Source organism: Salvelinus sp. IW2-2015, linkage group LG4q.1:29 (assembly GCF_002910315.2).
Source record: "Salvelinus sp. IW2-2015 linkage group LG4q.1:29, ASM291031v2, whole genome shotgun sequence".
Taxonomy (NCBI): Eukaryota; Metazoa; Chordata; class Actinopteri; order Salmoniformes; family Salmonidae; genus Salvelinus; species Salvelinus sp. IW2-2015.
The window spans coordinates 14004767-14075677 of NC_036842.1; the positions used below are offsets into that span (position 1 = coordinate 14004767).

Consider the following 70911-nt stretch of genomic DNA (forward strand, 5'->3'; position numbering starts at 1 on the left):
AACTAAAGTAACAAAGATAGACCACAATACTGTCTTAGGCATTCTCGGAACCTTTATGTACTTTTGGTCAAAATCTGTGTTTTATTCCTCAATGAAAATAACTGTAGGCTACGGACTTTGTACCAGTGGCAATGTGTGATAAATCAGGCCACGTATGTCAAATCAACTGTATGTGTAAATGTAGGGCACTTATCTATTACATCCCATTAGGTATAAGATGACAAGATGCTATACATACATAAAGACTGTCACAAAGACCGGGTTCTATTGTAGGTGAACCACAGGAGGTTGGTGGCACCTTCATTGGGGAGACCGGGGTCATGGTAATGGCTGGAGCCATCCGCCCCTCAGCAGCCTCCTGTAACTGGTGAACGTGTTGTGGTGAAAGTTGCATGATAGTGGCAATGAATTGGGTCAAGAAGACATTGTTTTCATATGAGGTAACCTTGTCGCCAGGCTTGAATTGCTAGCGCGAGCCGACTGGTGCGTGAGATTACTTATGAGGCAACTTCAGAGAGGCTTTTTCATGCCAATTTTTCATGTCATTACTCGAGAGATATTGGAATGACAGGACCAATTTTGGTGGCAAACTGTGGATTGGGTATAGAACCAGAAGGCCCGCACACTGTTAAAGCTCCCAATTCACCGCTTTATTGACATTTCGAAACGTTGTCATAAAGCGGTGAATTGGGAGCTTTAACAGTCTGTGGTCCTTCTTGTTCTATACTAGTATTCTTTATTAGCCCAGCACCTATGTTTTTTAAAGATGTGCGTATGACCACAAACTTTTCTAAACTGTGGATTGGACCATATGCCCTCTCTATATTTAAGTTTTGCCACATCCCATTGTCTTATTGGAGGTTATAACTTTCTAGTAGAGAGACAAATAGGTTAAGCCCGTCTCGTCCTCTTCATTTCTAGCTCTATACCGCTTTACCTCTTTTGAACTAAAAAAAAACACTGACAGATTACTGATTCTGAAATTGGAAGGATTATGAAGAAGATGAAATTCCTCACTTTCAGTCTTCCTTACAGGGTGATAGTGAGAGGCAGACAGAAAGAGAGAGAGAGACTAGAGAGAAACTGTCTGATAAGATCGAGTAGCTAGTATTAGCTCATTAATGATCCATAACTCAGCAGCCAACAGGGAGGGAGAGGCTGTGGTGGGACAATGGCAAGCTTCCGGTCCCCGTCACAGCATCTGCCTGTCAGGCTGGATTATCAGAAGCTGTGTATTATCATGCCGAAATATGAGGTGATGGCGGCAAATTAATGGCACGACAATGGGCCTGTCATGCCAAATAGTGTCCCCCTCTACGTCACAATGGGATTCCACAGGCCTCAAGATCTCGTCATGGTATCTCGTTACGGAAACCAGGACTCATCCGTGAAGAGTATACTTCTCCAGGGTGGCAGTGGCCTTCGAAGGTGTAGGTGAGTGTTTGCCCACTGAAGTTGGTGACGATGCCGAACTGCAGTCAGGTCAAGACCCTAGTAATGACGACGAGCACGCAGATGAGCTTCCCTGAGACGGTTTCCGATAGTTTGCTCAGAAATTCTTCAGTTGTGCAAACCCACAGTTTCATCAGCTGTCCGGGTTGCTGGTCTCAGACGATCTCGCAGGTGAAGAAGCCAGATGTGGAGGTCCTGGTCTGGCGTGGTTACATGTGGTCTGCGCTTGTGAGGCCGGTTGGACGTACGGCCAAATTCTCTAAAATGACGTTGGAGGTGGCGTATGGTAGAGAAATTAACATTCAATTCTCTGGCCTCTAGTGGACATTCCTGCAGTCAGCATGTCAATTGCACGCTCCCTCAAAACTTGAGACATCTGTGGTATTGTGTTGTGTGACAAAACTGCACATTTTAGTGTGGCTTTTGTTGTCCCCAGCACAAGGTGCACCTGTGTATTGATCATGCTGTTTAATCACCTTCTTGAAATGCTCCTTAACCAAACACATTTGTGCACAACATGGAACATTTCTGGCATCTTTTATTTCAACTCATGCAACCAACACTTTAGGTGTCGCGTTTTATTTTTGTTCATTGTAATAGAATTTATTGACAGCATGGTATAGGTGTTCTAATTACAGTTCTCATTTCCTCACTACACCCCCAGCAATCTGGTACTGGGTTTATTTCCCCTAGCCAGGGGGTATGTGTGTGGCAGGAGGAGGCTCCTTACACACAACCCATATCCTTAATGATGGATGTGCAGTTAGCTTCATGCAGCGGCTTAAGCACTATAACCTGTATGTGTGTGTGTGTGTGTGTGTGTGTGTGTGTGCCTGTGCCTGTGCGTGTGCGTGTGTGTGTGTGTGTGCCTGTGTGTGCCTGTGTGTGTGTTACCTTATTATGGGTATAAGCAGCACACAAAAGGCCCGTTTTTACCAAAGATAGATGAGAGCTGAGGAGAACAGCAAGCCCTACCCCTTCACATCGCATAGTAGGTATGATTTTTTATTTGTCAGCATATCTATTTGTTCTTGGTTAGAGCCAATAGCAGTAAAGGAAGTGGTCCCTCTGTCACAGAAACAGTTGGCACGGAAACAGCACATTACACCATTATCCAATCCCCCTCCCAGCCCCATATCGTCATCACTCCTCTCCCTCCCTTCCTCTCCTCTCTTCTCCCCTTCCCACTCTCTTGCTCTCTCTCTCGTGCATGCTATTTCAGCCATCAATGAAATCACAACCAATCTTGCTGTTGACTTGTCATAGACCAGAGAAAGAGAATAAGCAGGGCTGTTATACATTGAAACACACACATAAGCTGTCCTTTCCATTGCTTCTCATAGGGGTCTCTGTCTGTTTCCCCTTCTCATTGCAGCAGACAGTTTCTATTGCATCCTGTTTTTGTCACAGCCCTGTGTTCTGTTTAGCTTGGTGCCCTTTTACCTCTTTCTCTGTTTCTCTCATGATTTAATCCTGTCCATTTTCCCCTTCTCTCTATCCCTGCTGACTCCTCCCTTCATTTCTCTCTCTCTCCGCTCTCTGACACACTCAAACACGCACACATACACACATGCACACACACCCTCCTCCCCCACCGCTGCAGTGTCTCAACTGCCTTGGAGCAAACAAGAGAGGAAATAGAACACAGACAATAATAAGAAAGGCGAGAAAGAGGGGAATAGAAAGAGAGAGAGTGTGAAAGACAGGAGGATGTTGGACTAAGGGTGGAGTGCACACAGCCTTTCTCTTCCAGCAAGTGTTTGTCTGCAGTATCCCTGGTGAATGGACGCTGGACGGTGAAACGGTAAGCCTGCCTGCTTTATTTTCTCACACACCCTTTTTTTGTCATCACTGCTAAGTTGGCCTCCTTTGGGCCCCCTTTGTTTTTCTGGGGTGGGGTGAGGAATTGCTATGTGACTGTATTCATAATACGGAGGAACAGAACATTTTTCCTCTCAGCTGAGCTCAGGATGGTGATGTTCTGAGATGGAACCAAGGCAAGGCTGCTTCTCCAGTCCCCTCCTCCACCCTCCCTGCTCTCTATGTAGATATAGGCATGGACAAGGAGAGCTGGTGTCTGCCTATCTGTGGTGTACATCTCCTCCTTGATACATCCTTGATACATCCTTGATACATATGGTTGTCTGTAATGTTGGGTTTATGTGAAATCGGAAGGATACCTCAAAGGTGTATGTGTGCATGCTCTGTCCATCCCAGCGACCATGGAAGAGAGAGAAGAGAGCCAGTAAAAGCACTGTCACGTAGGATCTGCTGTATGGCTCTCATGACTGCCTTAGTTAGACAGTGAATGTGACACTGCGGTGGGAGGAGCACACACCCCGTGGAGCGTTGCTCTGCAGGCAGGCACTGGACTGGACATTGGCTTCACATCGGCATTTAGCAGCACTCCGCCTGCCAGCCCACATCAACAATAACATCAGCACTTCGATCGATAACTGTTTTGACCCGGGATGGGTGTGTGTGGAGGTGTATTTGTGATGTGTGTGCATGAGTGTGATTGTGACAAAGTGAGAGAGTGTGTGTGTTCGCTGCTCTCCATCGGCCACAGCACTGAGGGTCATTTGTTTTATTTAAAAAATCCCTCATATCTCTAATGAGGCATTACCGTGGCTTGTGGAGAGGGGTCAGAGTCAGCAGTGCAGTGCCAGGAGTCTTTCTGTGTGTGTTTGTGTGTATGTGTGAGTGAGAGAGAGAGCGATAACCTGCGCAGGGAGGGGTCGAGGGGCTAGGGGGTTTAACAGTGGGGAGGCAGATGAGGTTGATGCAGTGGAGAGAGAGAGAAATGGGGAAAGAGAGAGAGAACGAGATTGGGAAACAGGAGGAAAACAGGACAAGAGAGGAGAGATGGAGAGAATGTAATGAGAAACATTGAGGGGACAGGGCTGTTTAGCCGAGTGTCACCGGAGATGATGGATGATGCAGACTAAAGAACTGGCTGCATGCGATAGTCTGAAAGAATGAAGTGAAACAGCCAACATCCAGGCCCTCAGACATCTAAAAATGGAGGAAGAAAATCCCACAATGCTTTGGGATCTCTAGAGGAAGACAGATCAAATCAAATCAAATTTTATTAGTCACATGCACCGAATACAACAATACAACAATACAATACAAATACAATTTCACCTTACAGTGAAATGCTTACTTACGAGCCCCTAACCAACAATGCAGTTAAAACATTTTTTAAATAAATATGAATAAGAAATAAAAGTAACAAGTAATTAAAGAGCAGCAGTAAAATAACAATAGCGAGACTATATACAGGAGGAACTGGTACAGAATCAATGTGATGAGGTACCGGTTAGTCGAGGTAATTGAGGTAACATGTACATGTAGGTAGAGTTATTAAAGTGACTATGCAAAGATGATAACAGAGAGCAGCAGGGGTGTAAAGGGGGGGGGGGGGGGTAGCCATTTGATTAGATGTTCAGGAGTCTTATGGCTTGGGGGTAGAATCTTTTTAGAGCCTCTTGGATCTAGACTTGGCGCTCCGGTACCGCTTGCCGTGCGGTAGCAGAGAGAACAGTCTATGACTAGGGTGGCTGGAGTCCTTGACAATTTTTAGGGCCTTCCTCTGACACCGCCTGGTATAGACATCCTGGATGGCAGGAAGCTTGGCACCAGTCATGTACTGGGCCGTTCGCACTACCCTCGGAAGTGCCTTGCGGTCGGAGGCCGAGCAAATGCCATACAGGCAGTGATGCAACCAGTCAGGATGCTCTCGATGTTGCTCTTTGAGGATCTGAGGACCCATCCCAAATCTTTTCAGTCTCCTGAGGGGGAATAGGTTTTGTTGTGCTCTCTTCGCGACTGCCTTAGTGTGAACCATGTTGGTGATGTGGACACCAAGGAACTTGAAGCTTTCAACCGGCTCCACTCCAACCCTGTCGATGAGAATGGGGGCGTGCTTGGTCCTCTTTTTCTTGTAGTCCACAATCATCTCCTTTGTCTTGATCACATTGAGGGAGAGGTTGTTGTCCTGGCACCACATGGCCAGGTCTCTGAACACCCCCCAATAGGCTGTCTCGTCGTTGTTGGTGATCAGGTCTACCACTGTTGTATCATCGGCAAACTTAATGATGGAGTTGGAGTCGTGCCTGGCCGTTCAGTCATGAATGAACAGGGAGTACAGGAGGGGACTGAACACGCACCCCTGAGGGGCCCCTGTGTTGAGGATCAGCGTGGTGGATGTGTTGTTACCTGCCCTTACCACCTGGGGGTGGCCCGTCAGGAAGTCCAGGATCCAGTTGCAGAGGGAGGTGTTTAGTCCCAGGGTCCTTAGCTTATTGTTGAGCTTTGTGGGCACTATGGTGTTGAATGCTGAGCTGTAGTCAATGAATAGCATTCTCACATACTGAAGGTGTTCCTTTTGTCCAGGTGGGAAAGGGCAGTGTGGAGTGCAGTAGAGATTGCATCATCTGTGGATCTGTTAGGGCGGTATGCAAATTGGAGTGGGTCTAGGGTTTCTGGGATAATGGTGTTGATGTGAGCCATGACCAGCCTTTCAAAGCACTTCATGGCTAGGGAGGTTACCTTAGTGTTCTTGGGCACAGGGACTATGGTGGTCTGCTTAAAACATGTTGGTATTACAGACTCAGACAGGGAGAGGTTGAAAATGTCAGTGAAGACACTTGCCAGTTTGTCACAGTACACGTCCTGATAATCCATCTGTCCCTGCGGCCTTGTGAATGTTGACCTGTTTAAAGGTCTTACTCCCATCGGCTGCGGAGAGCGTGATCACACAGTCTTCCGGAACAGCTGGTGCTATCATGCATGTTTCATTGTTATTTGCTTCGAAGCGAGCATCAAAGTAGTTTAGCTCGTCTGGTATGCTCGTGTCGCTGGGTATCTTTTGGCTGTGCTTCCCTTTGTAGTCTGTAATGGTTTGCAAGCCCTGCCACATCCGACGAGCGTCAGAGACGGTGTAGTGCATTTTGATCTTAGTCCTGTATTGGTGCTTTGCCTGTTTGATGGTTCGTCGGAGGGCATAGCGGGATTTCTTATAAGCTTCCGGGTTAGAGTCCCGCTCCGTGAAAGTGGCAGCTCTTGCCTTTATCCCAGTGTGGATGTTGCCTGTAATCCATGGCTTCTGGTTGGGGTATGCACGTACAGTCACTGTGGGGGTGACGTCATCGATGCACTTGTTGATGAAGCCAATGACTAATGTGGTGTACTCTTCAATGCCATCAGAGGAATCCCGGAACATATTCCAGTATGTGCTAGCAAAACAGTCCCGTAGCTTAGCATCTGCTTCATCTGACCACTTTTTTATTGATCGAGTCACTGGTGCTTCCTGCTTTAATTTTAAGCAGGAATCTTGAGGATAGAATTATGGTCAGATTTGCCAAATGGAAGGTGAGGGAGAGCTTTGTATGTGTCTCTGTGTGGGGAGTGAAGGTGGTCCACAGATTTCTTCTCTTTGGTTGCACATTTAACATGCTGATAGAAATTTGGTAAGACCGATTTAAGTTCCCCTGCATTAAAGTCCCCGGCCACTAGGAGCGCCGCCTCTGGGTCAGCATTTTCCTGTTTGCTTATGGTGGAATACAGCTCATTGAGTGTGGTCTTAGTGCCAGCATCAGTCTGTGGTGGTATGTAGAGAGCTACGAAAAATACAGATGAAAACTCTCTAGATAGATAGTGTGTTCTTCAGCTTATCATGAGATACTCTACCTCAGGTGAGCAAAACCTCGAGACTTCCTTTGAAATTTACAAAAATACATAGTCCGCCGCCCCTTGTCTTAAAAGACGCCGCTGTTCTATCCTGCCGATACAGCATATAACCAGACAGCTGTATGTTGATAATGTTGTCGTTCAGCCACGACTCTGTGAAGCATAAGATATTACAGTTTTGAATGTCCCGTTGGTAGTTTAATCAAGTCAAGCCAAGTCAATATGGAATATTTCAAGAACTTTGAACGTTTCTTCTTTGAACGTTGCAGTCGCAACAACCATCAAGAGCTATGATGAGACTGGCTCTCATGAGGACTGACACAGGAAAGGAAGACCCAGAGTTACCTCTGCTGCAGAGGATAAGTTCATTAGAGTTACCAGCCTCAGAAATTGCAGGCCAAATAAATGCTTCACAGAATTCAAGTAACTCAACATCAAGTATCTCAACATCAACTGTTCAGAGGAGACTGCGTGAATCAGGCCTTCATGGTCAAATTGCTGCAAAGAAACCACTACTAAAGAACACCAATAAGAAGAGACTTGCTTGGGCCAAGAAACACGAGCAATGGACATTAGACTGGTGGAAATCTGTCCTTTGGTCTAATGAGTTAAAATGTGAGATATTTGGTTCCAACAGCTGTGTCTTTGTAAGACGCAGAGTAGGTGAACGGATGATCTCCGCATGTGTGGTTCCCACCGTGAAGCATGGAAGAGGAGGTGTGATGGTGCTTAGCTGGTGACTCTGTCTGTGATTTATTTCGAATTCAAGGCAGACTTAACCAGCATGGCTACCACAGCATTTTGCAGCGATCCCATCTGTTTTTCGCTTAGTGGGACTATCATTTGTTTTTCAACAGGACAATGACACAACACACCTCCAGGCTGTGTAAGGGCTATTTGACCATGAAGGAGAGTGATGGAGTGCTGTATCAGATGACCTGGCCTCCACAATCACCTGACCTCAACCCAATTGAGATTATTCGGGATGAGTTGGACCGCAAAGTGAAGGAAAAGCAGCCAAAAAGTGCTCAGCATATGTGGGAACTCCTTTAAGACTGTTGGAAAAGCCTTCCAGGTGAAGCTGGTTGAGAGAATGCCAAGAGTGTGCAAAGCTGTCATCAAGGCAAAGCGTGCCTACTTTGAAGAATGTAAATATTTGTTTAACAGTTTTTTAGTTTCTACATGATTCCATATGTGTTATTTCATAGTTTCGAGGTCTTCTATTATTCTACAATGTAGAAAATAGTAAGAATAAAGAAAAACCCTTGAATGAGTAGGTGTGTCCAAACTTTTGACTGGTACTGTATGTCTAGTGTAACTTGCAGTTATTCATGTTAAATCTAAATGGCTATCATATGGCTATCACATACTTTCTTACACATTGAAGATGAAACTATCATAAGGTTCAGTTTACACGTAGAAGGTACTAGTACACACAGAAGGACCGGGTAGGGTAAAAATTAGACGTGGACCAAGCAAACGTAACAACGTCAGGTCAGACATTTCACATACTTTAAAATCTTGGTGTGCTTTACGTTATGGAGGTATGTCAACAATTTAAACTGGTAACTCTACAGAGAAGAAATGTGACCCATAGTGATGTCACTGCTTGGAAGGTTGGTGCTGCCATGTCAGACACAGCTCCTTCGGCACTATGGGAGATGTCCACCAAAGACAGAACCACATGCCTAATCAGTCCTACAGTACATTATATCACCTCAAACAAAAACGTCATGTAGCCTAGGACCCAGCATTCTGTGTCTGTATTTTCTGTTACACAATAATAAGTATATCTCAGGAAATAACTACCGGACCACAGGTCAGAGATCTGAAAAATATTTCCTCACATATCCCATTTTCCGACTTCTATTTGCAGATTTGCTTTTCAAGCTAACAGCCTAGATGACACTCTAATATGATGTAGTTTGATAACCCATGCAATTAGAGTGGGATTGAAGCCTGAAGTTGGACTGAGAGGAGAGGGAATTGGAAAGAGCAGTAATAGGGCTTAACACAAAGTCAGAGGTCTCTGGTAACCTTGGCTGTAAGAATGGATGACAGGGATCATATCAAACTAAATCACACCCCTTCATTGAGCGCTCTTTAAGGTTTTGCTGACACACATTGGTTAAACTCACACACTCACATGATGCCATTGCCCATGTGGTGTCATACAAGACACAAACCTATATAATTGCCATATTGGTCTACAATACATCACATGCTTGGAATTTGGGCACAGCAGTACTAGCATAGCGCAACACATTTCTGCCATTTTGAATGGGGCTTTTAATAACCTGCCAGTAAAGTTCCCCAAAGAACATATCCAGCAGGAAAAACAAACCCTCTGTAAGGTTGCCTCTGCCCCTCCATTGTGAGACATAATGGCTTGAGACAGCTGTAGCTTTAAAGTGACAGTGGCCGGTTTGTCTCTATGTTTTTTGGTCTGAGAAGGACACTGGGGTTGTATCATATGCTTCCCTCATTTATGCCCTTGTAGGTTAGAAGACTTGGCTGACTTTACCACTTAAATTGATTATATTATAGTACGGGAAATGATACAATATGTCCATCTCCTCTTACACTTAAGAACAATGATTTATGTGGACACATTTAATGTTATACTGTATCATATTACTCTAGGCCTGCAGGCTGTGGGAATATTCACCAAACCTGCCTCTATGAAATTGTTTTGCTAATTCCTTTAGCAATTGAATAACTCTGATAACCTACTCTGGAATGCAATAAACACAGAAATAATGTCTACTGTGAACCCTTTTTTAGCAGGATATACCTTTTTTATTTGTTATTCTGCTAGGTCCAATACTGTGCCTAGCCTCTTGTGACCCATCATGCTGACTGGCTTCCTAGATTTCTGACTGTCAATTGGACTGAACCAAATTAGGGTGGGGCTTTATCTGTTTGTAGTAACGTTACAGTAAGTAAGCATTAGGTTATCGTTGAGTTTTATGTAAATCTACATAAATTAATTTATCTTTCTCTCCTTCCCTCCTCCCTTTCTCCCTCGCTAATCTGTGCTGGCGCTCAGAACTAGGACCCTGTGTGTGTGCCTGAGGACGATGGGCCCTCTTCCCAGCACTAATTACTGAGGGCAGAGCAAAGGAACTAACAGAGCATCTTTGTGTTCCATTCCTCACACATAACATCAGTCATATGACATAGTACAAGGAGGAGGTGGTGGAGGAGGAAGTGGTGGAGGAGGGGAGGAGGTAGTGGAGGAGGGGAGAAGGGAGTGGTGGTGAGGGGGGAAAGAGGTGGTGGAGGAGAGAGGAGAGGTAGTGGAGGGGTGGTGGAGGAGGGGAGGAGGTAGTGGAGGAGGTTGGAGGAGGGGAGGTTGGAGGACGTGGTGGTGGTGGAGGAGGAGGGGGTGATGGAGGAGGGGAGGAGTGGAGGAGTGGTGGCGGAGGAGTGGGGGAGGAGGTGGTGGCGGAGGAGGTGGTGAGGAGGGGGGGAAAAGGTGGTGGAGGAGAGGAGGAGGTAGTGGAGGAGGTGGTGGAGGAGGGGAGGTTGGAGGAGTGGTGGCGGAGGAGGAGGAGGTAATGGAGGAGGGGAGGAGTGGAGGAAGATGGGAGTAGGTGGGGAGGGGAGGATTGGTGGAGGGAGGTGTTGGAGGTGGTGGCGGGAGGAGGTGGTGGAGAGGTGGTGGCGGAGGAGAGAGGGAGGTGATGGAGGAGGGGGAGAGTGGAGGAGTGGTGCGGGGGAGGTGGTGGCGAGGAGGAGGAGTGATGGAGGAGGGAGGGAGTGGAGGAGGGGAGGAGGTGGGTGAGTGAGGAGAGGGAAGGGGTGTGGTGGAGGAGGAGGAAGGAGGTGGTGGTAGAGGAGGAGGTGGTGGAGGAAGAGGGAAGGAGGTGGTGGTGGAGGAGGAGGGGGAGGTGTGGAGGAAGAGGAGGAGGTGGGGAGGGAGAGAGGAAGGGAAGGTGGTGGTTGAGAGGAGGGGGAAGGAGGTGGTGGTGGAGGAGGGGGAGGGAAGGAGTGGTAAGGAGGTGGTGGAGGAGGGGGAGGAGGTGGTGGAGGAGAGACGGAGGAGATGGTGGAGGAGGAGAAGGAAGGGAGGGGTGGGGGATGCTCTGGACTGGAGGACCATTGAGGGTGTTGGAGAGGGTTTGAGAGGTGACAGTTTTTGAGTGTGTGTGTTTGAGTATGTGTATGTGTATGTGGGTGTGTACACTATGTTTGTGTGTGCTGTGACCATAGCTGCTACTGGCTTTAGGTCAGGAACCTCGACAGCACATCCAAAGTGTCCCAGAGCAGCAAATGAAGCCTGCATACTGATGGAAGGTGGCAAGTCTGCAAGGACACCACTGTCTGCAGGTCTAGTAATGGAATATTAAGTTGATGTGGAGGTCATGGGCCAACAGAAGTCTGTAACTGTGTGTATGTGTGTGTGTATGTGTGTGTGTTTGTGTGTGTGTATGTGTGTGTGTGTGTGTACAGATACCCTTGAACACTATGTTAAATTGGCATCATATCATTCTTTGTCTGAATCAGATTTTTTTTAAACGTCAAGGTTCGGAGGAAACAAAGTATGTCAGATTGCCTTGTCTTATGACTGATAGCCTTGTCTTATGACTGATAGCCTTGTCTTATGACTGATAGCCTTGTCTTATGACTGATAGCAACTGCTGTCAGCAAGATCTATGGAAGTACTTATGGATACATTTGACTGAGGGCTTATCCAGTGTGGAATAATACGTTTTTTGTGAGTTGGTGTATATGGTGCAAGGTTTCCCTGTATCTTAACATGCCATAAATTAGATTTATACATATCTGATACTGCTCATCAGTAACCTCTACTGCACATTGCAGTCTTTTCCATAGTCTTGCTTGCCAGACTCATGGCGCGGCAGCTGTGTGGAGAGACTGCCCTACACTGACCAGTATTCTTTCAATACGGCACCCATATTGATGACCCTGCTGCTGTACTGGTGTTTCCTATTGCAGTCTATTCCAGCTAAGTTTCCTCATCCTGACCCAATGATGAAAGCACCAACTGCAGGATGTTAACTAACAGTCAGTGGCTTACAGCAGACACAAAATGGCTGTTCCCCCACAGTTTCCCTTCTGTTAAAAAAAAACTGTGGCGACTGCTGAGGGGAGGACGGCTCATAGTAATAGCTGGAATGGAGTGTAATGGGCTGGTATCAAACACATGGAAACCAGGGGAGTCGTCCTCCCCTCAGCAGCCTCCACTGGTCATGAGAAAAATATAACTGTGTTTGTGCCTGTGTTAGTGGAAAGATAAGTAGCCTGAGCCTTGTCCTGAAATATGATTATGTTAAATAAGAATACTATCAACTGGTTTTAAGCAGGTTGAAGAGTGAATAAGCTACAAAGCAGCCTGACTGAGTGTTTGCTTTGTCACTCAAATAACTATCCCAGTTTTGTTTCATAGACATTGAGACACACACACACACACACAGGCACAAGTAAATGGACAGACAGACATAGATACAGGCACAACACACGCACACACACACACAGATTGCTGGACTCGCTCCACCTTCTACCATCCTTTCCCTTGAGTGGGCTGGCTTACGGCTCTGTCTGTGCACAAATGTGCCATTGTCAGCGCCGGCTGGCCTTGTGACTCAGTGTGACCTGCTCCATCGGCGGGACGGGAAGGCAGAGGGGCACAGGCAGGCGCTGAGGCAAGGCACACCAAACACAGTCCCTTATCACATAGGATCTGCTAGTAACTACACTGAGCCCCCACCACTACCCTGCTCCCAACCCTCTCTACAGCCCACTGTTTTGGAGGGATGAAAAATGAACACTGCCTTTCATTGTTTACCATGATGTAGGAACAGTGTACCCATGTGACCTACTTGTTGAGTGTATGTACTGACATGTATGTGTAACTGATAGATGCGCACACACACACACACACTACATGTTAATGTTTTTAAATGTATGGAAAACGTAAAGTATTTTGTCTGTAATGTATTTTTCATTATGTGTCAGACCCCAGTAAGATTAGCTGTCAACATTGGTGTCGGTTATTGGGGATCCTAATCAATCGAAAACCTAGTGTCTGCCTCCCACCCAGGGCCAGAAAGCGAGAGAGTGAGTGTACCAAATCATGAACAAACACAATGGTCAAGGCCAGATCTTCAGTCTAAATTGTAAGTGGTCCATGCACAAATGTTCACAAACAACTGAATGATTGTCGGGGTTAAAAACCAAAACATTTATCAAATAATTCAGTTAAATAACTATTATTACGGTTCCTGGGGATATGTGTGGCGCAAAAGCCCCCAGCATGCAGTGGGTGTTTTGAGAGAAGCCGAGCCAGCGTACTGTCTGAGGAAGCATTCCTTTATACTGTGTGCTTTCTGTGTGTGTGTCCATATTTGGGATGTGTGGGGTGAGGCAAGGACAACAAAAGTATTTTTTGTATTCTTAGTTTAAGACATGGGTTTGGTAACACTTTATTTGAATGTTTCATCCTAATCCCTACAGAAGATAATCATAAACATGGTTTAGTTATACTTGAATTGTAAGTCTAACAACAGTTCATGACAACAGTATATCACATTGTTAGTCTGTGCGGTAAACATGTTATGACAGAACAAGTGTTCTGTCATTTCAGCAATGGCCATATTCCCTCCATGATGTTATCCCTGGTAGTAAAGAGTAATTGTGAAGTTGGCCAGAAGTCCTACCCCAGCAGCCTCAATAGGGGAGTAAATGCTCTCACTATGACCCAATCCCACACATCCTACACCCAGCTCCCAGAACACGGGAGGACGCCTGGTATTTCCTCAGGCCAATTAAAAGTTCTGGCACGAGTCAGGAGACAACAGAAAGAAACTTATGGGTGACCTCTGATGTACCCCAGGTTTAGGAAATGAATGATTATAATACATTTATTGAACTTGCTGATTGAACACAAGGTCCCAGATATGGTTGCAGCACTGATTAATTTATCCATATAGAATCCAAGGAGGCTGCCAGAGGCCCCTCCCCTCACCTCATTTGACAGGAATCCTGGGTCATTCTGGGGGGACTTTGTCAGATGACACATCTTGGGGCAGTAAGTGTTATCAGCTAACACACACTCCCCCCTCTCTCCCCCTAATCACTGTCATACACACACTCCCCCCACTCTCCCCCTAATCACTGTCATACACACACCCCCTCTCTCCCCCGAATCACTGTCATGTACACTCTCTCCCCCTAATCACTGTCATGTACTCTCCCTTCTCTCTCCCCCTAACCACTGTCATACACACACTCCCCTCCCCCTCTCCCTAATCACTGTCATGTACACTCCCCTCTCTCTCCTTCTCATCACTGTCATGTATCAAATCAAATCAAATCAAATGTATTTATATAGCCCTTCTTACATCAGCTGATATCTCAAAGTGCTGTACAGAAAATGCTGTACAGAAAATGTACACTCCCCTCTCACTCCCCCTAATCACTGTCATGTGGGAGAGCGAACGCAGACCCAGTGATGATGATGGACTCATTTAGGGCTCTTTGAGAAGTCACTGGTGCTCTAAATGTACAGTCTAGTCAAATTAAGTGTTCTATCTGTACATATTCCACATCTACTGGGTGTCTGACAGTTGCACTAATGTCTGATAATGTGCTCTGATACTGTATATAGAGGCCTGTTTCTAACGGGTTGATCTATTTTAGCAGCATTCCATTCCTCAAGGACAAACGACATTGAGGACGTCAGGATTGTGAACTGGGATCAGATCTGGGTTATTATGGGAAACCCATAGCTAGTAGGGCACCAACTAACCAGCATATTGAAGCAACAACTCTATTCAGGCCAAACTCTCAATCTTGTATAATGCAACACAAAGTGCTGAGTCCTGAAGATCACTCAGTCTGCGACCTACATCTACTATGGCTCTGACGTAGGATGGTATGAGTGAGCTCACCGGCAGTGACTCACTACAGCGATACAGGACATTTTTTAGGTTGAAACATTTGCCTCAAGCATGCAAAGCATTCTCATGAAATGTCCATGTTTATTGAACATATGAAGCCAGTCATAATTTTCAGAGGCAGGAGGACATTGTGCTGTCTGTCTGTTTGTGATGGAAGGTTGTAGTGGAGTGACATTGATCTTTTTCTCTGCTGCCTGAGGGATATTAAATTGACTTTCTGGTTGTTGTCCGAGTTTTTTGAAGGCAGCCTGCTGGTATCTGCGTTTTGGTATGTGTGTTTTGCCTCATTTTAAAGCTATATTTTAACACATTTTTGAGTGAGCACTTCCACTTTATTGGATAAAATTCAATACACTTTGAATTATTATACAATCCAACACCAATGAAACCAAAGTTGAATTACGCCTCAGAACATCTAGGGTGGTCATGGGTCATTCCTCCACTAGCTCTTAACCAAATACTGTAAATCAATCATCTCCAGTTACTGAATTGCAGGCTATGCATTGATAATTAGTAATTTCTCAGTGTTCCAGTAACAGCGAGTTTATCATTGAAAGTTTCCACCACAATCTCAATCTCAGTACTTTTCACTCTGAATCAGTTTCAGTTATTATTTTGTGACTTGGTCTTGTTTTCTTGTAGCTACAGATAAAATCAATATTCGGGTTTTGCTCCCTCTAAATTCCCGAGATCCAGCACAGCTCCTAGTCTGTTATTAAACTGTAGTGAGGTTAACCCCCCAAATATTAAATATTAATCTTACCAGCATTATGTTCTTAATAATCCAGACCTTTTGTACCTTTAAAGGGATACTGCGAGATTCTGGCAATTAAGCCATTCTCTACTTACCCAGAGTCAGATGAACTCGTGGATACCATTTGAATGTCTCTGTCTGCAGTATGGAGGAAGCTGAAGGTAGTTTCGCGAGCCAATGCTAGCGCAATGAATGGAAGTCTACAGGTACGGTAGCATATGCTAGAGTAGGCCTGCCTATAGATTTCCAGTCACGCGCAAACGCTAGTTAGCATTAGCTCGTGAAACTACCACTTACAGTACTTCTCCACTAAACATGATAGGGGGTGATGCAACAATGGAACCCATTCATTTTTAATGGAGGAAAGCGAAGTGGGCGGGGGGACTGTTGGACGATGCAAGCATGGGCAGGGCAGCGTGAACTGGGTGGGACCAAAATTGGGGAAAGTTGAACTTTACGCAAATACTCAGCGATATCGCTGTGTGATTTACCAGTTTGCTAGAATTGGATAGTGGAAATCCCCTGTAACGCAGGGATTACCTAACACTTGTATTTCGCATCGCCACGCTAGCTTCACCCTCATGTATGTGCTAGCAAGCTAGCTAGCTAGTGCTTGGTATCAACAGCCAATCCAGTAAGGACTTGACGATAAAGTGAGCTTCGATTAGTCAATCGCTCCGCGATATTGAAGAATATTTGCATAAAGTTCAGCTTTCCCCAATTTAGGTCCCGCCTTAGTTGCGATTACTCGCCTATGCTCGCATCGCCCAACGGTCCCCCGCCCACTTTGCTTCTCTTCCATTGAAAATGAATGGTTTCTGTAGTTTCATCGCCCACCTTGTATTCTATTGACACATACTATAACTTGCTTCATTCTGCACACAGAGACATACAAATGGTATCCACAAGTTCATCTGACTCTGGGTAAGTAGAACAAATATTACAGACACAATAACAAAGCATTTTTCCCACCCCTGTTTCGGTAACAAGCTGAGGGATGGGGCTGGAGAAATGTAATCACTTTCAAATTCATAGACAGAGCTATGGATGCAAGGACTGACCATCCACGATTGAACCATGTTTTGAGGCTATATAGTGTTTGTTTATATTTACCTTGATTACAAACATTGGAGTTCATGGAAATGTAAAACTTGTAGTGTATTTGAGGTTTTAAAAAGCTTCTGAAGTTTGGAATTTTCACTTTGAAATTTCAGACTTGATTTTCCCTTACAACAAAATGTATCAACCCTTCTGTCTTTCTCTAAACTCTATATGTATCTTCCTTTGCCTCCCTGTCCCAGAGTGCTTTGCTCTGAGCTGGAGTTATCAGGAACAATTAACTGGCTGATTTAAGTCATGTGTACTGTCTCAATCAGTCAGACGTCACAGTGCGCCTCAGAATCCCTAGCTTGTTGCGAGAAAGATAGAAAACTTGTGTCTTCAAACCAAAAAAGAAATGCTCTATAGACCAGAAAATTCCAGAGCCCTGCTTTTTCAAAGTAATTGAACAACATATACTGTATGTGCCTCAGTAGTATTGCATGGCCTCATCCCATTGTTCACAACTGATTTATCGGAACAAAAGGCCTGTGTTGGCTAAAATGAAGGCCCAGATCCGTCTCATGGGAAATGTCTTGATTTACATTTTTTATTGTATTACTAGTTTGTTAACAATGGTTTCATTGGTCAGTTGGTTGGTCACAAGGCTGGCAAGCCATCATCTCTGTGTCCTTTAGAGGTGTTAAACATTTAAATTAAATTGGGATCGTTAACATCTAGAAAATTTTGTTTTTTGGTGGGGTTTTACACAAAATGTAAATCAGAGTGCAGGGAGGTACTGTGAGACCCAAACCGTTGCTGGCAGCAGCACAGGCCCCCAACAACAGACATTAGACAGGCTTTTCACACAAAAAATGTGTGAGTGAGAAAATCACAGTGCTGATTACAGAAATGATTGCAGTTCAAATGCAGCCATTGTCATTGGTAGAGGATGTCGGCTTCAATGTCCTGATGGCATATCTAGAACCAGACTGCAAGATGCTATGTCGAAAAAAACTGTGACGGCCCGGATGGAGAAGTCCTCTTCTGGCTGTGCCGGGTGGAGATTATAACAGTACATGGCCAAGATGTTCAAACGTTCATAGATGACCTGCAAGGTCAAATAATAATAATCACAGTGGTTGTAGAGGGTGCAACAGGTCAGCACATCATGAGTAAACGTCAGTTGGCTTTTCATAGCCGATCATTCAGAGTTAGAGACAGCAGGTGTGGTAGAGACAGAGAGTTGAAAACAGCAGGTCTGCGATAAGGTAGTGCACATCCGGTGAACAGGTCAGGGTTCCATAGCCACAGGCAGATGTTGTGTTGAAACTGGAGCAGCAGCACGACCAGGTGGACTGGGGACAGCAAGGAGTCATCAGGCCAGGTAGTCCTGAGGCATGGTCCTTAGGCTCAGGTCCACTGAGAGAAGAGAAAGAAAGAGAGAGCGAAAGAAAGAAAGAGAGAGAGAATTAGAGGAAGCATACTTAAATTCACACAGGACACTGGATAAGACAGGGGAAATACTCCAGATATAACAGACTGACCCTAGCCCCCCGACACATAAACTATTGCAGCATAATTACTGGAGGCTGAGACAGGAGGGGTACCATGTACTGACTGACCACTTAGAACATGGAGGAGAGGCACACAGAAGAGAACGTAAAAACGGCATTAACTACTATCGTTGCTGAGTGGGAGGGGGACAGCAGTAAGGTGAGCGCCATCTGGTAGGCAGCCAGGACTGCGGTAGATTTGAACTGCATCGCCCCCTAGTGGTCATATGCATGACTATATCTGAATTGTCAATTCACATGTAATTAACGATTAAACGATAAAATAATTCTGTTTAAACGTTGAGAAAATGTGTACATTTGTCACTCAGCTCTCTCCCATCTAACCAGCTAGAATTCACAGGAATATTAGATACAGATTTAGTTCACTCTAACACAGGTCCTTGAATTTCTTGGTCGCCTAAGAGAAAAAATATATGATTTTTGACTCTCAACATTTATTTATTTTACAGTGGTCTAATTCAATCACTTTATTCAATATGAAAACAATCTGATTGGCATCCTACTTTTAGTTTGACGATGATGACAAAGAATAGATTAAAGGACATGCTAAGCTGCTTGGATCTCATTTCTAAGTACAACTGCACATTTACATTTTACATTTTAGTCATTTAGCAGACGCTCTTATCCAGAGCGACTTACATTAGAGTGCATACATTGTATTACATTTTTACATACTGAGACAAGGATATCCCTACCGGCCAAGAGCAGACGCTCTTATCCAGAGCGACTTACAGTAGAGTGCATACATTTTTATTCCTTTTATTTATTTATTTTTTGCACCAGAGCAGTCATTGATTCACATGCCGCTGTATAAACGTCAAAGCCAGGTAAAGGCAGTTTGGACAGCCTCACACACACCAACATTTATCTGTCTAAATGATCACGAGTCCCATCAGGTCATCTCTTCTCACTCTCAACTTTCTGTTCCCCTAATGTCGTTCACCAAGCCAAGCCTACTCACAACCTATTTAGGTTGCGCTGCTTTTCTTATTACGGTATTTTGGTATTTTATTAGGATCCCCATTAGCTGTTGTAAAAGCAGCAGTTACTCTTCCTGGGATCCACACAAAATATGGAACATGGCATACTACAGAACATTAATAGACAACAACAGCTCAAGGATAGAACTACATAAAACATGTTTTTTTAAAGGCACATGTAGCCTACATATCAATACATACACACAAACTATCTAGGTCAAATAGGGGAGAGACGTTGTGCCGTGAGGTGTTGCTTTATCTGTTTTTTGGGGACTGTGAAAAGACCCCTTCTGGCATGTCTGGTGGGGTAAGTGTGTGTGTCAGAGCTGTGTGTAAGTTGACTATGCAAACAATTTGGGATTTTCAACACATTAATGTTTCTTATAAAAAGAAGAAGTGATGCAGTCAGTCTCTCCTCAACTCTTAGCCAAGAGAGACTGGCATGCATAGTATTTATATCAACCCTCTGATTACAATGAAGAGCAAGCCGTGCCGCTCTGTTTTGGGCGAGCTGCAGCTTAACTAGGTCTTTCCTTGCGGCACTTGACCACATGACTGGACAATAATCAAGATAAGACAAAACTAGAGCCTGCAGGACTTGCTTTGTGGAGTGTGGTGTCAAAAAAGCAGAGCATCTCTTTATTACGGATAGACCTCTCCCCATCTTTACAACCATTGCATCTATATGTTTTGACCATGACAGTTTATAATCTAAGGTAATGCCAAGTAATTTAGTCTACTCAACTTGTTCAACAGCCATACCATTCATTACCAGATTCAGCTGAGGTCTTGAACTTAAGGAATGATTTGTACCAAATACAATGCTCTAAGTTTTGGAGATGTTCAGGAACAGTTTACTACTGGCTATCCATTCCAAAACAGACTGCAACTCTTTGTTAAGGGTTTCAGTGATTTCATTAGTTGTGGTTGCTGATGTGTACATCAGCATACACGGACACACGTGCTTTGTTTAATGCCAGTAGCAGGTCAATGGTAAAAATAGAAAAGAATAGAGGGCCTAGAGAGCTGCCCTGCAGTACACCACACTTTACATGTTTGACATTAGAGAAGCTTCTATTTAAGAAAACCCTTTGAGTTCTATTTGATAGATAGCTCTGAATCCACGATATGGCAGAGGTCGAAAAGCCATAACACAAGTTTTTTCAACAACAGGTTATGGTAAATAATATCAAAGGCTGCACTGAAATCTAACAGTACAGCTCCCACAAATTTCTTATTATCAATTTCTTTCAACCAATCATCAGTCATTTGTGTCAGTACAATACATTTTGAGTGCCCTTCTCTATAAGCATGCTGAAAGTCTGTTAATTTGTTTACAGAGAAATAGTATTGTATTTGGCCAAACAATTCTTTCCTATAGTTTGCTAAGTGCTGGTAGCAAGCTTATAGGTCTGCTATTAGAAAGAGTAAAGGCCGCTTTACCACTCTTGGGTAGCGGAATTACTTTGGCTTTCCTCCAGGCCTGAGGACAAACACGTTCTTCTAGGCTCAGATAAAAGATATGACATATATAAGAGTGGCTATAGAGTCAGCTACAATCCTCAGTAGCTTTCCATTGAAGTTGTCAATGCCAGGAAGTTGGTCATTATTGTTCGTTAACAATCAGTTTGTTGGTTGAAAACAGTGGAGGCTGCTGAGGGGAGGACAGTTCATAATATTGGGTGGATTGGAGTCTATGGAATGGTATCAACCATATGGAAACCACATCGTTGATGTGTTTGATACCATTCCATAGACTCCAATCCACCCAATATTATGAACTGTCCTCCCCTCAGCAGCCTTCACTGGTTGAAAACACTATAGGCTAATGTGTCACACAGCTCAACCGTCTTCATGTCTACTGGGGGAGCCAGGTCAGGGAGGGCAACGGTTACTGACTGACTATTTAGTCTGGTGTCCTCAGTACCCTCAGTCTGCCAGGCTGCTCTGCTACCACAGGAACCCCAGCCTCCAGCAGGTAGTAAACCCTCTACCCTCCCTCTCTCCCAAAACCACTGTCCCTGTCCCTGCACTGCCATGGACCAATGGGTAAATGGAACATTAGAACCATAAGCGTTGTGCAAAACGATCCCTATTTCACAGTTTACTGTTTGTGAGGTTCACGGAGGACCGTTGGCAGAGAGAGAGAGATGGGAGAGAGAAAGGGGGTGAGAAAGAGAGAGTGTGAGAGAAAAAGAGACAGAGAGGAGGGAGAGGAAAGAGAGGGAGAGGGGGGGAAGTAACCTCAGCGTGATGTAAAGTAACCAGTGACTGTGATTGTTGGGAAGAGGCCTGGGGTGTTCATGTGTGTTCATGTGGTATGCGCGTGTGAGGAGGGGGGCATGCATGTGTGTAGACATGAGTGAAGAGGGACTGGGGCATATCGCACAATGCAACTGCTGGTGAGATGCTTTACGTAACAATAGTATTCATCAATAAGACAGAGATGCCATTGTGCTTTTTGTCAGGACTTACATAATCTATTTATTGCCAGAGCCAGGCCTGTTCAGTGGCAGGAGAGATGGAGCAGTGGCATACAAGGTAGGCATGGTAACCCTCGGCTTGGGGGAGCTGCTGCATACTCTCGGAACAACTAGTATGCAGAGTTTATCATATCTAAAACAACACACCTCTTCAGGTGTATTTTTGAATTTGAAAATCATACTCCTGTATACCTGTATTTCTACTTGATTACTTATGTTTATTTCAACACATGTCAAGCTGGCTGTTGTGTCAGAAACCTTTGGACAATGGACAGTACAGTATGTTTGCTCTACTTTGAACACCTAACATGATCCCTCTTCAAATACAAAACATGAACACACACCTGTTCACCTCATTTTTAAACCATTGGTAGTTAACAAAAACCATACTCATCACACACTCCGCTCTGAAAACATAATGACCTGAGAACAACATTACTTCTCTGTCTAGCAACTCTATCATCACTAAACATGACACTAGCACAAAACAGCACCTGCCTGTTCCTCAATTCTTAAATTGTCTGGCTTGGCTTTCATTGTCTCGCTCTACAATCTGTATGTGCCTCTCGATTAATTATATTTAATTCAGCCCAGCCCATTGGATAAATGTCACGCCCTGACCTCAGAGATCCTTTTTATGTCTCTATTTTGGTTTGGTCAGGGTGTGAGTTGGGGTGGGCATTCTATGTTTTGTGTTTCTATGATTTTCTATTTCTATGTTTTGGCCGGGTATGGTTCTCAATCAGGGACAGCTGTCTATCGTTATCTCTGATTGAGAACCATACTTAGGTAGCTCTTTTTTCCACCTGTGTTTGTGGGAAGTTGACTTTGTTTAGGGCACATAGCCTTTGAGCTTCACGGTTTGTTTGTAGTGTTTATGGTTTTGTTCGGCGTCTTGTTTAATAAAGGAACATGTACGCTCACCAGGCTGCACCTTGGTCCTCTTTTGTCGACAGCCGTGACAATAAAGGAAGGCTAGCAGACTGACACCATTGCAACCTCTTTCATAGTCCTATTTTATTTATTAATTGTAAGGAAAAGATAATGTCCATACTACATGTGAAAAAGAGTGGTGATGTGTGGATAGTCCTGGTAACATATAACGTTACTGAACAAAAATATAAACACAACATGCAACAATTTGTTACAGTTCATATCAGGAAATCAGCCAATTGAAATAAATAAATTAGGTCCTAATCTATGGATTTCACATGACTGGGAATACAGATATGCGTCTGCTGGTCACAGAACATGGGCCTCACAATTGGCCTCGGGATCTCGTCACGGTATCTCTGTGCATTCAAACTGCTATTGTTAAAATGCAATTGTGTTCGTTGTCCGTAGCTTATGCCTGCCCATACCATAGGCCCACCGCCACCATGGGGCACTCTGTTCACAACGTTGTTCAAACCGCTCGCCCACACAACGCCATACACGTGGTCTGGTCTGCGGTTGTGAGGCCAGCTGGACGTACTACCAAATTCTCTAAAACAACGTTGGAGGCAGCTTATGGTAGAGAAATTAACATAAAATTCTCTGGCAACAGCTCTGGTGGACATCCTTGCAGTTAGCATGCCAATTGCAAGCTCCCTCAAAACTTGACACATCTGTGGCATTGTGTTGTGTGACAAAACTGCACATTTTAGAGTGGCCTTTTATTTCCCCCTGCACAAGGTACACCTGTGTAATGATCATGCTGTTTAATCAGCTTCTTGAAATGCCACACCTGTCAGGTGGATTATCTTGGCAAAGGAGAAATGCTCACTGACAGGGATGTAAACACATTTGTGCACAACATTTGAGAGAAATAATATCTTTGTGCATATGGAACATTTTTGGGATCTTTTATTTCAGCTCATGAAACATGGGACCAACACTTCACACACTGTGTTTTTATTTTTGTTCAGTGTATATCCACAGTACATTAGGACATGGGACACAAATAACACAATTGCTTCAAGAACATCATACATAACATTTTCGATTTCCATTTGAACACCTACACATGCTGATGCAATGTCATGCATGTGTGGGTTTTACACAATTTGCACATAATGTACATTTTAACTAATTGTTCATGCAGGTAATAAAGACCTGTACATGCATTCTGTCCATTAACCAGGAATCTTCTATTACCCAACCCTCTGAGGATTACCATCACCTCCCAAACTAATATGATTGACCTTTTTCTGATGGCAAATTGGTGCTTTCCACTATCATGACAGAAATAGTCCATTACACTACCGTGACAGTAGTACATCTGCTCATTTCTAATAATGATTAGATATTGTAATTGTTCGCGGCACGGTCGAATTAGAAATAGGAGGTGCGCTCAGGGAGAGGAAGCCATTTGTGTCGTGTAGTGAACGAGAGGCGAGAGAGTGACGGAGCTGGTCTCACCCTGACTATCACATTACCTCAGTGCTCACCATTAAACATGAGTCTGGCCTGGCCTCGTTCCACGGCACCTTCCGCGCTCCCTCTCCCTCCTCTCGCGTACTCTTAAAAGGGACACGCCCTCACTACGTCACTCAACTCCATTATTCTCCACATCACAACTACTGTCCTTGATTCAGTGAACTGGTGAAGTGTGCTCCGGGTAACCAGGTTTAAAGTGCATCCAGTTATACGGTTTCAAAAGGTACGGTTTCATTTGGACACAAAAAGGGTGGGGTATTGTAGTTGACTGAAATAATATTTGTGAAGTGATACTAACCCCATATGCCCCCCTCTCACTTAGCACGTGCCTTACGAGAAAGAGTGCAAGCAGTTCTGTAGTTCCGTAAGCAGAGGAGGCACTCCACTGTGCCCATTATACCTGACTTTCTGCGTGTTCAGAGTGGAAGGCCTCGTGCCTTATCTTGCCCCTGGTGTTTGTGCTTCCACACTAACATAATGCATACATTGTCATGCCATCAAGTCAGTGGCCTACATGTAGAATTAACTGGTCAACTGAACAACTGAAACAAGCCAAAATGTAGCGACAGGGAGTAAAGTGATAGTTGAACTGATCAAAATAATTTGCCCATTGGTGTATTTCAGCTTTGATCATTTAGCTCAGTTGCATGTTTGCCTTTAAATGCTTGCAAAAGTGAATGTTAACACCAAAAGACAAATACCATGCTCGTTCGCCATTCAACTAATACCTAAACCGTCAATCTATCTAATCTAACTGAACAAATAAACCCACCATTAAGTGTACGACAGTCTGTACATTCAGAGAGGGAAATGGGTAATATCATACACAAGAGCCTGCGGTAAATGTGAGGATATTGTTGCGTAATCATGAAGAAATACACATCCCACCACCTCCTCAGCAATTATCTAAAGAAGCATTACCTCTGAGGCAGTATGGCAATGCTGAAGAACGCTGAAATTGCACATTGAAATGAGCTCATGCACCGTTCGTTGTAATAACTCCTTTTATGGCCTCTGAAAATCAGTGATGTGCAGCTTTCTAACTGGTTTGGCTGGCTCCGCCATTTTGAGAGCTTGGGCAATCAGGTGCCTGAAACAGAAGAACAATACTGTCTTTCCTGTTTGCGTTGTGTGGTGCTTCTGCTGTGTCAGACAGTCCTCCTAGTCTTTCCAAGAGTGGACCTCACTAACTTTGGGGAATGCTCTCTCTGTCTCCCTCTCAGTCTCTCCCTCGCCGTCTGTCTGTCTCTCTCTCTGTGTGTGACAGGTCTGAAGAGGGTAGTCTGGCCAACAAAACTAGGCCACAGCGTGATTTCACATTTGTTACACAACCAATAGCATACGGTCTGTCCTGTCACAATGTGCATCTATTTATCAGAGTCCCAGAGTCCGAGCTCATAATGCAGCCCATTCACTGTAATATACAGTCAGGTCCAAAATGATTGGCACCCCTTGGTTCTGATTAGCAAAAAAGACTGCATAAAATAAATAATACAAATACTGAGCTACACTGAGTGTACAAAACATTAGGAACACCTGCTCTTTCCATGACCTAGACTGACTAGGTGAATCTTTGAGAATGCCTTGATCCCTTATTGATGTCACTTTAATCAGTGTAGATGAAGGGGAGGAGACCGGTTAAAGAAGGATTTTAAAGCCTTGAGACAATTGAGACATGGATTTTATATGAGTGCCATTCAGAGGGTGAATGGGCAAGACAAAATATTTAAGCGGGGTATGTGTGTCAAGAACTGCAACGCTGCTGGGTTTTCACGCTCAACAGTTTCCTGTGTGTATCAAGAATGGTCTATCATCCAAAGGACATTCAGCCAACTTGACACAACTGTGGAAAACATTAGGAACTGTTTCCTAATATTAAGTTGCACCCCATTTTGTCCTCGGAACAGCCTCAATTCGTCGGGGCATGGACTCTACAAAGTGTTGAAAGCATTCCACAGGGATGCTGGCCCATGTTGACTCCAATGCTTCCCACAGTTGTGTCAAATTGGCTGGATAGCCTTTGGGTGGTGGACCATTCTTGATACTCACGGGAAACTGTTGAGTGTGAAAAACCTAGCAGCATTGCAGTCCTGGACTCACTCAAACCGGTGTGCCTGGCACCTACAACCATATCCCATTCAAAGGCACTTACATATTTTGTCTTTCCCATTCACCCTCTGAATGGCACACACACACAATCCATGTCTCAATTGTCTCAAGGCTTAAAAATCCTTACTTAACATGTCTCCTCCCCTTCATCTACACTGAGTGAAGTGGATTTAATAAGTGACATCAATAAGGGATCATAGCTTTCACCTGGTCAGGCTATGTCATGGAAAGAGCAAATGTTCCTAGTGTTTTGTTCACTCAGTGTCGTTATTATTTATTTGATACAGTACTTTTTTGCTCATCTTTATCAAGGGTGCCAATCATTTTGGGCCAGACTACCTGCAGTATTCCAGCACATAAAATGCAGTGTATTCACACGGTGATTATATGATGTAAGAACATTTTAATCATCCAAAAAAATCCACATGGTGCAAAATGTTTTCAGCATTTTTGTAGACAGTATTTTTGTAAGGCAATCTGTTTGTTTTCTGCTTGATATCCAAAGCTGCAAAAAAAAAATCCTGACTGTTTTGAACCATGCACCTGCAGGATCACAAATTGGAGGTTGAGGCAGAGATCAGGCTTTGCAGTGGAATGAAAGAGTGAGAGGCACCTGTCGGCTTGAGGCAGTTATTTTCCACTGTGATAGTAAATAAACAGCACACATGACATCAGCTTGCAGAGCCTTAGGTAGACAGGAGAGCGGGAGAGTCCAGGGGCGATGTGAGGGGAGAGCGGCTAGGGGGAGATTCATTCATCTTGCATGTGTTTCCGTTTCACACCCTGGATATCTTTTGGGTTTGCTTTAGTGTGTGTGGATGCGTGTGTGTGTGGATGCATGTTTGTGTGTATATGTGTGTGTGTGTGTTTTCTTGTGTATGACTCAGCTCTGACTAGGTCTATGGTAACACAGGGCTGCAGATGGAGATAGATAGGAGAAACGCCTGTTAGAAAGAAACAGTAAAGAGGAAGTGAGCACTGAGAGGGACAGTATGGCGACACAGCTGAGGATCCGAGATACAGGTCTGGGCTTTGACCAAGAGAACGAGTGCTGTGTGCTCCACATGCATTGCAGTGGAAATACACTGTCAGTTTTGGGGGTATGATATTTTGTGTTGCTTGTGTGTGTCTCTCTCTACATGTTTGTTTGAGTGTGTATTTTAGTATCTGCATTTTGTGTGTTTTGTGTTTTGTGAGACGTAAATGAAGCAGCTCAGCTCCACTTCTCGGTTTCCTCTCGGGCTCCTATGCTCTGATTCATCAGGACTGTGTTCATTGATCATGTCTCTCCTCTCCCTCTTATGTTGGCAGAAACGGGGGCCTTCAGTTTCCTGAGACGCACCACTGCGAGGAGGAAACGGAGCAGAATATAGCCCAGAGAGGAGGCAGACAAGGCGTGAAGGACTACCCTGGATGACTGCTGTCACCAAGATAGGGAGTGGTGACGTGAGAGCCATGAGGGAGGAGAGCGAGGGGGATTTGCTGCACCTACACATCATCCCCGAACACTGTCTTCACTAACACCTCCATCTCCATTCCTGCTCTGTAAGTTTCCTCAGGGGGTGACCCCTGATATGACCCCCAGCACCCGTGGAATTAGGCAGTCCAGCCCAAGCCCCAGCTCCAGGCTCTGTGTGGGCATCCCACCATGTCCTGGTAGAGCTCTGTGCCAACGTCAGTCCCAAATCCTGGGATGAACCCACAGAGGACCAACGCACAGCCTCTAGATCACGAGGAGAATGAAATATTCCTGAGTCATTCCTGCTCTATGGTTCTTGTTTCTCTTTGTTTGCTCTGACTGGAAGGTGTCTCTCTTGCTTCCCATCAAGCCCCTGCAGCTTTGAAGATTCAAACGTTATCCTATTCCTGCTCTGACATCCATCCCTCTCTTCGTTAGTCTCTTATCTCTGTTCCTTTTGATCTTCCAGATTATTTTAGTTTGACCCCGGACGCACCGCTTTTGCCACCCGGCACGTTCTCCTCTGTGATCACCACGTTTTCCTCGGTGTTCACCGCGTGGCAGACGACCATGGGTTGCCGGCAGAGTTCGGAGGAGAAGGAGGCGGCGCGGCGCTCCCGGCGGATCGACCGCCACCTGCGCTCGGAGAGCCAGCGGCAGCGGCGTGAGATCAAGCTCCTTCTGCTGGGCACCAGCAACTCTGGCAAGAGCACCATCGTCAAGCAGATGAAGATCATCCACAGCGGAGGCTTTAATCTGGATGCCTGCAAGGAGTACAAGCCCCTCATCCTTTACAACGCCATCGACTCGCTCACACGCATCATCCGTGCCCTGGCCACACTCAAGATCGACTTCCACAACCCCGACCGCGCCTATGACGCCGTGCAGCTCTTCGCCCTAACCGGGCCGGCCGAGAGCAAAGGGGAGATCACAGAGGAGCTGCAGGGAGTCATGAAGCGCCTGTGGGCCGACTCAGGCGTGCAGGAGTGCTTCTGCCGCTCCAACGAGTACCACCTGGAGGATAACACTGCCTACTATCTGAACGACCTGGACCGCATCTCCTCCAACGAGTTCATCCCCACCGTGGAGGACATCCTGTGCTCCCGCGACATGACTACGGGCATCGTGGAGAACAAGTTCACCTTCAAGGAGCTCACCTTCAAGATGGTGGACGTGGGGGGGCAGCGCTCGGAGAGGAAGAAGTGGATTCATTGCTTCGAGGGCGTGACCGCCATCATTTTCTGTGTGGAGCTAAGCGGCTATGACCTCAAGCTATACGAGGACAACCAGACGGTAAGGGAAGCCAATGGGCAACACATGCAACATTTGCCATTACACAACCAGCCAGTTCCTGTCCACACTCTGTCATCACACCCTTGGGGCCTGCTGTTAGATATGGCACTGTGGTGTTCTCCTTTTCACACTTCTCAGGGTGCATTACATCTAGGGCCACTACTCATTTCTGCAGAGTTTAATAGACAACATGTGACTTAAAATGGCAGGGGCCCAAGTTGACCTCTAGCATGTGTCCTCAGAATGTTGGAGTTAAAAACAGGTAAATGATCAAGTAACAAACCCTAACTAACCCTTCAAAGAGGAATATACTGTATATCTGACATTCTGTGTGGATATGATAGCTTTACCCCGTGAAAGCATGAAAAGGGAAGACTGTATTCCTAGATAGAGGGCTAAAAGTTTATTTCTTTATTTTTAGTTGTATTTATTTGCACAAAAAAGGGCTACCTTTTGTGAGAAGCATTAGGAGCAGATTACACATGCAAGAGCACGAGCCTGATTTTATCTCTGCTGCGTCAACACTACTCTATACCGCTCTTTACAACCTTCTGCATCTAAGGATGAGTCGGACCACAGAGTGAAGGAAAAGCAGCCAACAATTGCTCAGCATATGTGGTAACTCCTTCAAGACTGTTGGAAAAGCATTCCAGGTGAAGCTGGTTGAGAGAATGACAAGCGTGTGCAAAGCTGTCATCAAGGCAAAGGGTGGCTATTTCAAGAATCACTTTTCTGGTGACTACACAATTCCATGTGTTATTTCATAGTTTTGATGTCGTCGCTATTATTCTACAATGTAGAAAATAGTAAAAATAAAGAAAAACCCTTGAATGAGTAGATGTTCTAAAACTTTTGACCGGTAGTGTATACTCTACCTTCCTGTGGCCTGATAATTCACATATAACATAAATAAGACAAGATGTATTAGGCACTCGCTGATTTAGTACATGAAATCAATTAGTTTACATTTTAGTCATCTTATCCAGAGCGACTCACAGGCTCAATTGCCTTGATCAAGGGCAGATTTTTCACCCACTCTGCCCCGGGATTCAAACCAGCGTCCTTTCAGTTACTGGCCCAACGCTCTTAACCGCAAAGCTACCGGCTGCCCTTTTTAGCGAGTTATAAATACCTTCTTGAGAGGATAATGCAGTTAGGTGTTAATTGAGTTCATAGTGTAAGGTGTGAGGGTGTACCTGTGAGAATTAGCAGCTTGCGATGGCACTGTTTAGCAGTAGGACGTCACAGGTACAGGAACAATTGACTGAGAGGGGGGTGAAGAGAGAGAAGGAGAGGAAGTGAGGAATGGAGAAGGAGAAAAGGGGATTGTTTGGAGGAAATCAGAGGCCCCACCCTTTTCCTCCCCTTGTCTGTCTATGAGGCTTATTTCTGAACTCCGGGTGTGGTTGGCAGGCACGGCTGATTTGGCCCCTTATTAGTGAAATGTCTGTTGGAACAGTTTCCACAGCTTTCCGCATTATTGCAAGAGGCTTTTTCAACCCAAAGTGGTATGAAGGTTTGAGGGATGACCATGAATAATATGAATACTATTTCATTGTTAATTAGATGCTATGTAATAGGCCTACACAGTGGCCTACACAGTGGCCTACACAGTGGCCTACACAGTGGCCTACACAGTGGCCTACACAGTGGCCTACACAGTGGCCTAGTGCTCCAATCAGCGTCATGAAGTATTCTGTTTAAAGAAACATTTGGTTCTGGTGCAAACTAAGTTCTGGTGTATTTCAAGCCTTCAAGCACATACTATGTTAGAAATGACAAAAACAGCTCTAGAAGTATTAGTGTCTGACTCAATGTAGTATTATGTCTCAATGTGTCTCATATATCCTCGGAGGAAGATGAGAATGCATCTGAAGACAGGGAGACAGGCAGAGAGGCAGGGAGTCAGAGAGGGAAACAGAGAGGCAGGGAGTCAGAGAGGGAATCAGAGAGGCAGGGAGTCAGAGAGGGAGTCAGAGAGGAATCAGAGAGGCAGGGAGTCAGAAAGGGAATCAGAGAGGCAKGGAGTCAGAKAGGGAATCAGAGAGGCAGGGAGTCAGAGAGGAATCAGAGAGGCAGGGAGTCAGAGAGGGAATCAGAGAGGCAGGGAGTCAGAGAGGGAATCAGAGAGGCAGGGAGTCAGAGAGGAATCAGAGAGGCAGGGAGTCAGAGAGGAATCAGAGAGGCAGGGAGTCAGAGGGGGAATCAGAGAGGCAGGGAGGGAGACATGGAGAAAGGGGCTGTGGTGAGCCTCTGAATTAGATTACTCAATGAGCTCTCAACTTGATGCCGCTCAGTCTCAAATGGAGCTCTCTCTCTCTCCTCTCTCTCTCTCTCTCCTCTCTCTCTCTCTCTCCTCTCTCTCTCGACTCTCATGCATGACAACAGAAAGGGGAGGGATCAGAGAGGGCCTGAATAATTTAGTCTTAAACATGAATATATTTTAGGTACTCTTTTTTGTGTGTATCTTTGATGGACTGTCTGAGACAAGAAGAGACACCTGAGGCCCTGACACTATCTCTAGGCAGTTTACTGATTCCATTTTTTTGTTGTCAGTGTACGTGTATGTTTTATGGTTTAGGTTTTGGGACTGTTACTAATCAAAATAGATGGGTTGAGGTTGAAAGACCATGGCAAATAGAATGGGACTGATAATTACTTTCACAGACATTTTAAATTAAGTATTCAGATATGTTTTATTTTAAAAGTAGTTGAATATTGGAATGTACTTGGAAAGTATTGGCATGTATTTGAAAATGCTCAAATACACTCCCATTCATTTAATCCAGGTATTTGAAAATACTTCCAAAGAGTAGGCTATTTTATATAACAAATAATCAAATACACATGTATTTGAAACCCGGACTGATTAGGTGAGCGATAGGGAAAGAGAGGGACACAAAGGAGCAAGATACAGCTTCCTAGAGAGTGTAGCACAACTGGGAGAAGAGTGCTGAGGTTTCTCCACTGAGAAAAAGCTCTGGATCTACAATTACTTAATTAATGGAGCTCGTACGGCCCTATAGTACAACCTCCATAACTCACTAACCACAGTCATCATTCAACCATGCTCTATAACAAAATGGACCCAGTTGCAATGGTGGCCTTAAACTGCAATATTTCACATCTGTTTTAACATTCGCAATTGGCTGATGTTAAATGTAAAAAATACAGGAGGCTAGGGGAACACATGATGACCTCAGATTATGATATACTAACATGGAATAGAAGGCTGAATGACATCGCCACCTGAGAAACCAGCAGGAAATGAATGTGCAGAATCAAGAGTACTGTAACCAAAGAACTAGGAAAAGAGACTCGGCTCTCTCTTATTCCGTCACATGGAGTGTAGTACTGGATCACTGGTAGGACATGCTACACAGGGTTTTTAGAGAGGATGGCTGTCTTTGCGGGGAAAAATTAAAGTCTTGCAATTCTTTCCCCACCCACCCATTCCCTGATGCATTTTTCCTGTCCCATCCCTGTCTTCATAATGAATTGGTTGCCATGGCTTCAGTTGCCTAGTAACAGACCAGTCAAATGCTCCTAATAATCCTGGGCTGTTGACAGTGAGCTGTGATTTAGGGAGGGTGTGTGTGCGCTGCAACCACATGTGTGTGTTCTGCCTGCGTGCGTGTGTGTACTGTAAACGAATACATGTTTGTATGCGGTAGTGTGTACTGTGTGTATGTGAGGAGAAAACAAAGTACAAGGGCTTTCTGGTTGGAGTGGTGTACAGTGGACATACATTTCACAGAGCTGCTACAGTGACATGTGATTGCACTCTAAGCCCCATAGACATAGTAGAGGTGTTAAATTAAAGTGTCCAGTGACTCCAGAGGATCCAAAATAGGACCACACTTCTACACTTCTAAAATCTCCTAAGGAGCGTAAGCATACTTTCTCACGCTGTTAATATGAAAGTCATAATTGAAAAAGTTAAGCTAATACAATTTCATGTTAATGAATGGGGAATTGTGTCTAATTGGAAACTGGGTTTCACAGCAGATAGGATGACAGAGTAGGACCATTCTTGGGTTAGCTACTGAAACACTCACCAACTATGAGGTGTTTAAACAGAATTTAAGATCCGAATTTAAGATCTCAATAATGCTCTTGTGGCAACGAGCAGGTGTCCACATACTTTTGGTCATGCAGTGTATGTTATGAATTGTAGCTAGGTGTTAGGGGTAAGGGGTTAGGGTTAAGTCTTGGAGTTAGGTTAAAGGGTTAAAGTTAGGGATAGGGAAGGGTTAGCTAACATATTAAGTGGTTGCACAGTAGCTAAAAAGTAGTAAGTAGTTGAAAAATTGCTAATTAGCAAAAATGCTAAAGTTGTCCGTGATGAGATTTGAACTCACAACATTTGGGTTGCTAGACATTTGCGTTATACGACCACCCATCCACCCCGACCAACCACTGCCTTAACTAACCACATGTCTTATGTTACCATACCAAACAACACATCATACTAATTTGGGTGTCTTGAATTTAACTAATTTGGGTGTCTTAAAGCATAAATCATAGTCCACAGACACTGAGACGCGACAGTCCGGCGTCCCATTGTGACATAGCACTCAGACCACCATCGAATGTGCACCTTGCAGTAAACCAACGCGACTCTGGAACGCGTACTCTATTAATTTGAATGTGTTGACAGTTGGAGAAATTGCTTGAGCTGCGCTGAGAATTCGAAAAGTTTGAAAGCCAGCAGTGCAATATTCTAGAACACTGGTGTGTGTAAGCATACACATTTTGGACTATGATAGACACTTTAGAGTCCTTGAGGAATGTATACATTGTAAATCACAATTGTTATGGTATGGGGGTGTATTGGGGAAATCAATCACAGTAAAATGTTGAATCCATTCAAATTAATCATGGAAGCTTCTTGAATTGAATTTATCCTGGAATTAAATGTTGTTTATAGGCTGCACATTTAATTGAATCTTGCAGAGCCCAGAGCTTTTGATTGAATGAGGCTGCAGTGAGCAGCAGCACAGCGTACAGACACAGAGAGAGGAGAGAGGGATGGGGTGGAGTAACAAGCGCTAAAGACAGCTACAGAGCATCGGGTGAAAAAACGTGAGGTAATGCTAGCTCAAAATATTCAGGTAGCATTACAAAACAGGGAAAGAGCGATAAACTACCTTGATTAATAAAAGTGTAGTGTGTATAGAGATACCTTTTTTTGAGGCTCTGGCAATTATAATGAAAAATAATAATGGAAAACGTTGTGTATGATATTCTTGAGGCAATTGTATTATTTGTGTCCCATGTCTTAATGTACAGTGGATATACAGTACCAGTCAAATGTTTGGACACACCTACTCATTCAAGGGTTTTTCTTTATAAAGGGTGGCTAGTTTGAAGAATCTAACACTTTTTTGGTTACTACATGATTCTATATGTGTTATTTCATAGTTTTGATGTCTTCACTATTATTCTACAATGTAGAAAATAGTTTAAAAATAAAGAAATACCCTTGAATGAGTAGGTGTGTCCAGACTTTAGACTTTTGAAATATAAACTCAACATGTAAAGTGTTGGTCCTATGTTCCATGAGCTGAAATAAAAGATCCCAGACAGTTTCCATACGCACAAAAAGCATATTTCTCTCAAATTGTTTACATCCCCGTTTTTGAGCATTTCTCATTTGACAAGATAATCCATCCACCTGATAGGTGTGGCATATCAAGAAGTTGATTAAACGGCATGATCCTTACACAGGTGCACCTTGTGCTGGGAACAATAAAAGGCCACTCTAAAAAGTGCAGTTTTGTCACACAACACAATGCCACAGATGTCTCAAGTTTTTAGGGAATCCTTAGATTAGGGCCTAATGAATTTATTTCAATTGATTGATTTCCTTATATGTACTGTAACTCAGTAAAATCATTGAAATTGTTGCATGTTGAGTTTATATGTTTCTTCAGTATATAAGGTAGTGCCAATCGAATCGAACCTTAATTGAATTATGTAGGGGTGGCTCCTCACTCACTCCAGAGATTTGTATTTACTTGAAACAAAGCATTAACCTCCTCATTAATACTTCATCTTAATTAAGGCCTGGTGTGTGCTCAGGGAGAGGGGGGGGGGGGGGGGGGGGCTCTGCCTATAGGCCACGGGGAGGGATGGTGTGTCAGGGTTAGGGGAGGGGAAGCGTCCTGCTGTGTGCTGCTACCCTAGTATCTACTCTGCATTCCCCTCTTCCCTCCTCTCTCCCTCTGTAACTCTAACGATGACGGAGTGAACAGGTAAGGAGGGTAGAGAGTCCCAAAGCACAGTGGGTGTGCTGCTGCCTTCCTCTCCACGCAGCAGGGTTCTGGTGTAGACACCATGAGAACAAATGGAGGGGGAGCCTCTGGCTCTGACCTTATTTAGTGTACACTGCTTAGGGCCTAAGCTCAGTCCCTAAGGATGCCTACTTATGCCAGAGAAAAGAGGCTTCGTCTCGCGCCACAGCACCGGATTCATAACAAGTCTGTAATGTTCAGATGATTGGTTCATAGAACTTATATAAACATAGAAATTACAGTATACAAATGAGTTAATTTGCCTAGTCCCTTGTTTAACATTGCAAAACACTACATATTGTATGCAAACAACAAATAAGTGTGGATGGTTTATAGTTCAAGTAAATGAGACAAGAGACTTTATACGCTACAACCCTCTTGTTTGTTAAACTATGTTTAATTGCACTTGCCCACCTATCGCTCTCTCTCCTTCTATCGCTCTCTCTTTCTCTCTCTCTCTGAGCATATCTTGTGATGTGCTCAGAGCACCATGATGTTTTGTGTAACCTTTTAAACAGCCGCCCAGTCTTCAAAACTGAACTCCCTCACTCAGTCACAAGCTACTGGATTCACACCACATGCCTGCAGCCTCCCATATCTCTCTCTCTTACACACACACAACACACACACACACACACACACACACACACACACACACACACACACACACACACACACACACACACTTGCAGTATGTCTAGTGTTAGTCATTTTAGTACCGGGGACTTTTAATGGGATATGAAATCTATCAGGCCACAGATTTTTGTTAATCTCATAGATATTGTACATCTTGGGAAAAGCCTCATGCATGACAGAGCTCTACTTGCTGCATCTGTACTGATGTCAGTCAGACTGTTCTTTTCACATTTGGCTTCACCAACTGCCCAGCACTCCCTTGTGCTCAAACTATGATTCACTGCATGACCAACAACTGTTTCCTTGTTCTTCTTTGATATATAACAACTCCTCTCCCCAGTAATATGTGAATATATATTTCAGTATGCCAGTGATTTAGGGAGCTGTTAACTCTTTACACGCATGGGAATTGGCCTACTGTATATGCATAGGGCTAAATTGAAATGTTTCCTACAGAAGAAATATGAAAAGCATATGCATAACCATGGTAGCAATTGAAAGCGAACAGTTTGGAGATTATGGGGAAATGATTAGACCAAAGGTGAGGACACAACAGTTGACCTGACACAAGACTGAATGTGTACAGGTTTGGATAGATTTTAGCCATGTTTTCAATTTAAATGTAAAAGTACAATAATCAGTGCAGCTTCTCAAGTCCATGGGCGTTGCATTCCAGTATATTGTAGCTCTAACAGAGAAGGCCGATTGACCGGTTTTACTGTGTCGAAAAGGGACAACGCAATCTCCTCTAGTTACTGCCCTTGTTATCCTGGAGGTGCTTTCATTGAGCATGATATGCCGGCATAGGGGTGGAGGGGCAAGACCATGCAGGATCTTAAAGACAAGGCTTGCATCTACATTCTGCTTAAAGCTATCTAGACTAAATAAATTATGTTTGTAAATGATATGACAATGGTGGTAACTGTTTGGTTTGTTATCAAAAATCTTAAGTGTTTGTTTGTAAAGTGATTCAATTGGTTTCAGGATAGTAACTCCTGCTTGTGACCAGCATGTGAGGCAACATCTCAGATGTGAGAGGATCATAGCATGCATATATAGTTTGGCGGCCTCCAGAGGAAGGAAAGGTCTTGACCGTGTTAACCACCTTCATAAAACTTCATAAAAATGACATGGGTTTGAGTGAGAGGACTAACTGAGGTCTCCAAGTGGCCACACTCCTCTCCAAAGTGTGCACAGTTCCTGAGTTATTTCAATGCACTTGTATGACTCAAAGAAGAGTCTTCAACTATAAGGTGCTTTTTTGAGCTCTCCTAGCTGTGCCGTTGAGGAACTAGAGCAAGCACACTTGTAGTTGTTTTGAACACAGACCTGCATCCCCGTCATCACACAATTACTGTTGTTGTTTACACAATCCAAAAACGGCCCAATATTAATTATCAATCTGGGTCAGGTGAGCATAATTTGAAAGCTTGTTCTACTGCCAACATGACGAGATAAATTCTAAAATACGATCTTACAGTGTTAGGCTTTCACAAGGCAATTCAGAGAAACAGAACGTAATTGTGATGCGCATAGAAAGGAGTCATGAGTGCATTCAGGCGTACATTCTGAGACAAATTTTCTTCAAAACAGACAAACATAGGCTCATTGTGTTCAGAACAACCCAGGCTATGACACCATGTCATGTTGTAACTGTATATCAAACAAAGTGATCATAAACATTGACACTGTATATGACATTAGTTTCATGATATGGAAATGTCAAGTGCACATTTGGACTCATGGCTGTTTGGCTTGCTTGTATGACTGCGATCTGGACTCAGGGGTAGACATAACATAGTAATCGAAAATCCAGCACACTCAAATTGGTATGATATGTTACGTTTGGTATGGTATGTATTATTTTGTGGATGTGCATCATCCATTTGGTATGATATGTTACAAATTCCAATTCGTATGATAGAGTATGTTACGAATTGCAACTCGTACAGTATTTACGAATTTACAATACGCAAATGATATGCTACGAATTCCAAATTATTGTGGCTAAAGTTAGCTAGATGGCTAACACTAACGTTAGCTAGGTGGCTAACGCTAACGTTAGCTAGGCTAGGGGTTAGGGTTGGGGGTAAGGTTAGAGTTGAGTTTAGGAGTTAGGTTGAAGGGAAGGGTTAGCTAACATGCTAAGTAGTTTAAGGTAGCTAAAAAGTAGTAAGTAGTTGTAAGGTTACAAATGAGCTAAAATGCTGAAGCTGTCTGTAATGAGAATGGAACACGCAACCTTTGGGTTGTTAGACGTTCGTGTTTTTCTCCTTAAGTTAAATTCTGTCTTATGTAGCCATACCAAACATAACATATCATACTAATTTTAGTGTCCCGGATATTTGTTTATGTCTAATCTGAGACTAGCCTGTTGTATGACATCAAAGCAGTATTTATTATATTCCTTAACGTCTCAATAATTTACAGCATTTCCCTCACTCAGATGACAAAAATGTCCAAAAGTTGCTCAATTAGCAGGAGTGATGGGGCAACTTGTCTCGTGTGGTGCTCATGTTCAGAACGGCTGTCAGTCAAAATCCTACAGCGCTGTGAAGCGCAGAGCCTGAGCTCTGACGTGATTTATAGCATTTTACTGTACAGCCACTGCATTCCAATTTAGGCAATTATCAGCGCCCACATCTGCCATTTTCAACACGTATATGGGTACAAGTGTAAAGGGCTACAGTCCTCTTTGGTGTTGCAATTTGTATTTCATGTGTTTTAGAGGTTTGAAACACAAACCTTTGCAACAAATTGCATTTTTGGGAGCATGTGATCTTGACAGTTATGACTGTGGCCCTCATGGCTACACATTTTAACAGAACTGGCTCCCATTCATGAATTTGGAAAGCATCCTAGGAGGAAAATAAAATGTATCCTAGGGGTTTGGATAATACACAGCTGACATCTCCGAGGCAGCACAAACAAATGGGTCTTGGTCTGGTAGCAGAAAACTAAGAACCACAAGATTGTATATTGCTTAATTTAATATGCCTCCAAAAACACAATCTTGCAATCATAGAAAGAAAACAGACAGTGAAGTTGTGCTTTGGGCAAAGCCAATGTAAGGCAGGCTATGCATTTGCTCCCATGGCTAAAGCTCAAAGATAGAGTAAATATGTCATGCCTGGGATGGGCTTAAGAGATGTACTCAACCTATCAAGTTTATTCTGTCGCTTAGTCCATCTGTCCACACTGAGAATTGTTCCTGTTCATGGTTATGTTCAGTGTAAAATACCATGAAAATTCCCTGAAACGTAATACCGTTGATTTGAAATACATTTCATACTCATTTCACCCATTTGTCTTACGTCAGAGAGGGCAAGGCTATCTGTACATCTGTACATCATCTGACCTCAAAAACAAGACTTTGATGTGTTTTTTAACTGTGCACAGTTCCAGTAACTCATTTAGTGCTCATCATGTGGGCAGTAACAGTTCTTTACTCATGCTAAGCTTGAAGTGAGAGAGAAGACCTGCTCTGTTTTTTTCCAGGATGAGAGTTCAAGTGCAGGTCTTTGACCAAGTCTCCAGTCCATGTTTACACAACATATAAACCACACCTTTGGCTGCTCGAGTGGAGATCTGAACAACTGCCACAAATATTTTAAATCTACACTACAGGGTCAAATCGTGTTCTCATTTTCAATGACTTTTTGGAAGATTTAGCAGTTACAACAAATCATATTCACAATCACTAAAAATGACTAATTTATAACCATCTTCAGCTTTGGCCCAACATCAGCCTCTTTCTCTTACATGTCAATAGGCTGTGTCACACGTGAGGGAACAACAATTTTCTCATGATTGCCTCTTCTCTCTCCCTTTCCATCTCTTCTCTCTACAGAGTCGTATGGCAGAGAGCCTGCGTCTGTTTGACTCCATCTGCAACAACAACTGGTTCACCAACACCTCACTCATCCTCTTCCTCAACAAGAAGGACCTGTTGGCCGAGAAGATCAAGCGCATCCCTCTGACTGTGTGCTTCGCCGACTACAGAGGTCAGAACACCTACGAGGAAGCGGCAGTCTACGTGCAGCGGCAGTTCGAGGACCTCAACCGCAACAAGGAGACCAAGGAGATTTACTCGCACTTCACCTGCGCCACAGACACCAGCAACATCCAGTTTGTGTTCGACGCCGTCACGGACGTGATCATCCAGAACAATCTCAAGTACATTGGGCTGTGCTAGGACTGGGGATAGGGTGGGGAGGGGAGAGAGGGCTGCATGGCAGCAGTAGACCTATTCGCTACCAGGCCCATTACACACAAAGCCTGTCTGTCAGTCTCTTTGAGGAAGTGTAGGAAAGAGAGAACCTGCAAGGTGGAGTGAGGGGGTTGGGATTGTCAGGGACGGCTATAGGATCAACTGATCTGCTTGAAATATTAGAGTTGAGGGTCAAAGGTCAAGATGGGATTTACCCAAGGTCAGCATAAATGTGTTTGCACTGAATATATGAGTATGTAGAGACACACACACACACACACACACACACACATGCTTATGTTTGCTCACACACAAGGACTTGGGATCAACTGTCAAGCACTTGTTTGGCGTGAAAACAATGGAAACTGAAGACAGCTACCCCTACCCTCTGCCTGCCAAACCTGGTATTGAGCAGGAGTTCTTGACTGGCAGTTTCAGAGTTACGTTTGTCATTTTAGGTTGTTTTATTTGCCTCAGTCAATTAATGCTGCTTTGCGAAAATCAATAAATTCCTGTGGATTTTCCCCTAAAAAGCTGGACAGCGGGTTTACCTGGCAAGGTATAGGGAGATGGTGAGTCACAGGTGTCCTGGGAAAATAGTTGGAGGACATGACTTATGTCACAGGGTTTCTATCCAAAGGAGAAAACTGCCACAGTTGAAAGCTGAAGTAAAGGGTATTTTCTACACACACTGTATCTCATTTATTGAGGGCTAAATGGCTCTTTAAGGTTATCTGTTTGTCCCTCTTCATTATATTTTCAGGTTTTTTTTGTTTAAAAAAAATGTTTGTCAAACCTGCCCCTTAGAGCAGGTCTCTGACCTACCAGGAGAGTGTTACACTCCATAGAGTGGATGGTGTTCTCTAAGATCATTCCAGTTTCCAGCAACAAAGACATCAAAAACAGTGCCAATTTTAGTGTAAATAAAAACAGATCCCATCAATAATGTTGGTTTTATTGACAGAAACATTAAAACATGCATGATTTTGTTAATTGGGATATTGATCATTTTTTATTTTGGATTTGTTTTCTGTTATTTTAGGTTTAACTAATATATTCCCTAAAATATATATACAAGTCAAACACTGTGTACGATTGTACAGCTGTTGTCTAAGAGGAATTTATTGAAAAGAGTACTATAACTTGAGATGATGATGACAATGATGAAGATGGTGACGATGATGACGCCAATGACAAGCTCATTACAAACCCAGCATGAGATGATAGAGTGGGTCGGGGAGGGTTAAAGGGAAAAAAGTTTGAAGACTGCAAAAAATATGAATGCGAAAAAACAAACGCTTCAGTTTAATCCTCCTTGCGCTATCTACATGGTAATTGTTATACAGTGGGTATGATGTGTAAATATACTGTAAGGTTCACTCTGTTAAAACAATAAATAAAAGGTTGAGTTGGAATACTGTAAGTGAGAGAGAGAATGTGAGAGAGAGAATGTGTGAGAGAGAGATAATGTGAAAGAGAGAGAGAGAATGTGAAAGAGAGAGAGAAAGCCCTGCTCTACTTCTCTCATCCAACCCTCACCTTTTCAGCAGAGGAAACAACTCAGCTAAGGGCTTCAGGCTTGACAGGATGTTCACTTCAACAAAAAACAACCAATTTAGCCAAACAATAAAAATAATAATAAATAAAATGAATTATGCAAATTCTGGTTGTGCAGAGAATGTGTTTTTGGGTGGTGGTCATGGGTAGGATGGGAGTAGACAGGGAAATACAGTACACACTACTATGTTTCAGATCTTTATGAGAACAGGCTCTACACCATGCGGATGAAGCACTGGTATTATGTTTTGCTGTCTCCTATGCCTTTAAATTCTAATCTAACACCACACCCACCAACAAAAATATATATTTTCGAAATTTTGAGTGGGACATCCTGTTCCTAAGCCATCTCTCTCTCTCTCTCTCCTAAATCACCATTAAAAGAGCTTGTTCTTATCTGAACCACCATGCTACATGGTGGGGAGGGACAAATAACTAACACACAATTAGAGTAGGCAATTAAATTACGAGTAAATTGATTTAAGTGATAATTTGTTGCAGCAGAGATTTGACAGGGTGGCAGAGGCGGTTGGGATAGCCACAAATTCAACTCAGAGCACAAACCCTGATTGACCCCCTTCCTACTGCTAATGTTTCCACGGGTCATTGTTTGGCCATCCACAGCGCCTGCTTCTTATGGTTGGTTTACAGTCTGTCTATCGACATGTCTGTAGACAATTGTCGTAGCGACATCCTGAACATTCCATTGTCGTCCGACATCAAACTTGTCATTGTTATTATGAATGGCCAGTTTAACGACACGTGTGTAGACAAGTGTCGCTGGTCAAAACAAAGTTTAATTTATACTCCGGTGGAATGTCTGTAGATTGTCGCTGTGACTGTCAGCTTCCTTGCCGCACTGACATGAAAAAAGTCTCTGCGACTGTCGCAACGTCCATTGTCGTGGTTACCGGACTGCCACAGTTCTAAAATTATCAGATAGAATGAGCTACTTTTATTTCGTCACACTGTGGCAGTAAGATATTTTCTGTAAGCTCGCCATTACCTTGCAAATAATAATGTTGTTGGGTTTACTTTCTTGTAATAATGAATAAAAAGATGCTAAAGTTAAGACATTGTCAGCTACCCCTGGTCATTATTTGAACTGGCTAGCCAGCTAGCTAACTAGTATTTAACGAACCAAAACATTGTTTAAAAATTGCTTTTAGTTGCCTGGCTTGCTGATTGGTTGACATTTACCAAATTCATTTTTAAAACAGATGGGTTTAATGGTGTTAAAATAGAGAAAGTATGCTATCTGGAGCACCTGGCTGCTTATACTTTTTCATAACGTTCATAAGTTTGGTGTCGGACGACAATAGAATGTTCATGATGTCGCTACGACAATTGTCTACATGTCGAGAGACGGACTGTAAACCAGCCATTTAACTTTTTTCATGTCAGTGCTACAATGAAACTGACAGTTGCAGCGACAATCTACAGTCATTCCACCAGAGTATAAATTAAATGTTGTTTTGACCAGCGACACTTGTCGCATTCTAATTGTCTACAAACATGTCGTTAGACCAAGTATTAACCGGCGATTACATAAAATGTATAGCAGCAGAATCGATGCATTATTGCTTCATGAAGTAAGCTCACATGGAATGATAGAAGTTGCTGAAAAAGAAAAGTAATTTCTCTTCCAGCTCATCAAATAACAATGCATTAAAATGTGTTAAAATGCAATGCATTTTAGTCAATAATGTATCAAGGTTCAAGTGTAATTATTAGTTGTATGTGCAGGATACGCATGGCAGACATCTTTCAATGAAATGCTCACTTGCAGGTTCCTTCTCAAACAAATCAAAAATCAAATCAAATTGTATTAGTCACATGCGCCGAATACAACAGGTGTAGATCTTACAGTGAAATGCTTACTTATACGCCCCTAACCAACAATGCAGTTTAAGAAGATGTTTAGAAGCCTCTTGAACTAGACTTGGCGCTCCGGTACCACTTGCCGTGCGATAGCAGAGAAAACAGTCTATGACTAGGGTGGCTAGAGTCTTTGACCATTTTTAGGGCCTTCCTCTGACACCGCCTGGTATAGAGGTCCTGGATGGCAGGAAGCTTGGCCCCAGTCATGTACTGGGCCTTATGCACTACTCTCTGTAGTGTCTTGCGGTCGGAGGCCGAGCAGTTGCCATACCAGGCAGTGATGCAACCAGTCGGAATGCCCTCGATGGTGCAGCTGTAGAACCTTTTGAGGATCTGATGACCGATGCCAAATCTTTTCAGTCTCCTGAGGGGGAATAGGTTTTGTCGTGCCCTCTTCACGACTGTCTTGGTGTGCTTGGACCATGTTAGTTTGTTGGTGATGTGGACACCAAAGAACATGAAGCTCTCAACCTGCTCCACTGCAGCCCCGTCAATGAGAATGGGGACGTGCTCGGTTCTCCTTTTCCTGTAGTCCACAATCATGTTCGTTGTCTTGATCACATTGAGGGAGAGGTTGTTGTCCTGGCACCACATGGCCAGGTCTCTGTCCTCCTCCCTATAGGCTGTCTCGTCGTTGTCGGTGATCAGGCCTACCACTGTTGTGTCATCGTCAAACTTAATGATGGTGTTGGAGTCGTGCAGTCATGAGTGAACAGGGAGTACAGGAGGGACTGAGCACGCATCCCTGACAGGCCCCTGTGTTGAGGATCAGTGTGGCGGATGTGTTGTTACCTACCCTTACCACCTGGAGACGGCCCATCAGGAAATCCATGATCCAGTTGCAGAGGGACGTGTTAGTCCCAGGGTCCTTAGCTTATTGATGAGGTTTGAGGGCACTATGGTGTTGAAAGCTGAGCTGTAGTCAATGAATAGCATTCTCACATAGGTGTTCCTTTTGTCCAGGTGGGAAAGGGCAGTGTGGAGTGCAATAGAGATTGCATCATCTGTGGATCTGTTGGGGTGGTATGCAAATTGGAGTGGGTCTAGGGTTTCTGGGATAATGGTGTTGATGTGAGCCATGACCAGCCTTTCAAAGCACTTCATGGCTGCAGACGTGAGTGCTACAGGTCAGTAGTCATTTAGGTAGGTTACCTTAGTGTTCTTGGGCACAGGCACTATGGTGGTCTGCTTAAAACATGTTGGTATTACAGACTCGGACAGGGAGAGGTTGAAAATGTCAGTGAAGACACTTGCCAGTTGGTCACCGCATGCTCGCAGTACATGTCCTGGTAATCCGTCTGGCCTTGCGGCTTTGTGAATGTTGACCTGTTTAAAGGTCTTACTCACATTGGCCGCGGAGAGTGTGATCATCCTGTCGTCCGGGAACAGCTGGTGCTGTCATGCATGTTTCAGTGTTATTTGCCTCGAAGCGAGCATAGAAGTAGTTTAGCTCGTCTGGTAGGCTCGTGTCACTGGGCAGCTCTCAGCTGTGCTTCCCTTTGTAGTCTGTAATGGTTTGCAAGCCTTGCCACATCCGACGAGCATCGGAGCCGGTGTAGTACGATATGATCTTAGTCCTGTATTGACACTTTGCCTGTTTGATGGTTCGCCGGAGGGCATAGCAGGATATCTTATAAGCTTCCGGGTTAGAGTCCCGCTCTACCCTTTAACTCGGTGCGGATGTTGCCTGTAATCCATGGCTTCTGGTTGGGCTACGTACGTACGGTCACTGTGGGGACGACGTCATCGATGCACTTATTGATGAAGCCCGTGACTGATGTGCTGTACTCATCAATGCCATAGGAAGAATCCTGGAACATATTCCAGTCTATGCTAGCAAAACAGTCTTGTAGCTTAGCATTTGCTTCATCTGACCACTTTTTTATTGACCGAGTCACTGGTGCTTCCTGCTTTAATTTTTGCTTGTAAGCAGGAATCAGGAGGATAGAATTATGGTCAGATTTGCCAAATGGAAGGCGAGGGAGAGCTTTGTATGCGTCTCTGTGTGTGGAGTAAAGGTGGTCTAGAGTCTTTTCCCCTCTGGTTGCACATTTAACATGCTGATAGAAATTTGGTAAGACCGATTTAAGTTTCCCTGCATTAAAGTCCCCGGCCACTAGGAGCGCCGCTTCTGGATGAGCGTTTTCCTGTTTGCTTATGGCGGAATACAGCTTATTGAGTGTGGTCTTAGTGCCAGCATCGGTCTGTGGGAGTATTTAGACAGATACGAAAAATACAGATGAAAACTCTCTAGGTAGATAGTGTGGTCTACAGCTTATCATGAGATACTTTACTTCAGGTGAGCAAAACCTAAAAACTTCCTTAGATATCGTGCACCAGCTATTGTTTACATATAGGCATAGTCCGCCACCCCTTGTCTTACCAGACGCCGCTGTTGTATCCTGCCAATACAGTGTATAACCAGCCAGCTGTAAGTTGATAATGTCGTCGTTCAGCCACGACTCCGTGAGGCATAAGATATTACAGTTTTTAATGTCCCATTGGTAGTTTATTCTTCCTCGTAGGTCATCAATTTTATTTTCCAATGATTGCACGTTAGCTAGAAGAGCAGAAGGCAGGGTGGGGTTTATTTGATCGCCTACGAATTCTCAGAAAGCAGCCCGACCTCCGTCCTCTTTTTCTCCGACGTCTCTTCACGCAAATGACAGAGATTTGGGCCTGTTCCCGGGAAAGCAGTACGGTGTTCACGTTGGGCTCGTCGGACTCGTTAAAGGAAAAAAAAACTTCTGCCAGTTCGTGTTGAGTAATCGCTGTCCAGAAGTTATTTTCGGTCATAAGAGACGGTAGCAGCAACATTATGTACAAAATAAGTAAAAAAACAAGTTAGAAACAACGCAAAAAAACGAACATAAAAACACAATCAGTTAGAAACACGTAAAATGTCAGCCATCTTCTCTGGCGCCGTCACTGATTACAACAGCAATAACACAACAATAAGAAATAAAAAACATAAAATAAACAAACATAAAATAAATGGCTCAGTAGAACAGAATAAACATTTTAGCATAAGTATAATACAGGAAGGAACAATTTATAGTCCAATATTTACATGTTACATAGCAGCAGTTGTGATGTGTGTGTAGCATGAATGTATATGTGTGTGTGTATATGTCTGTGTAGGTGTGTGCATGAGTGAGTGCATGTGTGCTCAGGTGCGTAGAATCAGAGCAGTTGGTCAGTCCAGTTCAAGTGTTCCACCATCTGATGGCTTGTAGATAGAAACTGTCTCTGAGCCTGTTGGCATCACACCTCATTCTCCGATACCGTCTGCCCGACGGTAAGGGAGTGAACAGCTCGTGGCTGGGATGTGTAGGGTCTTTGATGATGCTGCGTGCCTTCCTCAAGCACCCGTTTCGAGTAGATGTCCTGGATGGGTGGGAGCACGATATATATCCATCCCTAATTTCTACATCTCAAATTATGCTGATTGAGCTATGCAGCTCTGAGGGGGAGGATGCTCAGTCTGACCCTCAGCAGGTGACCAGAAATTACTATTCCAGACTGGGGACTGGACAGTGGCTGTCAGAATCATGCCTGATTACTTCATCTCAACCCTGACCTAATGACCCTGTAGCCACACATGGTTTTAACCTTGTTGAGATCAAAGCCTCATCTATAGTGAGAGAGAGAGAGAGAGAGAGAGAGAGAGAGAGAGAGAGTCTCCATCAATACTTCTATTTTGTGAGTATGGTTATGGACGAATAGTAATAGTGGCCATTTGTTTGAGATGAGATGTTTCTACAACTTGATTGGAGTCCACCTGGGGTAAATTCAATTGATTGGACATGATTTGGAAAGGCACACACCTGTCTATATAAGGTCCCACAATTGACAGTGGATGTCTGAGTAAAAACCAAGCCATGAGGTCGAAGGAATTGTACGTAGAGCTCCGAGACAGGATTGTGTCGAAGGCACAGATCTGGGGAAGGGTACCAAAACATTTCTGCAGCATTGAAGGTCCCCAAGAACAAAGTGGCCTCCATCATTCTTAAATGGAAGAAGTTTTAAACCACCAAGACTCTTCCTAGAGCTGGCCGCCCAGCCAAACTGAGCAATCGGGGGAGAAGGGCCTTGGTCAGAGAGGTGACCAAGAACTCGATGGTCACTGACAGAGATCCAGAGTTTCTCTGTGGAGATTGGAGAACCTTCCAGAAGGACAACCATCTCTGCAGCACTCCACCAATCAGGCCTTTATGGTAGAGTGGCCAGACGGAAGCCACTCCTCAGTAAAAGGCACATGACAGCCCACTTGGAGTTTGCCAAAATGCACCTAAAGGACTCTCAGACCATGAGAAACAAGATTCTCTGGTCTGATGAAACCAAGATTCAACTCTTTGGCTTGAATGCCAAGCATCACGTCTGGAGGAAACCTGGCACCATCCCTACAGTGAAGCACGGTTGTGGCAGCATCATGCTGTGGAGATATTTTTCAGTGGCAGGGACTGGGAGACGAGTCAGGATGGAGGCACATATGAACGGAGCAAAGTACAGAGAGATCCTTGATGAAAACCTGCTCCAGAGTGCTCAGGACCTCAGACTGGGGCGACGGGTCACCTTCCAACAGGACAACGACCCCAAGCACACAGCCAAGACAACACAGGAGTGGCTTCGGGACAAGTCTATGTATGTCCTTGATTGGCCCAGCCAAAGCCCAGACTTGAACCCATTCTAACATCTCTGGAGAGAGCTGATAATAGCTGTGCAGCAACGCTCCCCATCCAACCTGACAGAGTTTGAGTGGATCTGCAGAGAAGAATTGTAGAAACTCCCCAAATACAGGTGTGCCAAGCTTGTAGCGTCATACCGAAAAACACTCGAGGTTGTAATCACTGCCAAAGGTTCTTCAACAAAGTACTGATAAAGGGTCTGAATACTTACGTAAATGTTATGTTTCAGTTTTCTATTTTGTATAAATTAGCAAAAATGTCTAAAAACCTGTTTTTGCTTTGTTATTATGGGGTATTGTGTGTAGATTGATGAGGGGAAGTTTAAAAAAATAAATTTTAGTATAAGGCTGTAACGTAACAAAATGTGGAGAAAGTGAAGGGGTCTGAATACTTCCGAATGCACTTTTTATTTCAGGATGTGTATATTCCTTGGTAGCAGGTAGCCTAGTGATTAAGTACGTTGGGCCAAAAACCAAAATGTCTCTGGTTCAAATCCCCAAGCTGACTAGTTGAAAATCTGTTGATGTGCCGTTGAGCCAGGCACCCCAATTGTTCCTGTTAGTTGCTCTGGATAAGAGTGTCTGCTAAATGACTAAAATGTAACCCAGAAAATAATCTGAATTAATTTACACATCACAGTTTTGAAAACATAGCTTGTCCAAAACAAGTGGTCTCTTGGTACAACTTACCCCGGGTATTGGATAAATTAAGCTGCCTACAAATGTATGTACCAAATGAAATATTACCACTACCTTTTTTAAAGCATGTGTATCTTTATTTCCCAAACACAATTCAATTCTATCACAATTGCTTTTTTGTCTTTTAAGCATTTTAAACATATTTAACACAGGCTTAACACCTAACAAAGACTTTGTACTTTTTTTTTTTTTTACACTTTTAACATAGGTAACTGTTGTTACCTCATATCCCAGCAATAAGTCTGAGAAGAAAACACTTCAATTTGATCAACTTGCTATTGGCTCAACTTACACAAAGGCAAACATTTTGACTATATTAGCACACACAACTACAAAGATGCACTTTCATTCGAGGTTCAGGACCTCATATTGAAGCTTAAACAGATAAATTAATAAATAAATAAATTTGACTCGGTGGATTTTTTTTATATATTTTTTATTTTTTACCTTACTTGCTTACCACTTTTTCCATGTGGTTTCTTCCTTCACAGACTCCATGAAATGACGGCCTCTCCCTAAACATTTGGTCAAATTGTGAATTTTTGGTATGGTTTCCTAGAAACAAGGGTCGCTCAACTTACCCCACTCTCCCCTACAGAAAACATTTGAGTTAATGGATGATAGGAGAGCTGGTTATGGGTGTATAATTGAAAGTGTATGGTGATCTAACAGACTGGACCGTCTATGTTCAATATTATCCATCCATCAAGGAAATATAATTTAAAAAACTCAAAATATGTCTTACAGTAGATCCCATTGCAAAGGCAAGAACCACAGTGGTGTCCACAGCAGACTGACCATCTATAGTATGAATGTTCACAATGTTGTTGGTGGGTAAATTGGAAACAATGCGGAACAAACCGAGCAGCCACACATGGAAACAAGTTTTGCACTCACAAATTGTTAGGAATTATAACATTGAGAGTCGGGAGCAATGTTTCTGGAGCATGCTTAGTGTTTCCACCAGTAATGCTCTTAACGCATCTACTGGTGTTGAAAAGCAAATGGCTTCATATCTTTATATGCTTTGTATCTTGTTGTTGTAACTCCATGGGATCACAACTACATTTATATTGATTTCTGTGCAATTTGCAGCTTATGACAGACACCTCAAAAGACTCCGTGCTCAAATGATCACAGTAAAGCGCAGTAGAAATAGAAAATGACTGAAAATGCCATTTTTCAACAGAGGGGTTGAACATACACAATATTTTCATGAAACAAACACAATAACAGGCCCAAGTTCTATGCTGAAAATCAGAGAGGACACATGAATGTCTATTGAAAAGTCATCTTCCAGACGGTGTGATATTGTCCTCTACTAAATTGCCTATCTGCCACCTGTCTGTCCTGTCTCTGTCACTGATAGGCCCAAATGGCTTTGCAACAGGATAGCCTTAACGTTAGGGAGGTAAGGTGTGCAATTAAGCCTCATACACTGCCTTACAGTCCATTATTATTGATCAGTGATGAAATGGAATTACACCTTGGGTGAAAGGGAGCTATTGTCCCACATGCATTTGTGTTAGTGGACATAAAGAGGACATTAGTTGGCACTGACAACACTTTGGCACAGATCCTGTTAAGGCTCCAGGCCTGGGACCTACTTGACAGTTGGACAATCCTTTATAGTAATAAGATAGGAAGATAATGTAGGTAGTAAGTGGGGTAAAATCAAACCTGTTTTGCATGACACAGCCAGCAGTATGCATGGGTGGCTCTGTATCTAGACCTCTGCTGCCTCCCAGTGGCTGAGAATGGAACTTGCAGCAGTGACGGATTCACGGCATACTGAGAAGACACCTGTCTGAGAACAGAGGTGGGATATTATTTAATAAATGTATGTAACATTGCCCACCCCCCACCAGCCAGATAATTGCCTAACTGTGCCCACTTAGAAAAAGTGCTTAGCAGTGAGTGGCCTCTACATGTCTCCCCACTGAGACTCTTCCAGCTGATGAGCCAATACATTCTTAATGAGAGAGGGAAATTAAACCTCTCAGAGCTATGGATCATTTCAATGATTGATCTTATTAACTGCCTTCTCACAGACAGTTTCATCTGCAGTCACCTGGAGGTCCTAAACGATCAATTACATTTTTCTCTGTGTCGTTTTGAGAGCTTGTGTGTTCAAACATGCTGACGAGAGAAGAGGGGGGAGAAAGAGATAGACCACTATTCTTACTACAGGAAGTGCATAATACTAGCAACAAAATCAAACACATACTTCAGTTTCTTTAGTGTACTTGCCAGGATTTCTTATCAATGCGAAAAGATGGAATAGACTGCAGCTAGCTGCACACGGCCCTTGTATTCACAAGAGCAGATACAGCATACCCGCATTGACCTAACGTCATTTAGAATTCTACATGATTCTAGCTACTGGAACATCCAAAACATGTCGTTTGTTAGAATGGCCACATTCCACTCGATACATGTGACATTTTAATAGCCTAACAATCTTTGAATTTACGCGTTTCTGCCTGGCTGCCATGCTTTTATCACATGACAAATATCCCTGTAGAGCACTGAAAGGTAGTTGTCATGGAGATGCGGGGTAGATCTGATGCTTCCAGCTCGAGATTCAAGTGAACGATTTTTTTAGCAGCAACGACGGAACAGTTGACAAGAATCCGTGAGTAGTTTACACATCATTCTTGATTTCAAGGTACACGGTACTATGTTGCGGATATTTTCATTGGCCAAATGTTGCCATTTCATTGCGTCTTGCTATATTGTAGCGTAGCCACTTTGTGTTCTAGAATATAGAAGATTAAACAGTCATCATAGCTAACGTTAGTTTCCACCGCAGTACTTGCACACACAAGTCTAGATTCTCCACACTTAATAGTGTTTTTTATTATCACTGTCGCTGAACATACCTTTTTTGTTCATCTGAGAAATGTTATCGTTGAGTCATCTTCAGAGCTTTATGTAGGCTATCTAAATATTATATGGACACTGGAGTTTAAACCTTAGGCCACTGAAGCGTAATTTGTGCACGGCCTACATAATAATGAATGTGAACCCCCTTCCCTAAAACACTCCAGTATGGTTATTCACACATCATACTGCAGTGTTTTAGAGAAGGGGGTGCACCCTTCACAGGAGTCTGCACACTTATGGCATGGGAATTAATATAGCTAATCAGTACATTGCACTGGTCATGGCCAGGATTCTCGTTCACAGGCAGACCACCACACAGCCTTACCATAATGCAGGAGATGAGGAACGGGATGATGCACTTCCCACCACCTGTGAGCAGAGACAGGGTCATATCCAAGTTCCCAAAGGTACCTGAGCACACACCAGCAACCTGCTACCAGCCTGCTAGCCATCTGGATCAACTCAAACCTACCATAATGTTTTAGTGGCTCTGGTACCGTTTGTTAAAAGTCACAAGTGCTGTCATTCAAAACAGGTTGGAATGGAGGGGTCAACAGTATGTGGTTGATGTTATTGAAACTGTGTGACATCCACACAGGAGCTTACAGTTGTCTGAGTGTGTGTGATCACAGGGCTGGCTATTTCTGAAAACAGCACTAATAAAGTTAATGTTGTATAGTAACCTACTGTACCCAATGAAGTCTCTCTGTCAGCTGTTGCTGAGTAGGCCCAACTCGTACGTTCTAACAGCATGCAGTGACACCTAAACTCTCCTTGGTCAGGACAGTATTCTGAGTAGATAATATAGGACCACAATAGAAACAAGTGTCTTGACTTTTTTTTGTATATGTATCCTCGACAATTTTGGCATATGTATCCGTTGCCTGATGTGACATTTTATGTATTTTAAATTGTCTCGTCAAATAAGTAGTGAAGATGTAAATTGCCAGGGCTGTAAAAGCTTCAGAGGATGTTGCACACATACTGTATTCCTAATACGCAAGGATTTAGCTATTTCCCCCCACAGTCTCCTGGTGCCGTTTCAAAAGTAGATTCAATTAAAAGGTCAGGGGAGTTTGAGTGACATTTTTCAAGCCTGGATATGAGAAGAGCTTTTACAGTAATGTCAGCAGGAATAACTGGAACAGCAAGACTTTGTAGACAGCTGGTATTTTCATGACACACCATTAAAAAAGGCCTTCAGTATGTCAGATGGAAGCTCATAACAAAATAAACATCAGTGCTGCATTATTGTTTTCATTACAGATACCAAACAATGCATTTAAACTCTTCTGTGTGATTGCACATCAGAGAGTGATGTCTGTTAACGTTGATGCGACTGTTGTTTCCAGTGTTATACTCCACAGGCCTGTCTGCAGATGAAGGAGGACTGGGATACCCAGGCCAAGGCTACCTGCAAAGAAAGAGCTGACAGGCATCAGGGGTGAGTTGCCTGGTTAGATGAATTGATTGATTAATGTCTGACTGATTCACTTATTGATTGGTATTGGATTTATCTGGAAAAGCAACACTGGATTTAGCTGTTGAATATTTCCTTTGAAGATGGGACAGACTGAAGATGTCCAAAGCAGTGGTTGTTGGTGACCTTAATGTGGGCAAGACCTGCCTAATAAACCGGTAAAGTATTCAGCTTGCGACCTGGCTGCTATATCATGTTCCTTTTAGGTGGTAAACAGCCTTCTAACATGTTTGTATATTCTGTTCTGCATTTTCAGGTTCTGCAAAGATGTATTTGACAGAGACTACAAGGCTACCATAGGAGTGGACTTTGAGATTGAGAGGTTTGAGCTTTCAGGAGCTCCATTCTCCCTTCAGATGTGAGTGAGGGTCATGCTCTGGTTTCTTTGATTATGTGCTTTATTATTTTATTAGAAACTTGTGATTCTTTACTTGTATTCAAAGGTGATTTTTTCCCCCCCTTCTCTTTCTCTACATAGCTGGGACACAGCTGGCCAGGAAAAATTCAAATGCATCGCTTCAGCATACTACAGAGGAGCTCAGGGTAAGACAGAGACAGCCAGTGAGATGCCTTTGGCTGCGTTTACACAGGGAGCCCGATTCTGATCTTTTTTTCACTAGTTTCACAGCTCTGAAAAATATCTGATATGATTGGTCAAAAGACTAAAAGATCAGCTTTTGACTGCCTGTGTAAAAAGCAGCCATTGTAGACTATGGAAACCCTGAGGAGTTCACTGTTGCTGTATCTAAGCCTCTGTGTTTTTATTACAGTGATAATCACAGTATTTGACATGGCAGACATTAAGAGCTTGGAGCACTCATGGTAGGTTTATTTAATATAATATGAAATCAAGAGCGAGCACAAAGATAAATCAGAACAATCAAAGTAAAATGTCCTCTCAAATGAAATGTCTCTTTATCTCTCACAGGCAGTGGTTAGATGAGGCCATGAGGGAGAATGAACCTGGCTCCTGTTCTGTTTTCCTGGTCGGAACCAAGAGTGACCTACTTGTGAGTGCACAAACATGTACATGGTTCTTGACAGATAGATAGATATTGTAGATAGGCACACATAGGTGTATAATATGCTTTCCCCCCCCCCCGTATCCGTAATGAAGAACCATATCCATTAGCTCTGTCTTTTGGCTCCTTTCTATGCTTTCAAATAGAATTGATTAATCTTTTCTCTCTGTGCACAAGGCTCCAGAGGAGCGCCAGAGGACTGAGAGAGATGCCATCAAGATAGCAACTAAAATGAAAGCTGAGTTTTGGTCTGTTTCGGCCAAGACAGGTACAGACCGGAGCAAAAAACCCTATTATAACATGACACCATGACTTCATTGCGATGTTCATGTTGACATTAGCATATCAAATCAAATGTTATTTGTCACATACACATGGTTAGCAGCTGTTAATGCGAGTGTAGCGAAATGCTTGTGCTTCTAGTTCCGACAGTGCAGTAATATCTAACAATTCCCCAACAACGACCTAATACACACAAGCATAGCTGTGGTTTTAGAGACCACAGGATAATTACATTCCTCCAGGTGTGCAATGTGCTTATTGTGTAATCAGAGGTTAAGCTGTTTCACTGTATGGAGTGTGTCTGGGCCAAGTGCATTCAATGCAGCTGCCGGTCTTGTTACTGTAAATAAGCATTTTGATGATATGGTAATGACACTCACTATCGGTGTGACTGTGTAGGGGAGAACGTGCAGGGGTTCTTCTTCCGGGTGGCATCTCTGGCCTTTGAAGACTCTGTACTGAAGGACATGGAGACAGGGATCACCTCCACTCGAATAGGAGGAGGAGACAGCATCAGTAAGAGACAACTCAAAGGGCAACAGAGGGGTTTGGGTCGGAGAGTGTAGGTGGAGGGACATACAGTATATAGAGAGGAAAATAGTGGATGTTTATTTAAACATTTGGGAATAAATATGTTGTCAGATGCTCATCTCTCAGATTGGACTTGAATTGAAGTTGTAAATTCTAATACTCTGTATTGATGTTCTTGGTATCTTTCCCTTTAGAATCTGACAGAGCCAACCTGGAGGAGCCCCAGTCCAAAGCAGTGAATACGAATTGCTGCTGAGAAAAGAGAAGAGGACTTTAAGTAGGAGTCAAGAGAAGGAAGGGGAGTGATATGTCTAGAAAGATGTTGAAATAGTGGATTTTAAAAGTGGAAAGAGCTGTGACTGACATGTGCCTCTATTTCTCAGTCTTCACTGGTATCATTCGTACGTGGACACACAAGCGTCTACAGCCTTTATAATCATCATTTAGTACTGCCATTTTGGGATGTAATGTATCAACTTCCTTGATTTTAATCCGGTCATCAATGACCTTTATTATATGCATTGTAAAGTATTTTATGAATTCAGTATTTTGTCGAATTTTGGAAATTAGGGTGCATTTCAGACTTATTTGTAGAAGAAGTGGTTTGATAGTTTATGTAATATACTGTATTATCGTTATGTATTGTGTAGCCCTAACATTCTGCAGTTACATTTCCAATAATTTTATTGCATATTTTTGTTATTACTGCTAACCTCGTTGTTAGGCTGAATTGTTTCTGCACAGAGACAGAGCTGGCTGGTGATGACATTACCCCTAATCAAAATAAAGTTTCATATTTTTGTATGGGTCTTCACAACATCTAAATATCTCAGTTCCTTTCACTGGATGACTCTCACTTTGTAAAGTGCTACAGAGCTAGTTACTGACCGAGTTCACAACTGACCAAGAACAGTGACAAAACATTTCAGCATTAAAGAAAAGAAAGAACAGTTAGCCACTGCATTTACACAAACAGTAAATTCAAGAAATATAAATGCAAGGAATTAAAGAATCACCTCAATGGAGGACAAGTTCAATAAGCTACAACATTGTGTAACAAGATATGTGATGCTGTTCAACTAACCCTGTGCTTGGGGATACTTTCTTCTATCTCCATTCAGAAAGAAAAGTGTATCTTATAAATGTCCGTGTCCAGTTGCAGGTGGTTCTCCAAAAACCAGACACAATTCAGAATTATATTAAATCCATGTTTTGCCTCTTGCATGTGTGTAGATCTTTGTTTTGGTCGCTGTCATCTACTTCTTAATTTGGCCGTGGCCGCAGCGCATGAAAACGACCTGTTCCTGCAAAGATGTTGTGAAGGACTAGATAGTTTTAAATAGGGTGGTGGGTGTTCAGTAAGTGTAGGGTAGATGGTAGGGTATTTGTTGATTTCTTTCTTTTTCCCCCATGTTTTTTTCAAGCAATGTATAAGGGAGTTATACTCCAGTCTAGTAGATGGCAGTAATGCAACATTTATTAGATGCCAACCACTCTTAAACGTCATCAAAGAAGAAAGAAGTCTTGACAGCTAAATTGGCTAGGGAACTTATCACTCTGTGCAAAAAGTGGATTTAATATCATTCTGAATTTTCTCTGGTTTTTGGAGGACCACCTGCAACTGGACACAGACAGTTATAAACTATTGATAAATTACACATTTCTTCTAAATTGAGAATGAAGAAAGTATCGCCAAGCACAGGTTACTTCTGTGCAAAGCTGTAATAGCGATATGCAGTGCTCGACTTAGACTAAAATAGGTGCTGGAACTAATTTTGGATGCCGGTAATGTTTACATTTAGGTGCAGGAGCTCCACAATAATCGATTAATCGCGCCCGGGCGCCCATGTAGGCGTGTTTGCACTGGCTGAAAGTTGATTGCATTCGATTTGAAACCGGGCTGCCACCCGAACATGAGCCAGGTGCCGGCGAAGAAATCCCACGGCAAAGTCTGCTCAAAACAAAAGTGACGTAATTAAGCATGTGTAGTAATTACTAGGGTTCTGTGTTTTCCCATGCAAAATGGATTTATTTTGATAAAACACTTTACCTGCCTTCCCAATGAAAAATAGTCAAGACAATTCTAACATTTATTTTATGGAAAAGAGATGTATCTTTCTGGACGATGAAACCATGATGCCTCGTTGACAAAATGGCCGACAGGCACATATTACTGTTCGATTTGAGAAGGGCGCTCCTCCCTCCCTGCTTTCGCCCGCTGACGTAATGGGCCATAGACCGGTGTCCCGCGGTTGGGCATAATCGTATCCGCCCAGTGTTGTAGGAAGCAACCATTGTAGGAAACACGTCCGCATAGGGCAGGGATGGACAACTTTGATGTTGGTGGAGGCCACAAATAATCTGAAGTCATCCCGAGGGGCCGTAGTTGTCCCCCAGATAGATAAAAAAAATGTTGTGTAAATTTTACACTTTTGCCATGGGGTGTGGAGAAGATGTTGTTGTTTTAAAGCTATTTTGCTGCAATTCCACACATTTTGCCATGGGGCGGAGAGAAGATTTAGCAATTTTATAAGTAATTTCATGCACATTTTGAAGTTGTATGTTTAATTTCGTGCAATTATACTCATTTGCCATGGGGCAGAGAGGAAATAAGCAGTTTTACAGGAAATCTCCTGCTATTCTACATATTATGCCATAGGGTGGAGAGAGTGAAACTGACTAACAAATCAATGGGGGCTCTATTTCGACCTTGATTACTACAAGTTTAGATAGCTGGCTAATTTACCAATCTATAAATGTTTAGCTGACATGGGCTAATTGAGTGACTATCAGTGACTGACATAAGATAAAATAGAAAAACTGTTGACGCACAACCAAATGTCAAAATAGCATATTGTGTATTCTACTATTCTACCTTGCAACAGTAAATTGGGACCCGACTGAGTCCCATCTCTGGCCAAGGAAGACTAGAGTCACAGAGGCGATAGCGATAACTGGGTCCAAAATCGGTCTTCTCCTGAAAGTGGCGTAATTGTGGCGTAACTAGTGGAAACAGTTTTGCACACGAGTATCTGTCCTCACATTGTCTATAATGGTCTTGCCTCCTCCCTACTGCCTTCCATTGTTGAAGAAACGTATTTTCATTGTTAGAGCGGCCACTATAGTACGTGGTTAATATAAATAATCTGTGCTAAAGTGCACGGGAATGAAAATTAAGCACACCCACAGTGTGTTCGTAAATTCATTCTGGAGTGCCAGAGGGCGCTCAAAGTGCGCTCTGGGCGTTCATAAATCCAGAGCGTTGTCAGATTGTCCGTTGGTAATTCGGAGCGTTTCGCTCCAGGGGCGTTCAGAGCGCACACTGGACGCTCTGGTCGAGGAGTAGGGTTGATCCGAGCGTTCTGACCCCACAACAGCAGTCAAGCAACCAAGCTAACACTGGCTAGCTTGCTAGCTACTTCAAGACACAAATGAGAGAATAATTCACTCTGACCATTTTACTCTCTCGTGCAGAAGTGGTTTAGGCTGTTTCATGTTATCCAGAGCGTTGGTGACTGTAACTGTGCTGCTGACAACAATTTAATAACGTTTTTTTGCCGACGTTTACCGACACCGGTCGTATTCAACGGGTGTTGAGCGTTCGTAAATTCATCATTTATTCTACACTCTGACACACTCAGACGAGAGTGCTCTGAAACGGAGTAGATGGCCAGAGTGAATTTACGAACGCACCCCCAGTAGCCAGTACCACTTGGTACGCGGTCTTGCGAACACCCAATCAGCTAGCGTCAACAACTGACAAGAAACCAATCGTTGAATGACTTTATAATCTGTGGGCGGTTATACTCCATGTTTTGCAGGAAGTTGAACCCTCGCTGTGCAGTAAAAACAACAATATACGAAACGTCTAATTTCAATAACGTTTAACCTATTTTTCATATTAATGCGTTGTAAAGGCAAGTCTGAACTTCATCCAACTTTTGTGTGCATTGTCTCACGTTGTGTTTCCAGGTAGATGTAACTTGCTAAACGCTCACAAGTTAGCTGTAGCAGCTAACGTTAGCCACCATCACGAGACCGTCAAGTCAGTGGTGTCCCATGCGTGGAGCGCTGTGTTACTAATAGGGTGTTATTTGTGTCTACAAAACTTCTCGTTTCTTCAGGTTGATAGAGTTGGGTGTAACCGAAAGGTTATTTAACATGCGTTCTGGGTAACATGCATTCGGTGTGCCTTTAGCTTGTCCATCATGAAGAATAAAACATACAAACTTGTGGTGCACAAGAAAGGCTTTGGAGGCAGTGGTGAGTGAATTCCTTTCAGTGACGGTGTAAAACGGTTCACAGTGTTTTATCATGTGTTGGGTGAAATGAATGCTGTTCTGTCGTTGACAATAACCCTTCCTTATACACAGATGATGAGCTGGTGGTGAACCCCAAGGTGTTCCCTCAAGTTTCCCTTGGGGACATAATTGAGATTGCACACCCCACAGATGAATACAGGTGAGGATGCATGCCAGGAAGTTATCTTTTGCCTGGGTCTATATATTGGTCCAAAGTTATGATAGATTCTCCTCATTTTCCAACAGCCCTCTCTTGCTGCAAGTGAAGAGTCTCAAAGAAGACCTCCAGAAAGGTAAAGCATGACTCATTTCCTCCAGTTTTAGGGGAAGCCCCTATAGAACCTAGCTAGTGAACTGATCAATATTCCATTTGATTGTAAATTACATGCACAAGGAACGCTCATCAGTAAATCTGTAGCCTAAATACAATGCATTCATCGTCTCCTCCAGAGACAATCAGTGTGGACCAGACAGTGGCGCAAGCCTTCAAACTCCGGGCATACCAGGATGTCATTGTAAACATTGTGGATCCAAAGGTGTTTTTTCTATGAATCATATTTCCAATAGTATTTGATTGAATTACAGTATTCAAGCTGATTTTTAAAGCGAGCTCATGCTGTATATGGATTTCTGTGTTAGGATGTAACTCTGGACCTCGTAGAGCTCACGTTCAAAGACCAATACATTGGAAGGGGAGACATGTGGCGACTGAAGAAGAGTCTGGTGAGAGGGAGTCTGTTTGAATACCTCTGTATATGCTATTGGTGTTTTGTTAAGGTAGTCTACTTCTTGAATCTGTGCCTATTAGAACTTCATTATATTTATCTTAGGTGAGCACCTGTGCTTATGTGACCCAGAAAGTGGAATTTGCAGGGATCAGGTATGCAATACCATTCTTAACACATTAATAATAATAAATATGTTATTTCATGTGTAAATATGTTTTATGTTATTATGTGAGCTTCTGTCCCTTACGTTGTAACCTGTCTCTGTTACCCTCAGAGCCCAGGCCAGTGAGTTATGGGTGAAAGGAGAGAAGGTCACCTGTGGCTACATCAGTGAAGACACCAGGGTAAGCAATGTCACCTTCAAAAGTAACTGTCTATTAAGATATTGCAGGTCACTGTATGTAGTTACTAAATATGTTCTCCACTCTCCCTACGATAGAGTGCCTTTTCATATTTGTGGTGTTTAATGCAGGTGGTGTTCAGGTCGACCTCTGCCATGGTGTACATCTTCATCCAGATGAGCTGCGAAATGTGGGACTTTGATATCTACGGTTAGTTTCTCTTCTATCCCAGGTTATCAGGTGTTGGTATTGTTGAGTGTGTGAGATTGAGGCTGTGTTTCTTCTGTCTTGAGTGAGTGGGTGGTTTACTGAGATTGACAAACTACAGGGCTCATTGCTCAATGCCAATGAGGAGGAAAATAAAGTTTTCATTTGTTTTCAGGGGATCTCTACTTTGAGAAAGCAGTCAGTGGTTTTTTGTCTGATCTTTTTGCCAAATGGAAGGTTTGTGACTTACGTTCTCTGTTATACTTGCAATGCATAAACCCATTAATTAAACTTAATGAACACATTTCTAGGCATTAAACCAGGGGTGGGCAACTCCAGTCCTCAAGGGCCTGATTGGTGTCACACTTTTTCTCCATCCCTAGCAAACACGGCTGATTAATCAAATTGCATTTTAAACTGAAGATCATGATTAGGTGACTTTTGGAGTCAGGTGTGTTAGCTGGGGCTGGGGCAAAACTGTGACACCAATCAGGCCCTCGAGGACTGGAATTGCCCACCCCTGCATTAAACAATGCAGTTCTAAAGGTATTTATCCTAGTGAGATTTTTTTGACTTTTTCAGGAGAGGTATTGCAGCCATGAAGTGACAGTGGTGCTTTTCTCACGCACTTTCTACAACGCTAAAACCTTGGGTGAGACTTCTTATTTCTGTTTTCATGAGACATCAGGAATATCACATGCTAGCTATTATTAGATTAAATGTTCTGTTTTTCTTCCCATCTTCTGTAGAGGAGTTTCCTGAGATATTGAGAGGTTCCATCAGACAGGACCACGAGGGCCGTTTCTATGAAGATTTCTACAGGTTTACTGTCTTTCAGCCTCATTGTCTCTTTCAATTCTATTTTCACAATGTCCGTTTTTGTATGTCTACTGATTTCTAGTTGTAGTTACCAGTTGAACTCTTTCCCTCATCTGTCAACTGTCTGACTGACTCATGGTGTTTCTCTTGTGTTGTGTCTTTGTAGGGTAGTGGCTCAGACTGAGAGACGTGATGAGTGGACCTCTCTACTGGTCACCATCAAGAAGCTCTTCATTCAGTATCCTGTCTTGGTGCGACTAAAAGAAGCGGGTAATGAATCAGACACAACTTTGTACATTTAACGTTATGAGCAGGGCACTTATGAATGTTACCATATTATTTATGTTTACTTGTGTACATGTGGTTATTTTTGTGATAGTTGGTTTCCCCTCCGGCCATAACTCTACTGCTGCTCAGGGGAATTACCTTGAGGCCATTAACCTGTCTTTCAACGGTGAGTGTGTCATCTACTCATTATTTTGTGTGATGCCCTGTGTTCATATTGAGCCACATATCATCTTGTCTCCTTATGATTTAAATACGGTCCTGTGCCTTTCACAGTCTTTGACAAGCACTACATAAACCGCAACTTTGACCGCACCGGTCAGATGTCTGTGGTCATCACCCCGGGGGTGGGCGTGTTTGAAGTGGACCGACTGCTCATGATCCTAACCAAGCAGCGCATGATTGACAATGGTAGGTAGTTATAACAACAGTAATGGGATGGACAGTCATACAGTGCCTTCGGAAAGTATTCAGATCCCTTAACCTTTTCCACACTTTGCTACGTTACAGCCTTATTTTAATCCTCAGCAATCTACACACAATACCCCATAATGACAAAGTGAAAACAGGTTTTGAAATGTTTTGCTAATTTATACAAAGAAGAAAAAAAACACACAAATGTTTTTACATAAGTATTCAGACCCTTTGCTATGCTACTCGAAATTGAGCTCAGGTGCATCCTGTTTCCATTGATCGTCCTCGAGATGTTTCTACAACTTGATTGGAGTCCACCTGTGGTAAATTCAATTGATTGGAAATGTTTTGGGATGGCACACACATGTCTATATAAGGTTCCACAGGTGACAGTGCATGTCAGAGCAAAAACTAAGCCATGAGGTCGATGGAATTGTCCGTAGAGCTCCTAGACAGTATTGTGTCTAGGCTCAGATTTGGGGAAGGGTACCAAAACATTTCTGCAGCATTGAAGGTCCCCAAGAACACAATGGCCTCCATCATTCTTAAACCACCAAGACTCTTCCAATAGCTGGCCGCCCGGCTAAACTGCAATCGGAGGAGAAGGGCCTTGGTCAGGGAGGTGACCAAGAACCCGATGGTCATTCTGACAGAGCTCCAGAGTTCTTCTGTGGAGATGGGAGAACCTTCCAGAAGGACAACCATCTCTGCAGCACTCCACCAATCAGGCCTTTATGGTAGAGTGGCCAGACTGAAGCAACTTATCAGTAAAAGGCACATGACAGCCCGCTTGGTGTTTGCCAAAAGGCACCTAAAGACTCTCAGACCATGAGAAACAAGATTCTTTGGTCTGATGAAACCAAGATTCAACTCTTTGGCCTGAATGCCAAGCATCACATCTGGAGGAAACCTGGTACCATCCCTACAGTGAAGCATAGTGGCGGCAGCATCAGGCTATGGGGGTGTTTTTCAGAGGCAGGGACTGGAGCAAAGTACAGAGAGATCCTTGATGAAAACCTGCTCCAGAGTGCTCAGGACCTCAGAATGGGCTGAAGGTTCACCTTCCAACAGGACAATGACCCTAAGCACACAGCCAAGACAATGCAGGAGTGGCTTTGGGACAAGTCTCTGAATGTCATTGAGTGGCCTAGTCAGTGGCTGAACTTGAACCCGATCGAACATCGCTGGAGAGACCTGAAAATATCTGTGCAGTGATGCTCCCCATCCAACCTGACAGAGCTTGAGAGGGTCTGCAGAGAAGAATGGGAGAAACTCCCCAAATACAGGTGTGCCAAGCTTGTAGAGTCATACCCAAGAAGACTCGTTGCTGTAATCGCTGCCAAAGGTGCTTCCATAAAGTACTGAGTAAAGGGTCTGAATACCTATGTAAATGTGATATTTCCATTTTGGGATTTTTTTATAAATTTGCAAAAATGTATAAAAACCTGCTTTTGCTTTGTCAGTATGGAATATTGGGTGTAGATTAATGAGAAAAAAAATGTTACCAATTTTAGAACAAGGCTGTAACCTAACAAAATGTGGAAACGCTCATAAATTATTTGCTATTAGAAGGTGATAGGACTAAAGTGATTATTCTGACATTTGTTTTCCTTTGCCAGGTATCGGTGTGGACTTGGTGTGTATGGGAGAGCAGCCACTTCATGCAGTGCCTCTATTTAAGGTAAGACGGACTGAACCCAAATATAAACTCAGAGGTTAGAGTTCTCCATCACTGCGACGGATTTCTGTAATATGGATGATGCATGAGGGTTTTAGTATTTTTTTTATTTTTTATTTTATTTTATTTTTTAATTAAAGCTCCAGCCACACTTGAACATCTAAAACTAGAAAGTTTGGAGAAATGATAATGGACCTATATATTTTCAAATAATTGCCCTTTTTCTGGCTCGCAAATCAATTCTGACAAAGAAATCTGTCTTTAAAAATCTGTGCAACCCTCCCAATGTGGCTCTCGAGTCAAAAAGTTTGCCTGAGATGGACTTAAGTTTCAGTCACGGATACATTTTTTTTTTAAACCAAATGACCAAATTATTTGGACTCAAGTCGATGTGCAGCAGACCTGTTTTAACTGCTTTGTGGAAGTGGAACAAATAGTTACTTTGGCGGTGACTACATCTGTTTGAAAACAGATCATCAAAAATGACTACTTTTTAAAACAATTTAAATAAACATCTCAGAAAGTGACTACTTTAAAAAAAGTAGAAGGCAGTTTTGGGATATTTAGTTTCCTTTCAAAACATAATAGCCATATTTTGTTACTTTTATCATTCTCATTAACACTTAATATTAAACTGTTCTTGTAAAAATCTCATTACTTTTTGAGCAACATTTTATTTGCATACATAATACTTTGGTCAATGCATTTGAATTGCATTGCAATGAGCTGAGTTTTGTAACTACTGTACACAAGGCATAGTTACTGTTCCTTTTTCCAATTATGTAATAACTCCATTATTATAAAGCAATTTCCAAAGTCCTATATAACAACTTAGCTTTTTTAATAATCACTAAGTTATAAGAACTTGATGTCAAGTGTTACTGTATTACCTTACTAATTTACTTTTGTTAGTCATTTTGAAGCGGCAAAAATGGTCTACTCTAATGTTGAGGTGCTTCCATGTCCTCCATGTATTTAATTCTAGGCTATAGGCTATATTCATATCTATGAGCCATCCAAACCATGTGTGTTATTATATTCAGACGAATTCAACTAACTGTTGTACTTTTCAAATACCTTAAAATATTATTTGGTTTTCTGAGACCTGTATTTGAATATCAAAGAAAATAGCTGCCTTTTAGTTGAAACTGTATATAAATTATATTTGACTACCTTGAGTATTTGAAGAGTTGGTATTTTCAAATAAACTACAAAATTAAACTATTTTGTCTGATGTGCAGATACAGAATGTCTGTTATTGCTACTGTTTTCTGAGTTATGATTTTCTACAATATGTCACCGTCTTTGTATTGGATGGTTACTGTATGTTTTCCCTGTGATGTTGACAAGCTGCACAACAGGACAGTGCCTGGAGACTCACGACTGGGGGATGACTACAACCTGCCCCACTGGATTAACCACAGGTAAGACCAGACAGACACAGCTTCCGGATAAAGATGGAGAGATGGAGGAGAACAGAGGAAGGGTAATATGGGTAAGCGAGGTTCATATATTTCAGGATGGGAGACTGTTGAATATTCCTGGTGAAGAGATGAATGGGTTTTAGAGAAAGGAAGGGATGTTTTTCTAATGTTATCTCTTTCTGTTACCATGACCACAGCTTTTACACATCCAAAAGCCAGAACTCCTGCAGCTGCTTCACTCCTCGCATCAAGCTGGCAGGACGCAAGGTACATATATAGACCTAATCCAGATGCAGCCACTATTTTGAATTTGGCGTACAGCTCACCTGTCATTTATTTTCTCCATCTGTTTGTGTCTAGCTCCATGCAGAAAAATTCAAGAACAACAAAGAGCACAGTAAGAGAGAATGTGTTTATTGATTAAACCCCCCTGCAATGACCTATCATTCTCTTTTCTTCTCTAACAAACTGTGCCTCTTCTTCATTGCCTCTCAGCTCTTGGGGCTCCGAAGGACGAGAACAGCCTTCCCATCCAGGTGGACTACGATGCCCATGATGCACAGGTGTTCAGACTCCCCGGGCCGTCCCGAGCCCAGAGGAGCACCAACTTCAGGTGCTGCTCAAACACAACCACGCATTTATTGCACACTTCCAATAAATAGAGTTAAGAGTAAGGATAGGAGTAACTCGGTGTGACGGTCTTCTAGGGTGGTCCGAGAGAGGGAAGTGAGTGGAAGGAGAAGCTGGGGGTCTGCGGATGTGAGTGGGGTTCTAGGGGGCGGTGTGTCCCCCCCTGTCCGCTCTTGTGGGCCTGACGAGCAGCGGAGCCTGGCCTCTGATGACAGCCTGGGCAGGGTGTCCAACATCCTGCTGATCCCCCGTCTGCCCCCAGCCCAGTACGGAGAGGTCAGCAGCTCCCTGGGCTACACCAGCACCAGAGGTACCAGGAATAAACCCCTTGTATGAGTGATTAGTGTGATGTTTAATTGTGAGGGTGTCGTATCCATTCATGTGCTGAGTAACCATAAGTGTTTATTTCAACTGTGCTAATGTCTCTGTGTCTGTCTCTGTGTCTGTCTCTGTGTCTGTCTCTGTGTCTGTCTGTGTCTCTGTCTCTCTGTGTCTCTCTTTCTGTCTGTCTCTGTGTCTGTCTCTTTCTCTCTGTGTCTGTCTCTTTCTCTCTGTGTCTGTCTCTTTCTCTCTGTGTCTGTCTCTGTGTCTGTCTCTTTCTCTCTGTGTGTCTGTCTCTCTGTGTCTGTCTGTCTGTGTCTCTGTTTCTCTCTCTCTCAGAGTTGTTGGAGAAGATGATGGAATCTCAGCGGGACTCCAGTGCTCCGGGGAGGTTCACTGTGGGGAGTGCTGAGTCCACCCTCCATGTGCGCCCAGGGGGCTACACCCCTCAGAGGGCCCTCATTAACCCCTTCGCCCCCTCACGCATGCCCATGAAGCTCACCTCCAACCGCAGGCGCTGGATGCACACCTTCCCTGTGGGTGAGGACACAAACACACACACACACCTTCATCCACTTAGAATTAGACACAGACTGAAACCCGCTAGTTTAAACTTTTTCTCTGTCTCAGAATCCGCATCAGCCAATTCAAATCTTTCACGTGGTTCTCGTGATAGAACGCTGAATGTTAGCTTTTCCCTTAAAATAACATGGCACACTTAGCTCTGTTCTGACAACACCAGCTGGGAATGATTGTTTTCTGTAATTCTGTATCGACCAATTACAAATGTTGACGTAGTTGGACGTGATATAATTATTTATTTATTCATAAGAGTGTCCTTAACAGAGGTCAAACGGCAACATCTGCTAATCAAACACGCAACATTTCAACTGGACGATTAGCTCACAGTGTAGCGAGCCTGGCCCCTAGGTCATTTTAGCTGTTTGCGGCAAGTTCGAATCCCGGGTGAGATACAGTATTTTTTTCCTTTGAAATGTAGAATTACATTTATTGTGTGTTGCGAAGGGAAGTGCATCCAACACATTGAAGATTAAGAATACATTTATAAGGAGCTGTATCTTTCTTCAGCCTTGTAGACAAGCTCTGCTAATAATCAAGTGCGTTATTTGAATTGAGCATCGAGGACCAGCAGTGAAATGTTTTGTCCTTAGCAAAAAAGCTTGGATGTGAGGGAGCCTCGAACCCGCGGTTACTGTACTGTGCAAATTCACGGTTTAGCGGCGTATGCCACCTGGCAGTGATTGTAGTGGAGGTACATGACAGCTATTTGACAAGACCATGAGGCTCTTTGACTTTTTTTTTGATGGACGATAAACTCAAATGTTGATCTTTTTCCCGTGAAAGCACATAAATGTTTGTAAAACGGATAAGGAAAAACGTTGGATTTTGTCATTTAAATGTTTTTTTAAAATTCTAACGTTAGTATCTTAGTCAAGGATGTATCATGCAATATTGACACACTACTCTTATGACCGACCAAGTGAAACAAAAGTAATATTTGGAGGTTTAAAATATCTCTGGTGGCCAAGTTAAGCTATTTTAAGAAATGCCGTTGAGTTGGTGGATATATATAGTCTAAGATCTTTGATAGGCTAATGTGGAATTTGTTACAGGAAATAATCACTACCACCTGGTCAGGTTAGCATAGGGCTAAATGTGCGAGGTTATGTCATGGGAACAGCTAACATGTAGCATTTTAGCACGTGCAACTACATTGACGATTCTAATTGGCTGATGCACATTTTGAGACAAAAATACAAAATAGAAGTATCAGTGTACCACAAGCATATGGCAGTCATGATGCTACAGGTACAATGCGTACGTTCCAGTACAGGACATCTTTCACGTGGAACGTAATTAATGTGTTCCAGGTCCGTCAGGAGAGGCCATCCAGATCCACCACCAGACCAGACAGAACATGGCTGAACTGCAGGGCAGCGAGCAGAGAGACCCCGCCCACACCTCCGCCGAGCTCCTGGAACTGGCCTATCACGAGGCCACTGGCAGGTTAGACACGCCCCAGGGGGAAGGCCATGCCTCTTTTTTTATTTATTTTTAATGTAATTATAGTTGTCTATTGATTATTTCCCCCCACTGTGGACTGTGTGTTCAGACGGACAGCCTCAGAGAGACGACAGGCAGGAGAAAATGGGCTGTACTCCAGCGGAGGGATGGAGGAGTATACTCATGGCAGCCCAGCCAGCAGCAACAGCACTGGTACACACACACACACACACACACGCTAGTGCATCTGACTCACTATATAAGCATTGTATTCATCACACACAAACCCTGCCAACTATCTTTTCTCTTAATGTTATATGGTTGATGGTCACGCGGTTGGTTTTAATGCTGATAATGTCTGTACAGGAACACCGGTAAACCGTGGCTCCTCGTTGGAGGACTTTTCCTCTGGCAGTCCGGATCCAAGTGAGTCTGTGCTGCCCTAAGAAAGAAAACACACTCACTACACAGATACACTTTGACACAGTCACACACATGTCATGTACACAATATCCTATCAGTTTGGTTGTGAACATTGCCTGACAGCCGAACTGATAATTGGAATAAGCCCTCACATGATGAACTGAGAGCTTATTCAGCTGAACCCCTGATTGGCTGAATCCTCCGTTCGGTGTCTGTCTGTGAGGGAAAGACTAGGGTTCATAAAGGGTCACACGTTATTGGGTCACGCACCCACCCCCACCCCCCCCTCTCTATCGTCCTTCTCTCTACCTCTGAGTATCTCTCACTTCCATTCTCTATCTTCCAGCTTCTCTAACTCTTTCTCGGCTTCCTCCATTTTCTCCCTCAGGCTTCACATCTCTCTCCTCAATGTATCTGCTATCTTTTACTCTATCATACATAATACACTTGAGAGCAGAGACTCTAATATTATGTGCTTAATTAGCCTCTTCCAGGTGTGTGTGTGTGTGTGACTCCTGACTGTCTGCATGGATGGCCGGTGGCCTAGCGGTTAAGAGCGTTGGACCAGTAACCGAAAGGTTCGAATCCCTGAGCTGACTAGGTGACAAATCTGTCTGTGCCCTTGAGCAAGGCACGTAACCCTAATTGCTCTGGATAAGAGCGTCTGCTAAATTACTCAAATGTAAACGCATGAGTTTCTGTCCATTTCTCTGTGGCATGTGTAGTGTGTTTGTTTTGCATGTACTGTGTGTGTGTGTATATATAACATATATATGTGTGTGTTTGTATGAGCCATATATGCGTGCATGTGTGTGTTGTAATCACACTGCTGATGAGATCACTGCTTATCACATGCTTATCACATCATCACAGATTGCCAGGTCGATTGTCACAGAGCCTCAATCTCCTGCATGTGTTGATCAGAGCTCCACTTCTGTCAGTGACACTGGAATCATCATCAGGTGTAATGAAGGCAATGAGAATAACCCTCTGCTCTTTTTTTCCTTCCCCCTCTTTTCTCTCTCCCTCTCTCTTTCTCTACTTTTTATTTTTGTTTGTTTCTGTCTCGTTGGCTGTTGTTTTTCCCGCGCCACACTTTTTATCATTCCAACCTGTATCTTTGTTCCACACTTTCCCCTCCTACTTTATCAACCACCTCTGCACACCTTCCTTTCATTCCAAATGTATTTCTCTCTTTTGCTTGTCCTTCTTTTCCTATTTCCTTACCTCCTCCTCGTCCACAAAATGCACCCTGTTGGGTGGTATGTGTGTTTGCCACGGGGCACTTGTTTGTGTCTGTCTCTGTGTTTGTATGTATGTATGTATGTATGGTATTTTTGTCTGGTTGGCTCCGTGTGTGTGGCGGGGGTTCCCCTGAAGCCCTGCTGCTGTCTGCCCCCCCGACAGTGCCCAGCTTCTGTTGCACGGTGGGGGTAGACTGGAAATCTCTGACCACACCCGCCTGTCTGCCTCTCACCACCGACTACTTCCCTGAATGGCAGACCCTGCAGAACGACTACACTGAGGGCTGCTACGACCTGCTGCCACACACTGATCTGGAGAGGTACAGGACACATGTTTGTTTTACTATCCTTGTGGGAGCCAAACAATTGATTCCCATTCAAAATCCTATTTTCCCTAACCCTAAACCTATCCCTTAACTGTAAGCCTAATTGGAACCCTAAGCCTAAAATAGCCTTTTCCTTGTGGGGACTGGGGAAATGTCCCCACTTGTCCAAATTTTCTACTGGTCAAAACAAGGATAGTAAAACCAAAAATACACACACACACACTGTAGAACGACTACACTGAGGGCTGGTACAACATGCTGCCATACACTGACCTGGAGGGGTAGAAAATGTAACACGCAGAGTACACACACACCTCACGTAGTATACAAAATGACTACTGCAACACTGACTGACTGCATGGTCTACTGAGAAATATATAGCAACTAATAAACCAA

General features: G+C 43.4%; 3 protein-coding genes across 11 annotated transcripts in view; all 3 read left to right on the forward strand.

Annotated features, from left to right (window-relative positions):
* Positions 1-2996: 2996 nt before the first annotated feature.
* gnaz (guanine nucleotide binding protein (G protein), alpha z polypeptide) lies at positions 2997-42953 on the forward strand. Of its 3 annotated transcripts, XM_023983863.2 has the most exons (4): positions 2997-3256; positions 27742-27975; positions 28359-29182; positions 39965-42953. In XM_023983863.2, exons 3-4 carry the CDS (start codon positions 28460-28462, stop codon positions 40307-40309), a joined length of 1068 nt encoding a protein of 355 aa, XP_023839631.1. In that variant the 5' UTR covers positions 2997-3256; positions 27742-27975; positions 28359-28459; the 3' UTR covers positions 40310-42953. The 3 variants fall into 3 exon arrangements, with proteins under 3 accessions (XP_023839631.1, XP_070297907.1, XP_023839630.1); XM_070441806.1 differs by having other exon boundaries at positions 27742-29182; XM_023983862.2 differs by lacking the exon at positions 2997-3256 and adding an exon at positions 27154-27530 and having other exon boundaries at positions 27742-29182.
* Positions 42954-51694: 8741 nt separating this feature from the next.
* rab36 (RAB36, member RAS oncogene family) lies at positions 51695-56168 on the forward strand. 3 transcript variants are annotated; one of them, XM_023983865.3, is made up of 11 exons: positions 51695-51783; positions 52323-52441; positions 53387-53478; positions 53598-53672; positions 53771-53872; positions 53993-54057; positions 54285-54336; positions 54443-54524; positions 54714-54804; positions 55218-55334; positions 55544-56168. In XM_023983865.3, exons 2-11 carry the CDS (start codon positions 52364-52366, stop codon positions 55603-55605), a joined length of 816 nt encoding a protein of 271 aa, XP_023839633.1. In that variant the 5' UTR covers positions 51695-51783; positions 52323-52363; the 3' UTR covers positions 55606-56168. The 3 variants fall into 3 exon arrangements, with proteins under 3 accessions (XP_023839633.1, XP_023839635.1, XP_023839634.1); XM_023983866.2 differs by having other exon boundaries at positions 51706-51783; positions 52338-52441; XM_023983867.2 differs by lacking the exon at positions 55218-55334 and having other exon boundaries at positions 55544-55918.
* Positions 56169-59143: 2975 nt separating this feature from the next.
* The window catches only part of depdc5 (DEP domain containing 5, GATOR1 subcomplex subunit), a 33065-nt gene continuing 21297 nt past the window's right edge, over positions 59144-70911 (forward strand). For 4 of the 5 annotated variants that reach the window (XM_023983868.2, XM_023983870.2, XM_023983871.2 and 1 more), the window contains exons 1-25: positions 59144-59612; positions 59723-59810; positions 59897-59943; positions 60101-60186; positions 60290-60373; positions 60481-60530; positions 60653-60722; positions 60851-60929; positions 61102-61163; positions 61509-61578; positions 61676-61748; positions 61912-62015; positions 62125-62199; positions 62307-62441; positions 64064-64125; positions 65473-65546; positions 65744-65813; positions 65907-65943; positions 66042-66159; positions 66254-66486; positions 66837-67037; positions 68390-68525; positions 68632-68735; positions 68889-68948; positions 70326-70509. In XM_023983868.2, the coding sequence (XP_023839636.1) occupies positions 59558-59612; positions 59723-59810; positions 59897-59943; positions 60101-60186; positions 60290-60373; positions 60481-60530; positions 60653-60722; positions 60851-60929; positions 61102-61163; positions 61509-61578; positions 61676-61748; positions 61912-62015; positions 62125-62199; positions 62307-62441; positions 64064-64125; positions 65473-65546; positions 65744-65813; positions 65907-65943; positions 66042-66159; positions 66254-66486; positions 66837-67037; positions 68390-68525; positions 68632-68735; positions 68889-68948; positions 70326-70509 (2357 nt within the window). In that variant the 5' untranslated portion in view covers positions 59144-59557. The remainder of the gene's footprint in view (positions 59613-59722; positions 59811-59896; positions 59944-60100; positions 60187-60289; positions 60374-60480; positions 60531-60652; positions 60723-60850; positions 60930-61101; positions 61164-61508; positions 61579-61675; positions 61749-61911; positions 62016-62124; positions 62200-62306; positions 62442-64063; positions 64126-65472; positions 65547-65743; positions 65814-65906; positions 65944-66041; positions 66160-66253; positions 66487-66836; positions 67038-68389; positions 68526-68631; positions 68736-68888; positions 68949-70325; positions 70510-70911) is intronic. The other variant, XM_023983869.2, reaches the window with a different exon arrangement.

Excerpts from the sequence above, each read along its gene's own strand:
- rab36 (XM_023983865.3), top strand. The coding sequence starts at position 52,364 with ATGCAGGAGATGAGGAACGGGATGATGCACTTCCCACCACCTGTGAGC. Across the intron at positions 52,442-53,386 it reads TCATATCCAAGTTCCCAAAG|TGTTATACTCCACAGGCCTG; the intron begins GTACCTGAGCAC and ends TGTTGTTTCCAG. Across the intron at positions 54,805-55,217 it reads GTCTGTTTCGGCCAAGACAG|GGGAGAACGTGCAGGGGTTC; the intron begins GTACAGACCGGA and ends GTGACTGTGTAG.
- gnaz (XM_070441806.1), top strand. The coding sequence starts at position 28,460 with ATGGGTTGCCGGCAGAGTTCGGAGGAGAAGGAGGCGGCGCGGCGCTCC. Across the intron at positions 29,183-39,964 it reads TATACGAGGACAACCAGACG|AGTCGTATGGCAGAGAGCCT; the intron begins GTAAGGGAAGCC and ends TTCTCTCTACAG.